This window comes from Conger conger, chromosome 1, assembly GCF_963514075.1.
Source record: "Conger conger chromosome 1, fConCon1.1, whole genome shotgun sequence".
Lineage (NCBI taxonomy): Eukaryota > Metazoa > Chordata > Actinopteri > Anguilliformes > Congridae > Conger > Conger conger.
The window spans coordinates 26,092,418-26,164,506 of NC_083760.1; the positions used below are offsets into that span (position 1 = coordinate 26,092,418).

Below are 72,089 nucleotides of genomic sequence, written 5' to 3' on the forward strand. Positions count from 1 at the left end.
AAAAAGAAAAAAAAAGAAGTATATGGCTATTAGTATCATTCATATTATTGAAATATTTGTGCTATTCCAATGTGTAAATTATTATGTTAATCCCCTGCCCCCATTATTTGTAAGAAATTGTGGAAGGTGCAAGCAAGTGAAGGTGCTAGTGCACACTTGGGCAGACTGGATTTCAGGGTATGAAAGCCAGGAGGATTGTACATCGATTTCAACTCTCCAGATAAAAATGAAAACAGACGCAAGTTCATCCATCATGCATCCAGGTTCTCCCAAGGGAGGAAAAAAGGGACAAAAGTGAAAATTGCCCCAAAAAATGTTTATGGCATAAAAATCACTGTACACACAAGCTGTAATCAGGGCTATGATGGGTGTGTGGAAAGCTTTGGTACATTGAAGCATTTCATTTAAATAGCAAGCACACATTAAAGCTTTAAAAAGGCGTTGCATGTTGTGTGCTGCAGATGTCGGGCAGGGCCCCCCCCCTTGGCATTCCTGTGAGATAGTCGCTGTTTCCCAGGCTCTTTGATGTGTCGCGCTCTCCTCTCCCAAAGGTGCGTCTGCAGCATTTCTGCATGGCAGGGACTCGACAGAGCGGGGCATTGTGGGATTGAGCTGAAGCGGCAGCAGAGCAGGCTGCTGTTGCTGCACAAAGGTGAGGAATCCAGCCCCACCCTAACCACCGGAATGTTCTGCAGCCCCGGGGGGAGGAGGGAGCGTGCGAAAGAAAGAGAGAATGTGATAGAGAGAGAGAGTGCAAGAGAGAGAGCAAGCAGGAGAGAGTGAGAGAATCTGAAAGCGTGAGCGAGAGGGAAAAAAGGAGAGAGAGTGAGTAAGTCTGAAAGCGTGAGCAGGAGAGAAAAGAGAGTGAGAGAATCTGAAAGTGTGTACGAGAGAGGAAAAAAGGATGGAGAGAGTGGGAAAGTCTGAAAGCATGAGAGAGAGAGAGCAAAGAGAGAGAGCTCTGTAGATATGTAGACTTCTAACACATGCACAACATACAGTTAACATCAGGACACACTGCACTTTATTTCAGAAACCAAAGATTTACAGCTAGTGTACTGACAGCAATCAAGGCAGTTTATCACCAGGGATGAACGTCTAATAGACACTGTAAGGCATGATCGTTGGCTAGACTGGAGTTTGTGACACCCAGAGGCCTGCTTGTGTAACGGCCAGCTACACACCTATTGCCTCAGTGCCTCAGGGGTTTTTCAGTCAAATATAACATATTCACCGGGAACGGAACACTTCTCCTGGAGAAATGCCGGCGTATTTGTATTTTTACCTCAAGGCAAACGGTTTGTGGTCCGCATGGGAACCGCCGGTTCTTTTCCCACTGGAGTCCACTAGCTGAGCTGTGCAGGCATTGCTCTGGAGAAACGGACCGCTGATCAAACAAAGGAGTCAGTACTGGATGAGGAAGTCGGGGAAATTTGATGACTCACTGGGTGATGCCGCGCTCCATTATGTGCCACTCATTATGTGACATTTATTTGGCAGACGTTTTTATTAAGATTATTTTATTCATCTTTTATTTTACCAGAGAAGTCACACTGAGATTTCTTTTACAAGTGAGCTCTGGCCAAGACAGCTGCATACATAAAGTTACCAGACTACATTAACATAAAATACAGACAAGCACGATTTCTGGATAAAACATAATTAAAAGTACTTTATCCAAAGTGGCGCACGATAAGTGCATACTGAAGGTTGTTGAAGCAGCTATAGAACACAGGTCAGTTAAACTCTCATAGATTCCTGCAGGCTCCAGCACATACTGAAAGAGTCAGGTATCAGAATGTATGATGCATTGCTGCGTTGATCACCTATGCAGCTTGCTAACATGTACCAGGCTAAGTGAATCATCTGGGCAGTGTATTAGATTAAGCAAGCAGGGGACAATCCTCCCTTGCCCAAGGGCCCAACAGCTGAGCGGATCTTAACGTGGCTACACCAAGGCTTGAACCACCAATGTTTCCAGTCATGCACCTTAGCCACTAGGCTACATGCTGCCCCTACTTATTATTACTTAACTAACAGAATACCTTGGAGTGAATATCTTGGGTATACTTGATACAGATTACTGGGTGAGCAGGTTGATTGGATTCTGGTCAGGCCTTGTTGAGTTTTAGTTTGGGTCTGTTTGGATTCTGATCGGGATATGGCTGCAAGGCCTTTTGCTCAGAACACGGCTAGCACCGGGACCTAGTCGACAAGGGATGGCAGGAGCCGAGATCAAAGAGGAACTCCGCTTCTCTCCTAAGCTCTTAACCGCTGGGCAGGGAGATGCAGTGCAGAGGAGGAGGTTAAATATTCATGAGGGTGCAGTAGAAAGCGTAGATGCTCTCTCCCTTGGAAATGTGAAGAGAACATGACCTCGTTACTCCACTACTTTTTATGGAAGGACCCTGAGGTCCATTGACCTCACAGGAACACACAAATCAGAGAGGACTTCTTTGAGCCACAGAGCAGCACCTCATTTCCATATTCATATTCAGGGATCATTTGCATAGACAATCAAGCCTGAAGGAGGAGCATCTCCTCCTTCTCTCTCTCCCAGCATTCACTGGGCTAGGTTCAATATGGCACATGAAATGTGGAGTCCAGAGGCAATGAACTCTAGGGCCAAACAAGAGAACGTACACATACGGTATGTCCAATTTTGGCCTGGACCACAAGGAGTGTTCATAATTCACCCTCAGTGCTGCCCTAAGCATTTTCTGGAATGCGCTAAAAAGAATAAAACGGAGAGAAAAACAGCAATAGAAAAAAAAAACTCCTCCCCACCTTCTGTCTCCATCAAGGCATTCAATGTTTTCATTGCCAGCGTTTCTGTTCATCTGCCAGTAACTTATTCTGGCAGGGGCCTGTAACGTCTGTCCTGGGAGCCATTAAAGCTTTTCCTGAATACCCAGCAGGTCTGACCCTGACCCAAAATCCTGCCATTTTAGTGAAAGTTAGATGCTGGTCCACGTTCAGTGCTTTGGTGCACATTCGATGACCAAAATATGCCTTCGCAAGACTTTGTTTAGAGCACCACCCAGTGGGGCGCATACTGGATTACCACTGTCAAATGATGCTGCCTCTGACTTTTTTCCTGGGGCAGTATATAAGTTGTTCCTGCCTACCTCAGACTTAGGACCACAATGGGAATAATTGTGCTAGTTTATTGTGTTATTATGTTATCCTGATGGACAATATGCTGTATATACTGTACCTTGTATTGCGTTTTAATGTACAGTATGATATGAATCTTAAATAATTTGAACACCAATTATCCTATACAAAAGATTATAGATCATATCCAGAATGTGTACTGTATACGCACTATTTCTACACTGTTGTACTTGCAAAGGTAACTACACTAAATTTACCCTAAGTGGAATATAGCAGCCTCCTATAGCTTCCTACATCATCAAATGGTTGGATGGTTTGGACTGAATTGAATGAGAAACACAATGCCCTAAAAATAGTGTATTTTCAGTCATACATATCAGGAAATATTTGTTCACTTTACATAAAATGACTACAGGGAGTACATGATTCTAATACAACATGATCATACATGGTTTAATGTAGGTTTATACCACCATCCTGTGGTAGATAATGTGTACTGACAAGGCAGAAACATGCCTGAATCATGAATGTATGACCGATGAACACATGGTACTTTTTGTTTTCAATGTGGAATAGTGTTTATTTTACAATATAATAAAATAATATGATACAACTATGTGTATTTGGACAGTATTCTAAATTTTGTGCAGTTGACCTAATGGAAATGAGCATTGTGCAGAAAGAAATTTAATGAATTGACTCAAAAATGTTATATTTAAATGTGAATGTTTCCTACATCAATAGTTCAGGAAATGTGAAAGGTTGTCTTAATGCAAGAGTTGTAATAGACGTAAAAAGATGTACCTTGGCTGCATTAAAACATTGCCCATTCTGGTAGGCCCTTCTGCATTCGCACTGAAATATGTGCGATACAACCAATTGTGTTGTTGCGTAGATCCTTCACTATTCATGTTGCTATGGAGGTGCCATGTCACATGTGTTGCAATATGCAATTATACCATTTGTCATTGAGCTGACGCCTTAAGCTAGAGCTACTTACACAAGTGCCCTAAATATGATCTTGTCATGGTCCTGTACCATTGTGCCCCTGAGTGCACACATGCACTCACATACACACGTAAACACACACACACACACACACACAGAGAGAGAGAATCCACAACCATGTTCTTGTTTTTACTGTCCTGGTCTCTTTCATTCTAACCTAGGGTTTATCAGATTAATATGAGCCTCTGGCTAGACTAGGGGTTTGAATCACCACAAGAGTAGTCTTCTGACTGGACTGGGATTTGGTTCAGCAGGAGAGCAGTCTTCTGGCTGGACTGGGATCTGATTCAGCACGAGAGCAGTCTTCTGGCTGGACTGGGGATTTGATTCAGCAGGAGTGCAGTCTTCTGGCTGGACTGGGATCTGATTCAGCATGAGAGCAGTCTTCTGACAGGTCAAACCTGTGTCACCCGCAGGGCCAGGGCAGGGCTGCAGGGCTCCAAGGGCGGGCCCACAGGTTTTACAGGTATGCCTTCAACAAAAGGACTGAGCTCCGAGGAAGGAGGGATGCCAGTAAAAGGCAGTTGGGAGGTAAGATTTGTGACCCAACCCTGCTTCACCCCAAAACAAGTGAGGACTGAGTGTAATTGAGTTAGTGGAGTGAATGTCCAACTGTGAATATATGATGTGTGTAAGCATCTTGTTCTTCTATTTGCTTGTTCTATTCTAGCAGTACATCTGTTATTTCGGTCCAGTGGTAGAAACACACTGTGGTTTGGGGTTGTTCATCAGGAGCACAGATGTGTGTGCACCCTCAGAAATAAAGTTACAGTGGTGGTATATTTTTGTTCTTCAAGGATCAAATTTCCCAACTGTACCCTGAAAGTACAGTTATGTTCTCTTTGGGTACAGACGAGTACATTTACCAAGAAAAAGAGGTACAAATGAATTATACACAGATGAGCCAAAGACCACTCAGAGATGAATGAATAACATTGATTATCTCAAAGCACTGGCACATGTCAAGGTCTGGGATATATTAGACGGTAAGCGAGCAGTTGGTTCTTGTAGTCAACATGTTGGATGTGCTAGAAATGGGCAGGCCAAAAGACATTACATTACATTAGCGGTGTTTGGCAGATGCACTCATCCTTGATTAGACTAAGCAGGAGACAATCCTCCCCTGGACCAAGGCAGGGCTAAGGGCCTTGCTCAAGAGGATCGTATTGTGGCTACACCAGGGATCGAACCACCGTCACTTGCAGGTTCCAGTCAGTACCTTAACCACCACGCTACAGGCCGCCCACTGAGCGACCTGAGCTACTTTGACAAGGGCCAAATCGTTATGGCCAGATGACTGGGTTGGAGCATCTCCGAAACAGCAAGGCTTTTGGGGTGCTCCCAGTCAGCAGTGGTGGTGTGTACCTACCGGTGGTCTCAGGAGGGACAAACCACGAATCGGCAACAGGGTGTTGGGCACCCAAGGCTTATTGATGCACGAAGGCAACAAAAAGCTATTCCATCTGGTCCAAAGGGCTACTGTAGCACATGTCGCAGATAATTTTAATGATGGTTACAGAAGGAGTGTGTCACAACACACAGTGCATCACACTCTGCTGCGTATGGGGCTGCACCGTCAAAAGTGCCTACAATGGGCATGTGAGCATCAGAACTGGACCTTGGAGCAATGGAAGAAGGATGAGTCCTGTTTTCTTTTACAGCATGTACCTTTTGTACCTTTATTTCTGAGAGTGTGCGTGAGAGAGAGAGAGAGAGAGAGAGAGAGAGGGAGAGAGAGGGAGAGAGAGCTACAGAAAGAAAGGCAGAGAGGAGGGAGAGAGAAACAGATAGATAGAGAGAGAGGTGAGGATCTCAAGGCTAACTGGAAGATTAGCAGAGGAAAGCTACTGCATTGGGCTGTCTAAAGAAATTATGTCAGTCCCCACTTGATGATATTGTGTTTTACCGGTAGCTCTGCCTACAAAAGTTAAGAGGATGGTTCATTTTCTGGATTGTTTTAAAATATAATTTCAGTTTTAATGCATGTTTTATTGAATTCACGGACATGTTTCTAGAGGCTTTGCATGCAAGCAGATTGATATTGTAGCATTTATTTACAATTATAAACAAAAATATGAGTTTTTACATCATGTCAGCACTTCCTTCCTTATCAGTTCAGAAGTGGCACAAGCTATATATACTCCCAAGGGCAAGAAAGGTGCGGTTTCGTTGCACTGCCTGGCCAAGGGATACCTACCAATCTGACTGTGCAAGTCATTGCATGCTTTAACATTAGCCAAGCTGTTTACAAATTTAAATTGACTGTGAGACAATAAAAAGTTTCAGCTAAGTTTCCCAACCATATTTATTTATGCAAATGTATGGGTTAGTGGTAGCACACCATAGAGGCTGAAATGCCAACTGACATCCTGTTTGCGGACAACTAGCCACATGCTCAATATGTGGGTTGCCTCAAGGTAGTTGGTTGGAAGTGATGTGAAGACATTTTGGTTATTCTGCACTGGGGAATTGGAATTGCGAAAGCACAAGCCGTTTTTAGTTTCTCAGTTCATATTGACATCATGAAATAAAATTAAAAAGAAATGAAACAGAAAATGCATCGACTTTGAGTTGAGATACAGTATGTCTGTATTGATTTGGAAAATGTGCATAGATTTGCAATCTTATTGCTGCATAATCAGGTAAGAAACAACTTAAGAAATCCTATTTTTTAATCCTAAAAATAGTTCAAACTGAATCCAAATTATTAAAAAAGATCAACACACGTTTTCATGCCTTTTTTTCAGTTGAAGTGCATTTTTCATGCCTCATGACAATACACTGCTAAACACATTAAAACTGAAACAATATTATAAAAACTTCAGCAAGTTGTACTCTGTTTTGAATGTGAATCAATGGGATTTTAAACCTTTTTAGACTGAACTAGTCATTATATATAATGTAATAATAATACATATGTACATTGTCAACAAAAATATTCAAATGAAAATTCATATGGGACATTAGTACATGAAAAACAATTCTTATGACTCTAGTGCCATTATGCACAGTGCTTCCTCAGGCATATTTATGAAGTTGGTTTAACGTTTTTTTGTTAATCTTGCTGGATTGAATAACTTGTTCATATGTCAAACGTTATTGCATTACTAACAAACAGATTTGCTTCTTAGTCAGCTAGTTAATATATTAAGAAAGTTGAGACTCAAATCTCACTACAGCTTGTGAACATCCATCTCCTTTGACTGCAAGCTGATGTTTATGATTTTTGGGGTTACTTTTAGTGAAGGCAGAATGAATGTTGTAATTAGACTGTTATTTGCCCATTTTGGATTTGAATTACCAGTGGACTTTATTGAAGCTTTGCAGGCCTTTGAATGTATGCAAAGCTCATTTAAACTGTCTGATGGATTCCAATAACCATTTGCATGCCCCCTGTTTTGGTAAATTGAAAAAGAAAAGCTTAGAGGCATTAGTTTATTCCTGTCATAATTCAATGCAATGATGAAGATGCAGCAATCTTGGGGCTCAACTGAACTGACATGTTTACGTGTCATACATAGCCTTAAGGGCAGCTTGATTGGTTCACTGAGAAAAAAAGAAAAAGGAAAAGTCCACTTGACCATAAACCAGCTTTGCAGGGCTTCCTGAATAATCATTTCTGTATCTGCATACCGCTGGGTACACTCTCTCACTAGGTGCCCCCTATATCATGAAGTATCCCCTTTCACTCTGAATCTGTACAACAGTGAATACACCCATCCCTCTGAACCTCTGAATCTCTATACCAGTGAATACACCCATCCCTCTGAATCTCTGAATCTCTATACCAGTGAATATACCCATTCATCTGAATCTCTGAATCTCTATATCAGTGAATATACCCATTCCTCTGAATCTCTGAATGTCTATACCAGTGAATAAACCCATTCATCTGAATCTCTGAATCTCTACATCAGTGAATATACCCATTCCTCTGAATCTCTGAATGTCTACACCAGTGAAAACACGCATCCCTCTGAATCCTTGAATCTCTATACCAGTGAATATATCCATTCCTCTGAATCTCTGAATCTCTATACCAGTGAATACACCCATGCCTCTGAATCTCTACACCCATAATCACAACATTTTTGAACATGACAAATGGCTTCATATATTGCCGTTCCCTGAAGGGATGGGATTGGCTCCAGATCAAGTGAAACTCCCAAAGTTCTTCGCAATCTCTTGCAGTAACTGAATCTGCCCTGACATTTGCCATTTAAGTGTTTTTATTCCATTTCTGACAATTGTTCATTTCTGATAGATTATTGGATATAGCTATAAGGTAAGGAGGAGAAATGAAGGATCATGTTTGGATGTTTAATGCTCGCTACCTCTATGAAAGTCAAAAAGATTAGAAAATTAGACATTGTTTGTTCAAGGTATGCTTTGATGCGGAATATTTAGCTAGTAAAAGTACTGCTCTTGCACCCCAGAATGTTTTAAACTCACACAATGTCAAATTCATGCCTGGAGAGCCACAGTGTCTGCAGGTTTTTGTTGTTTCCTTGAGTCACCAATTAAGGCCTTGAGAACAAAGTGTGTGGATGCTTTAACCAATCAATGAATTTAATTATTTACTGGTGCTAAAATGCACCAAAAGCCGACAGATGCTGCCACCCTCCAGGACTGAATTTTAAACAGTTGGAACTGACACATGGTTAAACCACCTTGTGAAAAAGGGAAAAGCAAAGACGTTCTGGAGATCTGGGGCTGGCCTTCCTGGGATTTCTTTCTCGGGAATCATGGGAAAAATTCCCAGCCATCGAAACCTGAACAGCGGGCCTGAACGGAATCCGTTTGACCTCCCTGGATTTGCCATGGCAGAGCCACGTGGGTCACGCCTGGAGAGTTCTCTTGCTTTCATAATAACCCTGTTATTCCCTCTTCCTGTGTGACAGTTTCAGTTTTACGCCCACATGTGGGGCAAGAGAAGGGGAAGAAAGGGACAGATTTGAGCAGCTCTGTGGTAAAGCAGGGCTGGCTGCAGCCCAACTGAAACTGGGGCTTGTCCCTGCATGTCTTGGAACATGCTATCGCTACACTCCTCTCTCTCTCAGAACCTGGCTCGATCAGGAATCAAGGTTTGTGTGGAATTGGGTGGATGTGTGTGGATTAGGAATACGATCAAAATGTGTGATTGAGGGTGAATACGTGTGTGTGTGTGTGTGTGTGTGAGCATATTTATAGTCAGCTCCAGAATTATTGGCACCCTAAAAATAAAAATGCATATGATGAACACAGATAATAATCTATGTTATGTTCAGACATATGGTAAAACTATATACATTCACACTCATTTTTCAATGTTTTTATTATGTAATCTATTTTTTAATTAAAGCCATAGGTGTCAAAATGATTGGCACCTCTAACCATTACTGTGAATAAACTCAAGCAAGGTTAAATTGGCAATAACATTTTACTTAATTTAGTTAATGTCAGTCTAATGGAACTATAATGTGTCAGAAATGTAAAATGAAGTAACAAGCTCACAAAATTGCACACATTGTCCCCATGGGTTCTGTGGAAGATGGTGAGGGAGGCAATAAAGAACCCAATAATAGCATCTTTGGGCCAATTGAACAATGGAAAAAATTTAACTTTTTGCCCATACACACCATCAACATATTTGGCGGCAAAAGAGGAATGCACCTCATATCTACAGTAAGATATGGAGGTGGGTCATTGATATTTTGGGAATGTTTTGCTGCCATTGGTTCTGGGACACTATTAAAGATCAATGGCATAATAAATTCAAGAAAGTACCTGGAAATTTTGGCAGTCTAGTTCTCTCTGCTAGGAAGCTAAGACTTGGTCGTAGGTGGAATTTCAAACATACATCAAAATCCACACAGAAATGGTTAAGTGACAACACCAGCCATATCCTGCAGTGCAACTTCTCCAGAGTTAAATCCCAACTGCAGAGGGCAGTCCATAAACACAAACCTATTGATCTCTAAAAGTTCTGCATGGAGGAATGGCCAAAAATCCCTCCAAATTACACCCCTTTACAAATTACAGGAAAAGACTCATGGCTCGTTGTATTAAACCAGGGGTGCCAATAATTGCGACAACTTTGGTTGATTCCATTGAATCATTAATAAAGCACTTTACATTACACATGTTGGAAAATAATGTTTATGCCAATAACTGTATTCTTCATGCCAATAACTGTATTTTTTGTTTACTGTATTTGTTGTGCATATTCATCAAAGGTGCCAATTCTGGAACGTATATGAGTGTTTACTTGAGTGTTAAAACTGTTGTTCAGGAAAGCCTCATCACACTTCTCACTCACCTCCTTCTTATATCTCATCTGCACCTCCTCACTTATACCTCAACTGAACCTTCTACTGCACCACCTCCTCCTCACACCACACCCCTTGCTCCTCACACCTCCCCATCATGGAGCACCCTCCTTGGGTGGTCATCTTTCCATGTTTGTGTAATATACTGCATGGGACAGGTTTCTTCTGTGCACTACTGTACGTCCATGTCCATTCACAAAATGACTGTAGCTGTAAAACCGCGATATCGGTGAAAAAGTGGACAACTGTAGCTGTGACAGTGTCATTGCATGTGTGCAGTGGATATATTACTAATTTTATTTCTATATTTTAATGAACCTGTTGATCCGGTTCTGAGAAACATCCATTTGAATTAATTCTGAATTAAGCCTACAGCAAGGCAAAGACTAGGGAAAGCAGGATGAATTTTACAAGCACCCAGAATGAGTGTGACTGGTGGAAATGTGAACACATGGTATCTCTGAGGTCTCCATAGATGCATGAATACAGGAATTAATTTCTCAACGCAACTCAAACTTTTGCCTGGATGCAAAAACTACAGCGCCTGACAAAAACTCTAGACACCTTTTTACGTCTCACTTGCATGCAGGTTTGCAGTTCTACTGAATCCGAAATTATCTTTAGGTGTGCATCCCAGGTGAGGTGAAGTTATGAGCATGCATCACTGTGACGGGATTTATTCACAGATCTAGAACGTATGTCGCTCACACAAAGACCTGGTACATGCTGGGTGGCACCTATTTCTCTCCCCAGTGGATGCAAACATATGAGCCACGCTACCAGTACAGATGTTGCTACATTTGAATTTCACCAGAAATCACATGTGAATATGAGGCTGTTCAGCTACAGTCAAAGTGGAAGGTCGTTTCTGTTGAAAAAGCCATTTTCTCCCAGAAGAAGTTATTTGTCATAATGGCAGCGATTATGTTTCATGTATTCCCTGTAACCCCTGTTGCAGGTATTCCTTAAGACTGAATACTGATCCTAGCTGTGGAGACTGGTCTATTTCTGGAGGCTGATCAATATTTTGGTGGCTGATCCTTTCTGTGGAGACTGATCCAGCTCTGGAGGCTGATTCATGTTCTGGTGGCTTATCCTTGCAGTAGAGACTGATCAATGTTCTGTCTTAACAAGTGTTTTAGCCTTGCAATGGACTTAAGATCTAATTTTTTGCTTGACAAGTGAAATTTTTGCACTGTAAACACTTTTCCAGTGACACACCTAATAATCATGAAACAGTCTGAATATGCAAGTCAGGACGTTTTGGGTCATAGTTCCAGATGAGGTGTGTGATGTGGGACAGGCTGTCAGGGATTTCTTTTGATTTATCAGTCAGAAGGTGCATTTTGCAGTCAGGGCAGCATTAGAAGGAGATTTACAGGCCAAGTCGGTTCTTTGGGGTGGGGTTATGTAATATGGGTATGGTTGCGGTTCAGGTTTTCATCAGTGGAAGTGACTGTGCAGAGGGTTGGTGAAGTGGGGTTTGTTGTCTGGGCGCAGTTAGGGGAGATATGAGTTACAGTAAGGATATACATGATGATATATGATAGGATTATGATGACTAAAGATGGTTAGGTGAGGTTAAGGTTAGCTTGTAAGATTTGCAAATTCATACAATGATTAGAAACCATTTACACAGTTAGTAATCCTTTATGGGGAATTAAAAATCATACAGTACATGTTGTTCTATTAAAAAACTAGTCATTATTTATTGCAAGATAAGAAATGTCACTTCAGAGCTGTGGTAGAACTATATTATGGTGAAAAGTAGATTTTTCTTTGGTTGTTAAAAAGTTTGGTTGAGTTTTGTGTTGTCCCTTCTGATTCCCCTCAGGATCTGTATAACACTGTAAGAGAGGAATGTCATCTTCATGCAAATAGTCAAACACTGTAATTGAGCAGGTCAGGTATTTTTGCATGCGTGAAAGAATCTGTTTACCTGCAATGTCGAATCTACTCTGGTTGGAAGCCCGTAGGATTGTGAATCCTTACCTGAACTAGGTAGAAGGTCATTGGCATAGCATTATCTTTTTTTAGCTTGAATGTTGCTTCTTGAAGCAACTCTCATCCAAAGATCCATCTAAACATTTGTACTTTTCACTAGCTACATTAGAAAGGCTTCTTTTCTAGTGTGTTTCTGGAATGTGAGCATATACTGTATGCGTGTCTGCTATGTGTGAGTACATATATGTGTGTATTTGTAGATGTGTTTGTGTGTGCTCTTGTGTAAGTGTGTGCTAAAAGGTCCCCATCACTGTCATCTGACTGGAATGTGGTTCGTTCTGCTCACCAGCATTCCGGAACATACCGTAGGAGGAACTGAACATTGATCAGGAAATATGGAAACAGCTCACAGTTTCTTGCATTGAGTGAGCTTTAAAAACCATTCTGTAATAATGTACTGCCAGTGCGTTATGGTGAGAAAATGAGGTGGTATCAGGATGAGAACCCCCTATATACTGTATGACTACATGCCCGATCCAAACAGGTGCAATCACAATCCAGATACTTCTCCTAGATGCGTAGAGCCAGGGCTTCCCCTCGCAGTGCTGTATCTGTTTAGCCAAAAAAAAAAACACATGTCGCAGGTCTTATCTTTTGGGGATTGAAGATTAGTTCAGTTTAAAAATAGATAAATCTTCATGCCGCCCATGTTTGTCTTTTCCAAGGCTGCCAGTTAGAGGTTTTCAGGTTGTTGCTGGAAAGGGCCAACCGATTGAATTTCAAACCACCCAAATAGTGTAGCTAGGAAAGGTATCAATGTAGGGTATGATGTGATGTGTGAAGATGATAGCCTTTGGGTTCTAGCATATGTTGGTATGTTGTGGTGATGTCCACAGCTTGGGGTTGTAGGTATTGGGACAGTACAGTACCACCCATGATCCTCTGTGCAAACAATTTTGTTACTCAGTTTTATCAGAGGTTATTGCTGTCAACTGGACTGACCACAGCACTGTCTGTCTGCACTTCCTGCCTTATTTACAGTGTAAGCTTGGCTGTTGTGTAGTGAGGGACATCTTTGCATGAGCCCACGGCAAACTGTTCCGGAAAAATCTTTGTTTTTTAATGAGGGCGAGGCAGAGGGCATGCTGAAACAGATCACCTGTGCCAACACAAACACGCAAAGCTTTTTGTTTAGCAACATTTATTTGGAGTTTTCTTAGGAAGACACCCTAATCCAGTTAGGGGTGGGGAACCTCATCTGGATAAATAAACAAAGGTAAATGTCAAAACACCTTTCTGCTATAAATACTCAATTTTCCAGAGCCAGAGAAATGAGAGGGATGAGTGGTTTTGCTATTGGCCATCATGGTCTTGTAGGATAATCCTAAAGCAGCCAATGGGAACAAAGCAAAACCACAGTGCTCGGGTAGGCTCCATGTTCCAGATATGGGACAAAACCTACAGTTTAGCGATCCTTATTTTGATTACACAACACCTTCCATTTTAAAGAACAAATTTACACATTTAAGAAGGTTTCATGAATATGAGTTCAGGAAAGACAAAATGAAGCTGTATTTTTTGTACTAATATTGTAACATGAATGAAAATGGCCTGAAAGTGGGGTTTTTTTTGTCTGTATCGGAAGCAGTGCCAGTCAGGCAACGGGCACAGTTTATCCTGTGCCAAAATTTCAGGTAATGGTGACTCAACCGAAAAAAGAAAGAAAAAACTGTTCTACCTGCAGTCCTTCTCAAAACAGACACATGTACAGACAAGAACAGGAAAAAAATTAAGTAAGAGCGGGAGAATGTGTGTGTGTGCGTGTGTGTGAGCAACTGGGGAGTATTTACTGTATGTAGTGACAGCAGAAGCCAACATAAACTCACCCCTCCCTTGTGTCCCAGCATGGCAGACCACAGTCATATTCTTCTAATGACAAAGCCCAGAATGGGACCAGCACTATGTGGGCTGCAGGTAACAGACAAACTTTCCTTCAGGTTCCTGAAAGGGTTCAGTTTAAGAGGCCAATGTGTGTCCCTGAGTCCCTCCCCCCTGTCAGTCTGAGCTCTATTGTTCCACAGAGTTAGTCTCTCTCGTTTCCTTTCTCACAGGTAAACACACACACACACAAACACACACACTCGAATACACACAGAGACACACACTGTCTCACAGACACACAAGTGTGCACACATAATGTACATACATACATCCACAGACACACACACACATGGAGGAGTGAAGGATGGTATATTCAGTCATCCATAACAGTCATACAGGCTCCTGTTTAAAGTTCCTGAATCCCATGGAAACTGTGCTGATGTCATAGGGCTTTGACAGGGATTCATGCGGGCAGCCCTGCTGCATCCCACTGGGAGAGTTTGCACTGTAAGCAGAAGGAGCCAGATAACATCTCCTCACACAGCTTCAAAACACCCCTGTTACCCTCTCACTGCCTCAACACCGCGACAGCACACCTCAATGCCCCCCTCTGTGGTTGTGAGTTCTGTGCCCCTTAGTATGGTAGTCAAAAGGATACTAGATTTTGGTTCTTTTCACTCCAGTCTTTCAATTTCTTTAATTTGGGAGGTCTTAATTTTGAGACCCTTTCATACATATACCATATCAAATAAAGGCAAGTAGAATATGTAGGAGTATAACAGAAAAGGAGTTTAATAATGTTGCAGTACTTTAGGAGAACTTGAAGTACTGTTGGAAAGTGCAGCAGTAGGAAAAGATTAAAGTGATGGAATGACATGTAGATATTCACAGGTGGGTTTTCTTTTTCTTTTTTTCCAAATAGGACACAGAGGGAACGACACGGATGCTGTCAGGTGTTTATTTACCAATGTGTTCAACCACAGGGGCTTGGTGATGGAAAACGGCTCACAAAGAAAACTACCCCCTCTCACTTAATTTGTCTTCTGCCTTCAACCCCCCCTCTCTCTCTTTCTCTTACTCTCTCCCATTCTTTTGCTCTCTCTCCCTTTCTCTCTCTCTGTCTCTCTCTCACTCTCTCCCTCTCTCTGATGCTTGACCCTCTCAGTAGACCCCCTCCTTGCCAGCTCTGTACATGTCTCAGCCGGTCTTGTGGGGGTCTATATTTGCATCTAATTTCCATGGTGGGCTGCATGCGAGCTGTAGTGAAGGGATACTAACTGCCAGGTATTCCTGGAGGAGAGAAAGGTAGGCACTATGGGGGGAGGGGGCGCAGAGAGAGCAGGAGATAACGTTTTCCCACACCAAACAGATGTATCCCATAAAACAAACAGACAGTCCAAACAGATAGTGATCACGCAGTTAACTGTTTAGTGGGAGAGGGCAGATGCAGTGGCAGTTACCTGCAGGAGGTGGATGTGTGCTGTCCTGTGGACTCACTGCACAATGACATGGCTGTTAGTGTGTACCTGTCAGTGTTCGTTATTCTAGGAGAGGAATAAGTTCTGGCAAAGCAAAAATGTCTTTAATGACAGATCCAGGGGAAAAACTGCCAATATTTAGTCAACAAAAATGTAATGATCCAGACTACGACTGCCATTGCCAGTGATTTTAATAGTGAAGAATTATTTAGGACATTGTAGAAATGGATTGTCTGTGACAGTTTTCCATTGCGCTCCCATACCATACCATGCCATGAAACTGTGCTCATGGGTTCTAGATACATTGCCATCATCTGCAAAAGCTTTCCATGTCGGGACTAAGTTTGCCTACTCCTCCAGAGAGGTAACAAGAGATGGTACCAGGAACTATGTGGTGGAGCTAGCAGTACATTGCTAATTGGTCTAATGCAAACTTCCTTATTGGTCACCATTAAGGAAACATTTACTTGCATCAACATATAGATGCAGTTTGTATAGCAGAGTTGTATAGGGCAGAACCATATTATTCTTGGACTTACATTCCGTTACCAGTACTTTAATCTTGAACATTTTGACTTTAAGAGTTTCAAAAGTTTCAAGTTTTAAAGTCAAAAGTTTTGAAAGATTTTATCTAGATAAACTTTCCTTTAGACATCCAATCAAATACACTCCAGAATTATTGGCACCCTTGATAAATATGCAGAAAAAATATTGTAAACTAAATGTAATACTGTTATTGACATACGCTTTATTTTTCAATATGTTTAAAGTAGTGTGCCTTATTCAATGTAATCAACCAATCAAAGTGATACATTTTTTTTCAGGCTGCATATACAGTACCATTCAAAGGTTTGGTGTCACCTTGTCTTTTTCTGCTTTTTCTGATTTAATATTTTATTTTCTCTTTGTAATCAAATAATTAATATGTGGTCAAAGCGCAGACTCTATCAAACTTTATCAAATGAGCTTCAAACCATCATGCTGCAGCCAGATATGCAGTAAATACCACAATAATTGTTTCTCTTGACAGATTTTCCTGTTAAACTAATTGGAAAATATATTCAGGAGAAACAATCCTTGTAGTATCTACTGCATATCTGACACACTGGTTTGAGGCTCATTTGATACCTTGGAGCCTTGATGACTGAAACCATTTAGCCAACAAATGTGTACAGCATAATTTACAGCTAAATCTAGTCCCACCTCCAAATTCCCATACGAATCCATTCAAATGCAAAAGGTTTTAGTATTGCTTGTTGAAAATCTGAAAATACGATATGATGATGTTGATGGGTCACAGACAGTCATGGCATGCAAAGGATCAACAAAATATGCTTTATTTGACATTATGTTTACTTGTCTCAAACATTGAATTGGGGGACTTCATTTTGGTTTTACATAAATATTACATCAGAAAAAGACAAGGTGACCCCAAACTTTTGAATGGTAGTGAACATAATATCAGCACAGATAGTAATCTTTATGTTAAATTCACATATTTACTCTCGTGATTCAATGTAAGTAATCAGGTTTTTTTTTGAAGACCATAGGTGTCAAAACTATTGGCACCCTTCACAATTCTTGTAACTAAAATAAAACAAAGTGAAATTATACTGAATACAATTTTACTTAATTTAGTTAATCTCAGTCTAATGGAACTATATTGTGTAATTCCATCACTTCCTGTTTCACTATCAAAATGAGGTAACAAGCATGCAAAATCTCAGATAGTAATTGATCATCACTTGTCTGATAATGGGTACAAAAAAATACATAAAAGGTTAAACATACCACTTACCACTGAAACTACAATGTTATGTTAGGTGGAAGAAAGAGATTGAGGTTATAGTGCCGAAAAGATTTTGGGGTATATTGTTCAATAGAGTAGGGGTATTCAAATCAAAATACATGCTCTGAGCTCTAGGGCTGCATTTACAATATGGTCTTAATAAAATTGTATCTTATAAATGACTGACGCAGAAACCCATGACTAAGTAGTTATTTATAAAATCCCACTTTGGCACGGATATGATCATATCTCTGTGTAAGGTTTCTACTAGACATACGCGCTGGTTATGTGTACAGTATGTAGGGAAGACCGTGGAACTACACTAAATGCTAATTAAAAATATATATACACATATTTGAGAAAATATTTTCCATACAGAAAGAAGATAAATGTCTTTGCTATGACTATAGACATTCCGTACAGTTCTAGGACATTCAGCGTCCGAAATTTCGGACAACGGACTAGACTGCTTTGTTTTATCACAAGATAAAGGTTGGTGATTCCAACATTTCTTACCGTATACATTTTTAATCTCATAATTGTGCTGCATTGTCTATATCTTGTCTATACTAACCGCATATGACAACATTAATATGTAATGAAGGTCTCGGAAGAAAGGGATAAGAGTGAGTGCTAAATAGGACTGAATAAGTGCATGGTATACAGTGCCCTCCATAATGTTTGGGACAAAGACCCATTATGTTTTGAGTTGTCTCTGATTTGTCACAATTGTAGATTTGGAATCACACAAACTGCACATTCTCAGATTTTATTAAAGGGTATTTTTATACACTTTGGTTTCACCATGTAGAAATTACATAGTCCCACCATTTCAGGGCACCATACAGTTTGGGAGACATGGTTCACAGGTGTTTGTAATTGCTCAGGTGTGTTTAATTGCCTACTTAATGCAGTCATAAGAGAGCTCTCAGTGCCTAGCCTTTCCTCTAGTCTTTCAATCACCTTTGAAAACTATTATCGCTGTTTATCAAACAAAGTTGTGTTCAGACACTTATCTGCTCAATTTCAACGAATGCCTCAAAACTCATTGGCCAGTGGTTCATTCTACAGCAAGACAATGATCCCAAACTGCTAAAGCAACAGGATGTTAAAAAATTATCAATTCTTGAGTGGCCAAGTCAATCACCCGATATGAAGTCAATTGAGCATGCCTTTCATATGCTGAAGAAAAAACTTAAAGGGACTATCCCCCAAAAGAACCATGAGCTAAAGATGGCTGCAATATAGGCCTAGCAGAGCATCACCAGAGAAGACACACTGGTGATGTCCATGAATTACAGACTTCAAGCAATTATTGCATTCAAAGGATATGCAACAAAATACTAAACATGACTACTTTCATTGACATAACATTGCTGTGTCCCAAACATTATGGTGCCCTGAAATGGGGGGACTATGTATAAACACTGCTGAAATTTCTAGAGGTTAAACCAAAATGTATGAAAATACCCTTTTATTAAAATCTGACAGTTTTTTTAATTAGAAATCTCAAATTGTGGAGTACAGAGGCAAAATGCAGTGTACATGGATTATACAACATTACATTAAAAGTTATTGTGGCTGATGCTTTTTTAATAGGCCGGGCATGTTGAAACATAGCATTCCAACGTGCCCCGGCTGTGCTAGTTGGACTCCTGCATGGCTCACAGTTTGCTAGTAACATATAACAAAACTATACTGCCTTATAACCCACAGGACAGTGATTTAAATGACGTATACTTAGAGTTTGTGGTGTTCACTCATCATCAATAACTTGATAAAGTTTTCAAATCATCCTGCCACTCACACAATCTTGTTCAAATGCAAACATGCCCCCTGTTAGTTTGTGCCCCGGTCTCCCCTACTGCATGTCGGAGCGCTGCGTACAAATCCCCAAAATGCCCTGTGTTTGTGCTTTAAGAATAACATTTAGCCTTACTGATCATATATTTTACAATGAAGAGTGCCAGAAATATTGAAATACAACTTTATTTAAAAGAAAATGGTTGTTTTTAGCCGCATCTGCTAGACTGGGTAATTGTAAAGCTTGTTTATGCTTAAACAGAAGTTTATATAATAGGTAAAACGCAGATATGACACTTTAAACCAAGTTTGTTTTTTTCGATCTCAGTCATTTTCCAGTAAGTTGTCAAGTATAAGGAAGTGGGAAGTGATCTTGCATGAGATTGCATTTGTTTAAAACCAAGAACATTTTTTTAAATAAATCAGGCCTTGGGTCTTGGTGAGCTAAGATGGTTTAAAAAGCTGAGTTTTCAATCTGTACGGATGGTGCAGTGGGTAGCACTTGCTTCACAGCAAGGAGGTCCTAGGTTTGAATCCCGGTTGGCCGGGGCCTCTCTGTGTGGAGTTTGCATGGTCTCCGCGTGTTCATGTGGGTTTCCTCGCACAGTCCAAAGACATGCAGGTTAGACTGATTGGTGAGTCTAAATTGCCTGTGGGTATGAGTGTGTGACTGAATGGTGTGTAACAGTAACATTAACCATAACGCATTTACAATTAACAACAGGTTTTATCCTGTTCCTTTTCCGGTTGTTTTTATACCTCCAGTTCATGAGAGTTTTGCGCTAGACATCCTTTGAATACAGATTCAGACTTATCAGGTGACCTGTGTGTAAAAGACCCTTGTAGATGAAGATGAAGATGATTAACACCTTACTGTTAATTCATGCTAATTCCTTTAGACAATTAATTCAATAATACCAAACAGATTATGTTACATTCAATACAAAGACTGGTATAATTTCATATGATTATTATTATTATTATTATTTTAATAATACTTACTGTTGTTATTATTATGTATAACCATTATTATAGTATCATTATTTATCATCATGTTATATCCGTAAATTGTCAAAATCTATTTACAAACAATTACACAACCATATTGAGAGATAAACTCTGTCAGTGTATGAAGCCAAAGTACGATTACCATAAGTAAAGTTTGTAAGCTTTTGTCCAAATATTTAATCACATCCCCCTCCCCACGCCCAATGGCTCTGTTGGACTCCCTCAGGACTGACAGAAAACTATACCCCAGACTCAGCTATCCATAGCCCCGCCTTTAGAGATGACAAGCCCTATTGGGCTTTGTTTTACTTGTGGGTGGGGATCCTTCTGAGGGCAAGGTGAAACCCTACACAAAACAACCAATCATCTTTCCCTCTTTTTTTGCATAGATCTCCTGGTTCAGATTCAGTTGATGCATGTAATGATTTCATTGTGAGGATGCAGTTTCAGCCTCACTCCACCCTGAAGTTTCTCTCTGCAGTAATGGGCTCCAGGGTAATGGGAATTCATTGGGCCCTGGTTAGCAGGCATTCCGATGGGTTTCATCACCAGGCATTGCTCACTGAACCCCCCCTTTGTGTCTTGGTTCTGGTTAATCGTCAGTAGTTTAACATCTTTCGTGGAAATCTTCCAGAAACCTTCCGCTGCTCTCGGCTCTTCCCAAGTCAAACACAAAGTTTGCTTACCTGTCAGTTCCTTTAAGTGGATCTTGTTTTACCCATACAGTTGTCCCATGGCTGCATATTCTCTCAAATCAAGCCAAAACAGCAACAGCATCTACAGTGGAAAAGGGGCATAATGAACCAGCCTGGCTCCAGCTCTGTATAAAGGGGCATAATGAACCAGATGGGAGAATATATACAAATATATACAATATATACAACATACATTTTGCTTCTCACTCTCAGAAGACATGGTTCCAAAATGCTTATTTTATAGAAGAACCCTATCTAGCTCAATGGTTAATTTGGGTTCAATCTGGGAGCTTTCATCTTTGATGCATCTAAGGGTCCACAGGAGTTGGCAATTTATACGCCATGCCTTTGCAATGATAAAAATAACATCTTAATCCTTACAGGCTGTTGAATAATGCAAGATTCATCAGCACTTAACGCAGTCAATCTGTGATTTCCTCCGCGTGGCCCGTCCAGCGGGAATGGGTTTTAACTGTGTTGCTCTACTGTCCGAAGCTCAGGGAAAATCCGCTCTTTTGCTCTAAAAACAGAGGTGCGCACAGTCACACCCAAGTAAAAATGAAGACAGTAACGTAGGCATACACGAATGAACAAGATCACTATCACAGTGCTTGTTTTTCATATTGTAAACCGTGTGTGTGTACATTCGTATTGTAAACAGTGTGTGTGTGTGTGTGTGTGTGTGTGTGTGTGTTGGGGGTTGCGTTTTGAAATCGTTTAAACACCCCTTAATCCCGGTACATTAGAGGTCTTTTGTGGATTGTGGTTTCGATAGACTGGGGTTTCGTCTCATCCAGCTACCACTACGTGGATGCAAACATCGTTGACCAGCACACATGATGATATTTTACTGCCCTAATAGCTAATCAGACGAATAGTCAGTGCTAAAATTGTATGTATTATATAGTTGATCATACTGTGCAGGCGTTTTTTCTATCCTTCATATTATCTCGAATGAGATCTCAATGTCGTATGTGTATCTTTTTATTTATACTTGACCATTGTGTCTACCTTCACAAACTTGCACGTGAATCTATATTCCGATACCTTAATTAGCCTAATCATTTTCTGATATTCAATATTTTTGTAAGTTGTAAATTACCTCACGGAGAACACATAATGAATTTAAGTAATTTAATCAACTACTTTGACAGTAGGCCTATGCACTATTTTAAGTTTTAAAATGAGCAACGGCGTTCTTTATGGTATAGGCCATGGATGAGTTAAATTGACTCGATCCACAATAGGTAGGCTAATGTATTCATATGTTAAGATCTAAGCATCCGTGTTCAAAAACGTCAAAACCTTAAGATGATAAAAAGGCTGTTTTACACCTTTGACAAAACATTGTTTTTAGTTGAAGCCTAGTAGTCTATGCCTACAGCATTCAAATGAAGGAACACTAAAACCAGACGTGGCTATCCTACTAATTAATTAACTAATTAACTAGTTTTTTATATATTTTTGCCTGGACGCCAGATAGCCTAATAGCATCCTCTTGCCTGAAATCTGTCCCTATATGGGCGCTGTTCAAATGAGCAGGTTCTGAACGTAAGATCCGGTCTACTATGACCGGTTCAGCGATGTCCAATGCAAAATTGTATTAAGGTTTGGACTAAAATTTCTCCGGCATTAAAAAAAATAATAAAAAAAATAAAATCATTTATTTTGTTTATTAAACCTATTTATTTCTTTAGGCTATTTGTGTATTTATTTATTCATACTTAGGCTACTTACTTCCTTTAACCTACTTTATTTATACTTAGGACTACGTACTTAGCCCACTTATTAACGTACTTACTTACTTACTTACTTACTTACTTACTTACTTACTTACTTAATAAATAGGCCGAGCTACAATATTGTCCCCATGTGTGTATTAAAAATGTTCAAAAACTGGCTAAATGGAGAATAAATGCGCTTGGAATACCCCGCTAATTGTGGTGTTATTTCTGTGCCCCTCTTTCAGGATACAATAAAGTGCCTAGGGTCATGGACCCAGCCTACGCATGGACCAATCATAAGTGTGCAGCCACTGCTATTGGAATATTTATCTCCGCCCCACAAGTCAATGTAATCCAATCCCCTGCCCCGTCACAGGTAAAACCGGCCTCTAATTCTACGTATACCTCAAAAAGCGAGAAAAGCCACTAAAACCCGTTCTATTAGGGACACGTTTAACGTCGCCCTCATCCCGCTTCTTGGGTAAGTTTTTCCAGTAAAGAGGCCGGATCGGATTTACCGTACCAACGAGAAAGTCCAGTTCGACCGACCGAGATGACACAGGAACATGACAAGTAGGTGATCACCTTCACTAGTGGTAGTCCAGTAGAACCGGTGTGTGTGTGCTTATCTATGAATTAGTGCTGAACTTTACTTACTGACAATTTATCCCGTTCGGGGGGCTGGAGGGGAGGGGGAGAAAAATATGTAAACCATAGAGCTAATTTTACTGTGCCTTATTTTACATTCAGAGTCTATGGGGGAAAATGTAGGCAAGGTGTTTTATTATTCTTTTTAGCCGGTCAGCCAAATGGTTCCAAATGGGACCTGTCTCTTTTCCGAGTTTCGAATAAGCAGAGTACAGCATTCAGGGCTGACTGAACGCTCTCACACACCTGTCATGTTTCAGCGTGTATTTCTGCAGGTGTATTGCACCTGTCGTGCGAGTTGGAGCACATCGCAGCTCATCGTGTACTTAAGTCGTTCGGTCGTTTTTGCCTCTTAACATCCGTCATCTGAATTTTATTGGGTTTCCAGCAACTTCATTTAGCTGTTTTTCAATTGTTATGCGTATCAATTGGCTATAAATAAATAAATAAATAAAAATAATAATAATTTAAATTTGGGCTATAACTACTGTGAGTTTTATTGTAACTCTCATCTTTGCTTTTTGAATCGACTAGCCTACTCACTGGGGCAATATTTTATTGGAAGGGCCGTCTTATCGGACTATTTTGATCGTCCTTTGATGTTTGTTTTCAGATGCATTTAATATATTTGGGGTCTAAACATTTGTCATTTGTTTCGTTTACAAAGTTGAGGACAACGGCAAGGAGTCTGTTGACTGCAGTGAAATCGTACACCCGCAAGGCGTTGGCTGTCTCTGGAAGATCTCGTAGTCAGAGGAATAATGTCAGCCAACTTTCAGTGGGCCTACAATAGTTTTTAAATACATGTAGGCCAAATGCGAAATAGTCGAGAAAATAGGCTATGGGTAGCTATTATCTCAGTTTTTAAAATAGGCTACCAACTTTAATCATGTAGCCTAAATAGGCTAGGCTAATTATTAATGCGAGCCAGGACAAAGTTAATTAATTAATTTGTAATATTTCATATTTCTTGACATTGAACATTCAAAATATCGAAATTATGTGAAATAAATAGCAGGGTATTGTTTTGTTTTTTTGTTTTTGTTTTTTTGTTATGTCAGTGAGGGGGCGCCTTACTGTTATTTCCCATCACAGAAAAATTGGTTTGTTGCTACGGGATTTGTTTTAATTAACGTAGTTATTTCGTTTCGTTCTTTCTTTTGAATAGGACTAAAGTCGCTTAATGTTGGCACCATCTATTTTTAGTTTGGGGACGTGCCCCTTCTATTAAAGACTAGCCTATAGGTCCATGCCTCGTCGACCTCTTTGTTTTAAGATTCTCTGTTGAACATCTCTGAATAACGGATCTATCAGGTTCCAAATCCGAAATGTCTTAAAATCGACCTGGGGGATTTTTTCTGAATGGTACAATTAGATATTGAATTACTAATAGTGTGCTTACATTGACCACTAACTAGGCAACGGCATTGTCGCCACTTGTATTAGCATCCCAGCGTCTAAACAAAACTAAACCGCACACTTAAACAATTTAGCTAAACGGAACTTTTGTGTGCTATGAGGACGTCATTATATAAGGCGCTACACTACCAAATATAAACAAGCATTCATATTAATCAGTGGCAATGTGCATTAAAACATTTTAGATGAAAAAAAAACCCCATAATATTGTATTAAAACACAATATACCTATGCTGCATTGACTCATAGACATCCTAGATTACTTCATTAACATCGTTTAACTCACTTTACTGAATTAAACATTTTTCTTTGTAAGGTTTGGGTCACTAATTATGTTTGATGTTGACCAGACGTACCGTCGGTGTTTACACTTTAAACAGACCATTTCCCTCCATAGACAAGTGGCCCAAGTGAATAGCCACCGTTTTGTGGAATTTATAGCTTCATTTTGGAACTACGTTCTTGAAAACGTAGCACAATCAATGCGCAAATGTTAAACTCTCTACTAAATCTCTACTTCCATTGAAAAATGAAGATGACGATTTCAAATTGTAACGGCTGCATTCAAACTGTGCCACCCGCAGTGTATATAATAACCTGCTGATATTTTACATTCAAATTAAATTTAGGGAGGATTCTACTTCTCTTTCTCTGTTTTTCAATCAAACAAATCAGCCACTAGACTATAAAAAAAAGTAGCATTTTAAAAGGTACAGCCAACCTCATGAGCCATTGACATTGTCTCCCAAAGGAATTCCAACCCCACCCCCAAATCTCATGTACACAGAAGGTATATGGAGCCCCCTTTTTCACTTATCACACTTTCCGGGACCAGGACATAGTAAGCATATTGGTCGTTGTGGATTTGTTTAGCGAAAAGACAGCACCACTGTGGTGGAATGACAGTAAACCATTGCTTTTAACCTGGGCTTTAGGTAATTAGGTTAATAGATTCATAAACATGCACACACACAGGCATGCACGCATGTGCACGCACATACACACACACACACACACACACACACACACACACACATGCACGCATGTATGTGTGTGTGCGCTATTGATAATGAGGATGATTAAGGAATGGAAACTCAGGGCATATAGAACTGGTTTCTTGAGGCAAAACAGCTGTGGAATGTCCCTAAAGCTGGGCTGATTCCTGTTCTGCAGACAGACACCCAACAGGAACCATCCTTCACTACCAATCTTACCGGACCATCCAGTATTGCACCTCCACAAATGGAAAAAAAAAAACCGTCACTGCAGAGATTTCTTACACAATCTGGCCTTTGTACAATAGATTCTATAGATTAAATAGGGCTGACACACTCTGCCTGTCTGAACAATTGTCATTTGGGAGGTCTTTTGTGAATTAATTTCTGTACATGTGACAATTCAAGCAGAAATACAGGTCCTTTGAAGAAACTTCATACAAAATATTATTATTTTTCTTTTCTTGCATCATAATAACACAACACTTCATGTTTTACCTCAGACTGTGATATTGTAGCTGTTTGTGTCTTCACATATGCTTGAGTGTGTGTCTCTGGTTGTAAGCAGTATGTAGGTATGTGTGTATAAGATAAGCGTCTGACTATGAGTATGTGTCTTGTATTAGTTTAAGCGTGTGTCTCCGGCAGTAAGCAAGCAGTGTGTAGGCATGTGTTTCTAAAATAACTGTGTGTGTCTCTCTCTCTCTTCCTCTTTCTCTCTGTCTTTCTCTCCCTTTCTCACTCTCTGTCTCTCTCTCCCTCTCTCTATGTATCTGTCTCTGTCTCTCTCTCTCCCCCTCTCTCTCACCCTCTCCCTCTCTCTCCCCCTCTGTCTCTCTCCCTATCTCCCTCTCTCTCCCCCCTCTGTCTCTCTCCCTCTCCCTCTCTCTCTTTCTCCCCCTCTCTCCCTCTCTCTCCCCCTCTCTCCTTCTCTCTCTCTCTCTCTCTCATTCTCTCCCTCTCTCTCCCTATCTCCCTCTCTCCCTCTCTCTCCCTCTCTCTCCCCCTCTCCCTCCCTCTCTCTCTCTCTCTCTCTCTCTCTCTCTCTCTCTCTCTCTCTCTCTCAGTAAGCGGGCAGTGTTGGTGCTACAGAATGAGCCGCCCTATGGGCAGAGGCGGCCATTCACCAATGAGGACGAGGCCTGGAAGTCTTTCCTGGAGAACCCACTGACAGCCGCCACCAAGGCCATGATGAGTATCAATGGTGACGAAGACAGTGCTGCAGCTCTGGGACTGCTGTATGACTACTACAAGGTACCACCAGATACGGCACGTAAGACTGAGCCTTGAAGTTAAACATAACATGACATCACAACACGATGATGAGAACAGGCCATTCAGCCTCGCCCTGCGTGTGTCTTTTCCAACCACTAAAGTTGTCTGTGGGTGGAACCATTGGTATGGAATCTGGGAGGGCCTCAGCTTCAGTTCTATAGTGTTCCCTCCTCTCTCAGTATAACATCAGGGTGTATCCTAACAGAGTCAGAGAAATAAACCGTGATTGGGTGGTTCAATAAGCCTGCACTGGGAGCAGCTACCACATAGAGCATAGCCAATCACAATGCAGAGCTCCAGCACAAAACCGTGAGCTTAAATACAGAATTTGTACATTTATCACACATAAACCAGTCATGCTGGTTTAGCTCAAGGTATTTATTTCTTGGGGTTGAAGTGTTAGTCTGAGGTCACAGCCACCAGCTTTGACAGTGCAGGCTGTTTGGGTGACCATGGAGTCATGTGCACCAATCAGACAGTAGGATGTGCTTTGACTGATGGGCATTGTATTGCTTCTACAGGTGCCAAGGGAGAAAAGGTCAATGTCCCAGGCAAAAACCGATGTGCTGAGTACTGATGTAGATCCCAACAAAAGGTAAGCCCTACGAGGAGATGGAAATCAGCATTGTGTGTGTCTATGTGTGAGAGAAGCAGATATCCCATGACAATAGGGTTTCGGTGTTTGAAATCGTCCCTCTCAAAGATGGCCCTGCACGTCCACCTTCCTTTCGATGTCATGTTTGACTTCTTCCCTGGCTTGCAGGAACCTGATGACTCCCTTGCAGGATGCTTCCTTGGCAGCTCCAGAGAGCCGGATCCAGGTGCTGAAGAACGTCCCGTTTAACATCGTGCAGCTGGGACCGGACAAGCGAGCGCCGTTCCCCTCGCCTGACACCACCGTCACCGTATCCATCGCCACCGTGCCCAACTACGCCATGAAGGCCGAGGGGTCGTCGCACGGGTTCACCGTGACCGCGCCCGGCGGATCTCACTGCCCCGAGACTGACGGCCACGCCGGCGTGTTCAACCACAGCCAGTTCAGCCCCAACCCGCAGCCGCGCACACCCGACTCCACCTTCACCGAGTCCTTCAAGGACGCGCCTCATGAGGTGCGTTCCATCATCGGCCCACGAGGGGCGGTCTCATCTCCAAACCGTCCTGTGTCCTTGCTGGTCTCTATGTATCCAGGAATCCTTTAGGGATGTCAAACACAGGGGTGTCCTGCTGGTTAACAGTGTCTGCCGATTTTAGTGGTTTCCTTTCAATTCACAGTCAATTTAGGCCTTAGGAACCTGTAGTAGTTGTCAATAACTTAAACTTAAAGTCCTGAAACACACCGGAAACAAGCACATTATGTGTAACTTGGGGTTTGACTGCCCTGCTCTTAAGACTTTATTGTCTTTCTAGAGTTCCTAACCATATTTGTTTCTGTGAAAACCAGTCAGGAAACCAGTCTTGGGTCCAGAATGATCCTTGTTTACCAAGAGGTTAAGGAAGGGATTAGATGCAAAACGAATCCAGTTCTGGGTCACAGTGGGAGTTGTAGTTAAAGTAATTTGTCAGTTTGGGCTTGGGGTTGAACCATAATCTGGCCACCAGATTTATGGGTAGGAGTGTGAGGATTGTGGTTGTGGTGAGGTAATAATAAAGTTGAGTTTGTGGTCCCGGAATTAAGGATTTGGGCGTGTGGGGATTAAGTTTGTGGTCAAAGCGTGGTCAAGGATTAGTTATACAAGGTAGAGGTAGGGGTAGGGTTGGGGGAAATGGCAGACATTATTGGTACCTTTCTTAGGCCAGATCCCTCTGAACCCCCTCCCCCTGGATCTCATTCCCCCGCGCTCTATGGCTGGACCGCGCGTAATCCTCCACTTTGAGCCCAGCAGCCAGCCTGTTATTATCCTATTGTCTGGCCAATACAATGAGTTGCTGTACTTCTCCCTTACAAAAGCAAAGCTTGTTCTCTCCTCTGTCTCTATTTATCCTGGAGTGGGTTTTTTTGGGAGGGAGGTGTGGGCATCAAACCCTATACAGGAGTTGTGGGGGTTGAGGGGGGGGTGATTTGCTCTGTGAACGGCTGGGTGGAAGTTGAGTAGCTCCGGCCTGTAAATATCCCTCTCTCTCCTCCTCCTGCTCCAGGTGTTCTCCTTCCCTGGAGACCTCCAGCTGCGCATGGCCTCCATCACACCTGATGATTACTCCGCCTTCGACACAGAGTCGGGGTAAGACTGGCTGCCAGCACACACTGCCAACCATCTGAAAACCGTTAACCGTCTAAAAGGGCAGGGAGATAGTGACTGAAGCCAATATCGCCCTGAGGTTTCTGTCAGCACAGACCAGGTCCAACCACAGGCATGCTCAGCAGCAACTGAATGCTGGGATAGATACTCAGCCACAGAGGAGGCTGTCATTCTGATCCTACAGCCAGCAGGTCTGAGGGTCGGTCCACAGATAGAGCTCTACTCGAGTAGGGCATAAATAATCACACGTGAAATCAAACCAGGTCGTGCGACCGGAGGGTGTGAGACTCCATTGACTGCAACAGAATATAACGATCATTTTCCCCCCATTATAACCCTGGGGAAAGTCCATAAGTTACATTGCTTGCTTTAATGTGTGGCCCCGGTTTCGATTTCTAGACGTTGCAATAACATCGGAGACACACTGATACAAAAAGGGAAATCACATTACCATTGGGTTGTTGTTCTCTCAGTATTCTTCTGGTTGGTGACTATTTTACAGCTGTGCACAATATGATTGCTTGAGAGTTCTCTTCTCCTTTCTCAGAAATAACTTTGAATACACACTGGAGGCATCAAAGTCGCTGCGTCAGAAGTCTGGCGATGGGACAATGACCTACTTGAACAAAGGCCAATTCTATCCCATCAGCCTCAGGGAAATTGACAACGGCAAGGTCCTTCACCACCCAATCAGCAAAGTGCGGGTAAGAGTTACAGTCACACCAGGGTCACACTTTACTCTAACAACCTGTTTGCATTCTTAGCAAACATCTGAGGTGAATGAGCATTGTTCATTATGTTGTATTTCAGAGCGTGGTGATGGTGGTGTTTGGAGAAGAGAAGTGTAGGGACGACCAACTCAAACACTGGAAGTACTGGCACTCTAGACAACACACTGCTAAGCAGCGCTGCATTGACATTGGTGAGGAGCTCTGCCCAGCCACCACTCACTCACTGACACGCTCACTCATATGCTCACTAATGCACTTACTCATTCACTCATCCACTCTCACTCATATGCTCAGTCACTCATTCACTCGCTGACACACTCACTCATTGACACGCTCACTCATACGCTCACTAATGCACTTATTCATTCAGTCATCCACTCTCATTCACACACTCACTCACTCACTCACTGACACGCTCACTCATATGCTCACTAATGCACTTATTCATTCAGTCATCCACTCTCATTCACACGCTCACTCACTCACTCACTGACACGCTCACTCATATGCTCACTAATGCACTTACTCATTCAGTCATCCACTCTCATTCACACACTCACTCACACACTCACTCGTTCACACACTCACAAACAGACTTATTCACTCACTCGCTAGCACACATACTCACTGAGGCACTCACTCATTCCCTCACGCTCACACATTCAGGCTGTCTCCCAGTGCTCTCCCTACCCTTGTCCACCAGCTCCACTTTCCACCGGGAGAGCTGACCGCAGAACAGCGTTGTTGACGTGACAGAGTGCCGCATGGTTTTAAAAGGCCGCGATGAATCACGGCGGACAATGGGCCACGCCCGGTGCTGACGAAGAGAAGGTGGCAGTGCAGAGTTTATTTATCCACAGTAAACGTCTCTCTACAGAGGCTCCCGCACACAATACAGGGGCTTAATACTGGAAGGAACAGTGACAGGGAGAGAGAGAGCCATCAATCTCTCTCTGCCAGCCTTCCCCAGGGAGGAGGGTTTGGTTCTGCCTGGCTGAGAATTCTCACTCTGCCGTCACACAGACTGCGATGGTTCCAGAGCGAGGGATTGAGGGAAGTATGAGCTAGAGAAAATGGCCTTGCTGTCTCTGAAAGGAACAGGCAGAGTTTGGGATGTGAAACCAGAGGTTTGGTGCTCACTGACCTGCGGCGGGTGGAGCCGCTCCATGGGCTGTACACAGAGTCCAGGTGCTGTTTCAGTTGGAGCTCCAGGACCCACATCCTCATCCCTGGAGGTCATCTCTCACACCCCTCCTCCTATCTCTAGAATGACTGGAAAGGGAAGTTACAGAGAGAGAGATGTGACCAACACTATGCTAATGCTAATTCAGTGCTAATGCTTTGCTTTTAACTCGTTTTTTTGCAGCTGACTACAAGGAAAGTTTCAACACCATCAGCAATATTGAAGAGATTGCCTACAATGCCATCTCTTTCACATGGGACATCAATGATGAGGCTAAGGTGAGAATGATATCCGCAACGCACCATGTTCCTCTTACGGCAAGAGAAGAACGTGGAATATTTCACCGTGAAAGCCTCTTTCTTTCAGACTTGCACGCCACTGTACAATGCCGTGTACTCTGGGTGGTTTTTGTCCTTTTTTTGTTAGGTGAAATTTGTTTTTGGATTAGTACAGCTGTGTGGGGCTTAAAGACCTGTTTGATGTGGTCATGTAACTGGCTGGTAACAGTCACAGTCTATGCAGAAAGTAACTTGGTTGAGATATGTTCCAATAGTGTTGCATTGTGGTGTATTGCGGGCAACTGGTGGCTGAGTGGGCGGAGCCCCTCAACCGATTTCCTCAAACAAAGACACTCTTTTTCCTCAGGTGTGAAAAGGTGTAATTAGGAGGCAGGATATGAGGAAGTTCAGTTGAAGTTGGGGGGAGGCGGTGGGAGTAGTCATGCTTGCATGTTGTATAATTTCTTTGTAAATGGCCATTGTTTAAGTTGGCTCCCAGTTCTGCTCACGGAAATAAGCCCTGTCAGATGATGATGGATCTCCACCATTGCGTGAGGAGTAGAGACTGTGTGTGTCAGTGTCCATATGAGAGTGTTTGTGTGTGTCTGCGTGCTTGTGTATATAAGTTTATGTGCATGTTAATGTGTGAATGTTTGTGTATGCGTGTGTGTGTATGTTTGTGTATGAGAGTGTGTGTGTGTGCGTCTGAGCATAGTATATGTTGGTGTGCATGTTAGTGTGTGTGTGCAGGTTTGTTTGTGTGCTATCCAGGTGACATTCTTTGATTGTTAACACCTATCATCGCATAACTGGCGTGAAACACAAAGAAAGATTTTGGGTGAGACCCATCCTGACACCAATGGGGGGTGGGGGGGGGAAACGAGGAATGAGGAAACAGGACAAGGGGGCGGGGAAGAGGCAGCATTTGACAGCGGCGCAATGGAATCCTGTCTGACAGGTGTGAGAAATGCCATTTTGATGCCGCATGTCACCGGGTGCACAGTCACAGGAGAGGATTATGCAGCATTCCCTTTAGGTCACTGGAGACACACGCTCTTAGTATTAGCTCATTTTCCTTCCTGGAGACACGCAGTCGCCTTTGTGTTCAGAGAGACTCGCACACACACACACACACACAGGCGCTCAGTGAGACGCAGACGGCGTTCAGCGAGCCTTGTCTTCACCCCCTCGTTTTTTGTTTTCCTTTCTCCCGGATGTTGGTCGCCACTAGGTCACATGACCCAACGGCCGTGGTCATGAGACGCGCATCCTTGTGTACGCTCCTCTCTGTCTGTTTGTTCGAGACTGAGACAGATCTGCCCAGTGTAAGGGGATACAGGTAGAGGGGGTGGGGAGGGGGGGGGGGGTTGGTAGAGACGGAGAGGAGGGAGAGGGGCGGGGGAGCAGGGAACTTTTGGCAGGCCCTGAATTAAACTGGAAGAGTGTAAAACGTGCTGTTTACTGGTGCAAAAAAAAGAGATTTAATGACTGTGATACATTCCTGAGTTTGTGAAGGAAGCAGAGTTTCTTTGTTATAATTTTACAATTGTGCCCCCTAGTGGACAGGGAACACTTCGCTGTTATTGACATGTCTTACTTTCCCAGGATCAAGGCTAATGGCAGATGTAGAACCCACGTAGGAAATAAATTATTTATATTTTTGACTGATCCCGATGTGCAAAAATGTTTTCAAGCGATTTGATAAGTAAAGTCTGAGGAAATTTTATTTTCTAAAAAACTTAAATAGTTGTGATTAATGTGAATAAGTTCATAAAAAGCCTAAATGGTCATTTAGAAAGACGCATTTACATAAAAAGGGTTATGATGAAGTTTGGGCTATTTTTTATCATTTCTGTGACACTTTACAGTGCCTGTATTTACATAGTCCTGCCAAAAGAGGGTGTGTGAGCTCATGCAGTAAAATAAGTACAAAACATAGTACTTAGTGCCATATAGATAGTTCTTTAGCCCTAATTAGGAGGGGCTGCTGTCCACTGGTATACTACCCTCTTGACATTTGAGTCTTTATCTAAACCAGAGGTGGCCAGCCCACGTCATGGAGAACCTTGGAATTTGCTGGGGTTTTTTTGTTCCTCTGCACTTAGTTTATCAACGAAAGCAGCTAATTAGACAGGTAACTCACCTCTCCTGGTTACTTGTGTCTAAAATGGTTGTTGTATATGAGGTGAAAACAAAAACCAACCAATCCTGTGGCTCTGAAAGACCAGGGTTGGTCATTCCTGAAAGTATTTGTTACCGTATTGGACCATAAACTCTTGACCACGTAACAAGGTGCACGCAACAAGGCTTCCCACCAGGAAAGCCACTTTTCCTTTGGTGGTTCACAACCACCGGAACATTCATTCAACGTCTCTGTTTGCTTCCTCTTCCTCAGATCTTCATCTCGGTGAACTGCCTGAGCACGGACTTCTCGTCCCAGAAGGGGGTGAAGGGCCTCCCTCTGAACCTGCAGATCGACACCTACAGCTACAACAACCGCAGCAACAAGCCCATCCACCGCGCCTACTGCCAGATCAAGGTGTTCTGCGACAAGGGCGCGGAGCGCAAGATTCGCGACGAGGAGAGGAAGCAGTCTCGCAGGAAGGGGAAGTGCGAGACCACCCTGGGACCCTGTGAGTCAAGCGCCCTGACAACCACACACCCCAAAAACTCACACCCCTCAAACACCCACATGTCCTCTTACTGTCTATGTCTACCCAAAACTCCCACACTCCTAGCCTGCTGTGTAACCTAACACTCACCCCCCTCAAACACCCATACACTTAGCCTGCGTGCACCCCAAAAACTCACACCCCTCAAACACCCATACACTTAGCATGTGTGTGGAACAGGGTTAGCTTGGCTAGTGTGTGTGTGTGGGGCGCAGGCCCAGAGCTGGTTACCACAACAACGCTCCATGATGACATAACTCTTAAATTCAAAAGAACATCGTTGCCCTTAACTATGGGCGAGTCAGCCTTTAGCTGACTGGTAATGCATTCATCTGGCAATCACAAATCTCTTACTGCCTATGTCTACCCCAAACTCCCACACTCATAGCCTGCTGTGTACCCTAACACTCACCCTGCTAGCACCCAAACAGCTCACACACTTCCCTCCTAGCCCAACTAATAATACTTAGTTATTTAGCTGATGCTTTTATCCATAGTGACTTACATTCGATTAGACGAAGCAGGGGACAATCCCCTTTAGAGCAAGGTGGAGTTAAGGGCCTTGCTCAAAGGCCCAACAGCTGTGGATCTCATTGTGGCCACTGAGTCTTGAACAGGACTTGAACCACCAACCTTCCACGTCCCAGTCATTCAACCACACAGGTTCCGCCGAGAGTTTTAACATCGGCCCGTCCATCTTTTTCTCCCCAGTTGCGGACGTGAAGGTCCCTCTTCTACACAAGCGCAGCGACATCACCACTTTCAAGATGATGAGCGACCTGGAAACACAGCCCATCCTCTTCATCCCAGACATCCACTTCTCCAGCTTCCAGAGACATGTAAGTAACTCTGCCCCTCGCTTTGCCTCATCCTGGCCTTCCCACGGAAAAACAGCGCCCTCCAGTGGCTGACCTGCAGTGGAGCCATTTGTGTGCGAGGCTGCTGTGTTTGATGGTTGCAGGCTTCCTGGGGCTATCCTGTAGCTCATCTCAAACAGGCCATGTTTGCTGTTTACCTTCTTATTATTAATAATATGACATCACTTTATTTACCCAGTCACACATAAGAAATTTATACTGTGGTATTGCTCCTTGCCAAGAGGTGGGGCTGCTGATCTTTTCAATGGCCAGACCTACTCCCCCACCCCCTTCCACACAGCACACACACACTATCTGTTTTCATAAGACGTGGAGGATACATAGTCCTTTCCCGGTAAGCAGGCTCCCTCAACCCACTCCTTTACTGGCAAACCACTCAGTTGTGTCACAGTGACCCAAAAACAGAAGAACAAAGTCTTCTGGAAATGTGCCCTTGCGGTTTGTTATTGCTGGATAAGCAGCTGATACCGCTGTTAAGCCTGGAGTTAGTAACGTTAAGTGCCACACGTGGAGGTCAAATTTATTACTTAACGTCACAGTTATTGCTCACTTCTCTTTAACGGCAGATATGTTTGTGCTTCACAAACTAGAAACTAGAAACAAGTATTTACTGTTATGATATTAATGAGAATCTCTCTCTCTCTCTCTCTCTCTCTCTGTCTAGCCATTTTCCTCAGAAGATGGAGAGGAAGGGTAAGTTATATATCCAGAGTAGAGTGCATCCATCTTCCATTCAGAGTGATGTTGGGGTATCAAGTGGAAGTTGGGCAGGGCTGCAGTAGCTGAGAATGTAATTTTTGGCATCCTGTGTTGCAGTTCGGCCATGAAGAGATTCTCAAACGACGATGAGTTTGGCTCCCCTCCTAACAAAATGGCCAGGGCGGATGAACCCAAAAAAGGTGTGTATGTGTGTGTTTGTGATTGTGACTGTGGAAGTATTTGTATGTGTGTGTGTGTGTGTGTGTGTGTGTGTGTGTGAGCACCAGTGCGTGTGAGTGTGTGTGTATAACAGTCTTATCTCTCTGCCTTGCAGTGCTGTTATATGTGCGAAAGGAGACAGAGGAGGTTTTTGATGCCCTCATGCTGAAAACACCCACAATGAAAGGACTGGTCGAAGCGGTGAGTCTTGCATGCACTCTGCTCATGCAAACTGCACACACATACTGCTAAACACAATAACCCTGAACACACACACACACAAGCATACTGTATGCTTGTATGTGTGAATACAAGCATACTGTATTCACACATACTCCACCTAGACACACACATACACACTCTACCCACACAAATCACACACATACTCCATTTAAAACACATGCGCACATACGTACACACCCTACACACAAACTACAAACACACATACTCCATCTAAACACATGCCCACACACAAACGCTATACACACAACCTATACACACATTCTCTGCTCACACAATCATGCACTGCACCGAAACTTGGACTACACACACATACACACAACCCCCATAGACTGTCCTAGCACAATGATAAGTAGAATCTGGTGTCTTAGCACTGGATTAAAACAAAAACCTGCACATACATTGCCCCTTTTTGGACAAATTGGATACCCCAGCTCTACACACACGCATGCATGCACTCACACACACACAAAAACACATACACTCCTGTAATTAATCACTCATTATATCTTTAGACTTGTTGTCATGTGACATTAGTACCCCATGCCCACAAGCAGTGTGTCTGGTGTTCAGGCGTTTAAGATATCACAATAATCTCATTGTGAAGTTAAAGTTAAAATGACTATATATCGGTTCTTTTCTTTGCGCAGATTTCAGAGAAGTACGAGGTGCCTCTGGAGAAAATGGGGAAAGTGTACAAAAAGTGCAAGAAGGGGTAAGTGGAGCCCAGTACCATCATACTTGTGTAACGCCTTCCCAAAATGCATATGCATACACACATTTACCATGTTGTTCATGGTAAATTAACCATGTGTTCCCGGTGTGTTCATGGCACTGGAATATAACTGAACTGGGGCAGCCTGTAACCTAGTGGCTAAGGTACATGACTTTGACCTGAAAGGTCGGTGGTTCAAGCCCCAGTGTAGCCACGATAAGATCCATGTAGCCGTTAGGCCCTCAAGCAAGGCCATTAACCCCAAGTTGCACAAAGGGGATTGTCCCCTGCTTGGTCTAATCAACTGTTAGTCACTTTGGATAAAAGTTGCAATGTAATGAACTCTTCTGCCTCCCCCTTCCAGAATCCTGGTCAACATGGATGACAACATTATCAAGCACTACTCCAATGAGGACACTTTCCAGATCCACATCGAGGAGTTGGGGGGCATGTACAAACTGACCCTGACCGAGATCTGAGCTGCCTGGGTCCCCAGTGGGCAGAATAGGTGCACTGGGGTGGCTGGAGACAGGGGCCGGGGGTGTTGGAGGGGGAGAGTGATGACAGTATGCACGCTGAGAAGCAGTAATTTCGCGGCACAGCTGAGTGACTCTGGGGCTGTGTCCGAAACGGCTTACTTACTCAAAACTGCTTGAGTATGTAGCTTGTATGCAACTTGTATACACAACTGCAGGCAAGTAAGCTGTTTCAGACACGGTCTGGGTGTACACAGCAATTCTGTACTGTGCTTCCTACTTCTTGTCACCTTACTTATAGTGTACTAAAACTACATGTGGATGTGACACCATACTTTGAACTCTCTGCATTATACCCGAGAGTCCCTTTGAAACTATCTTTGATTGTTTTTTTGTACAATGAAGAAGTGATTATTGGCTCTCTGGCAACCGCCGGTACATATATACACTCACCTTTAAACTCTTCACAGCTCATGTATGTAAACTTGCTGTAAATACACAAAGTATCAGTTTTCTAGTGGTTTCTAAAGTTATCTGATGAGAAAAGCCTTGTAAAGCATTTAAGCCACTCCACCATGCGCTGCCGTGATGTTGGAGCAATTGGATTGGCTAGAGTCTCTCTGCTCTGTTTTGTGTTCTTCGATTGGTTGCAGTGAGTGAGCTGACACCATGGGCTCACACCATCCTCAGCATTATTAATCTGCCTCGAATCCCCATTACTGTTGATAAATACAGTCTAGTGTGGGTATCTGGGCAAATGTCTCTCTTCCTAATGTGACCAATCGTTACCCTGGGGGAGCTGGGACGCTGTGCTGTGATTGGCTACAGGCATGGTAAATAATAGTCAGCTGCTCTGTTTTCAAACATAACACACCACAGTATTTAACTTATAAACTGCATCTGAACATTTGACATTTGCTGACCCGTCAGCTCTTCTGCTCTTTGCATGAGTGTGTGTGGGTGGTTGTACGTTCATGCGTGTGTGTATGTGCGTGTGCGTGTGTTAATAGGCAGTGAGCTGGTACAAATCACCGCAGCCCATCTGTGAGAAATCGTTTAATTGTACAGTAAATCTAGCCTCAGAAAAAGGAATTTGTCCATATTTTTTTGGTTGGGCTATAACTATATCCAACCCCTTCACACAGACATTTGGATAAAACAAGAAAAATACAAACTGTATATTTTTTAGTTCATTGCCAAAGGTATTTTTTGCAGTCAAATAACAATATTTGCATTGAATAGCAGGTCATTTATCAAAGTTTTTTTTTATTATAATTTTTTTTTTGTAAAACCAAGAAAGTCAAAGTACTTATGCCTTAATGTGTATATATTTATTTTACACTTCATGAACAGGGAAGGGCTATTTTTAATATGATCTTCATAATAATACATGTTTATTAATAATAATTATTTAGTATTATCAGTTTGACTGTTTTTATATAAAATTATTATGTATTTGTATGCCATGGGAATATATTTTTTTTGTTAAGTTTTTCTCTTTTTTAAGAGGGTGTTCATGTATTGCATTGTCATTTTTACATGTAGAATATTTTCAGATATAATGTATACTGTGTCAAATAAAATAAAAGCCATCTTCTTGAAAGAAATGGAGTCTCGTGATTGCAATATGACACTAATGAGAAATGAGTCATACAGGAAGTGGATGCCAAGCATCCGGACTGCATTTCCCAAACCCCCTAAGTGTGTGCTCGAGCCCCATGAAGTCCCTGCTGTCAGGAAACAGGCTCTTAGACCGAAGCTGACTGAGGCTGGTTTTAAACCAGAGTTTTAGTGTCCTTAAATGCCCTCATCACACGCAGCCTTCTTTGTGAAGTCCTGCTGCTGTAATTCTTCCTGCGTGAGCTGAATGCTACGCTGCGCGAGCGCTACGTGACTGGCCATGTGTCTAGAGCATGGTTTCCGCAGAGATGGAGCAGGGCCAATCAGGGACTAGGATTCTGCTGCTGTCCTTAGAGATGGGTTCACAAGTCCTGGCTCCACACCTGTGTAATCATTCCCCTTCGATGACCTCACCTGAGTGGGTGTGTTTATGGATTCAGCTCTAAAAAGCACTGTACAGTAAAATCATGTTAAATGTTTGCAAGGATGTACAAGCATATAGCTGTACACTTAGCATATCATAATTTTGTTTAGTCTGAACAGGTGTGTGTCATAAATGGGTGAGTGCCATTGGCAAACTGAAAAATAAACATCCATCCATCTATTATCTAATATTACATTCCATGGTATTTGGCTGGTACTTTTATCCAAAACGACTTATAGTCAATTAGACTAAGCAGGGGATAATCCCCCCTGGAACAAGGTGGGGTTAAGGGCCTTGTTCAAGGGCCCAAGAGCTGTGTGGATCTTATCATGGCTACACTGGGGATTGAACCACCAACCTTATAGGCCCCAGTCATGCACCTTAACCAGTATCCTACAGGTAGCCCCATCTAACCTGTGTATTCCTGATTAGGACCATGGGGTGCTGGAGCACCATGGACACGTCACCAATGTATCACAGGGCACAAACCCCATTCACTCACATTCTCAAACTTATGGGTAATTTAGACTTTCCAATTAACCTATACAGATGCTTTGATTTCAGTCAGGAGTTTGTCAAAATTGTCTAAGTTCTTTATTAACAATCTCACAATACAGCAATACAGTTATGTTTGGCAGTATGGCTCAGTTCCATTTCAGTTCAAATTCAACACAGAAAGGCTCTGGTTGGATTCAAGACTAGCAGTCTTCAGTGAGCAGAAATGCAGAAGGATGGTCTTGGCTGGCAAAGTACAGCAGCTTGCATGCATGAGGAATCACCAATGAGTAAGGGGGCCCATTTAAATAGACCACCCGGATATGTGAATGGACTGTGATAGCCAACATTACTAATCAGCTGAGCCATCAATTGATTCAGCCAGAGCAGTTTGACTCTCATTGGCGGAACTTTGCTACACTCTATATAATATGCTCTCATATGTTGTATATAGAAGGACATACCGTATCTTGCTTAAGACAAAACAGCTTAAAACAGCATTCTCCCTCTGAATTTAATTTAAGCCTCAGATTGTACAGCTACAGTGAGCACCATAATTAATTGGACAGTGACATTTTTTGTTATTTTGGTTCTGTACTCTAGCACTATGAAAGGATACAATGACATGAGGTTGAAGTTCAGACTGTCTGCTTTAATTTGTGGGTATTTTGATCAATGTTGCATGAACCATGTAGAAATTATGGAAACTTTTATACACAGCCCCCTCCCCCCATTTTCAGACATCCAAAAATATTGGACAGTTTAACATAATGTACAATAATGTTTTTCATATTTGGTCGCATATCCTTTGCATGCAATGACTGCTTGAAGTGTGCAATACATAGACATCACCATTGTCTTGTTAAGTTTGGAGGCATTTGGTTGTATCTGAGCACATTAATTATTTCTGTAAACTTCAGAACACATCGTTCTACTTCTTCTGCAGTCACGTCATCGATGAAGACACATGAGCCCCTTCCACTGGCAAGCATATAGGCCCAAGCCATAACACGGAGGAGGTATGCTTTGGATCATGGGCATTTCCTTTTTTCGCCACACTTTCCTCTTTCCATCACTCTGGTACATGTCAATCTGTCTCATCTGTCCGCAATACTTTGTTCCAGAACTCTTTTAGGTGCTTTTTAGCAAACTGTAATCACACTTTTTTGTTTTCTAGGGCTTATCAGTGGTTTGTTCCTTGTAGTGTACCCTCTGTAGCCCTGCAGGTGTAGTCTTCTATGTATGGTAGACTGTGACACATCTACAGCTGCTTCCAGGAGAGTGTTTTGATCTTTGTTCACCATAGAGAGAATTCTGTGGTCATCCACTACAGTGGTCTTCATCGGTCTACTTGGTTTTTTGACATCATTAAGTTCACCAGTTGTTTTCTTCTTGTTAACAATGAACCAAACTGTTGACTTGGGCATGCCCGGGGTTTTTGCAATGTTCCCGATTGATTGATTTTCATTTCTGAGCTTAATTTGCATTGGCACAGCTGTCTTCCTCATGTTGTCACACCCCAACAACCATCTCCAAAGGCAATTGCAAAGTCTAGAATCAAGACTAGACATCAACAGCTCTCTTCTGCATTCACACAATTGAATAGAATACACCTGCCTAACGAAAGCAAATTGAACTTATATACTTATATAAATATATATATAAATCTTATATACCTTCAAATGGGGGGACCATGTACAAAAGGTGTTGTCATTTCAAACAATGTGGATGAACATACCCTCCAATTACTGTCAAATGAATTAAGGTGCTCAGTTACTGATCACATTACATTACATTACATTACATTAATGGCATTTGGCAGACGCTCTTATCCAGAGCGACGTACAACAAAGTGCATACCCATAACCAGCGATAAGTGCGCTGAAAGACCCTAGAGGGAAGTACAATTTCAACTGCTACCTGTACAACAAAGATAAGGACCAGGGCCTATTTGAATTATTATTTTTTTTGGCATGGCATGGCATGGCATGGCAGTGTGAATTATGGTTTCTCATTGCCTGCATTTGCTAGTTCCACCAGAGGGAGCTGGCTGGCTGTCTTCAAGGAGATGTTGCAAGGTGCAGGAAATTCCTCCAAGGTAAGTCTAATCTTTCAGGCGAGTGAAGCATTCCTTTGTGTTCACACTGATAATGGTTTCACCTACTTTGGATGATGATGAAGTACAAGGTGTTGTTGATTTCAAGGGCAAAACTCTTGTCATGTCATAATATTTTGACAGATAGGGATAACAGCCCACGTGTCATTTTATTAGGAGGTCTAGAGCATTCTGTACACTACAGGAGGCAGCCCAGATAAACTGAATCCAGTAACAGGTGATACAAGCCCAGCCAGGGGTTGAGCTGGAACCAAAAACCAGGACAGTAATCATACAAACATTGGTGTTTGTGTGTGTGAATGCACCAAAAACTGGGGGGAAACAAATTCAAGTAATTTTGGGAATAGTATTCAAAACTGAGACGGCATTGTTTTACTATTACTTTGTTCCCCCCAGTTCCAAAAGAAGACCCAAAAAGAGCACCCAGTTTTCATCCATTTTCCATAATTCTGGGAGTAGGCAGGCTACAGTTTGCTGTGTGTCAGTATAATATATTCTCTTGATTGCCACACCCAGCAGATCCTGATTGGTTGGTGTGGATTGTCAGTCAGGAATATTGCCTTATTGGCAGGCCCAACAGGGTAACCTGTCCATACTCCTGCTTATTGCCATGGTAACCACCTCTAAGGGATGGCGCGCCCTCAGTTTATCCCTGCGGAATAGCCCCTGGCGTGCTGCTCCTCTGTCTGTGTTTCCAAGACAACAACCGGCGAATAAGCTGCTAATGTAGCCTTGTGTCAAGGAAAATGGATTGGTTGTTGATACGCTCAGAGCTTTGGCTCTTACCAATGGCTTGAGTGTCTTTGTGTGAGCATGTGTGTATGTGTGCTAGTGTGTGTATATGTAGTATGTTTTTGGCAGTGTTGAACTTGATGTTCTTATATAGGGTAAGCCTGGCTGATAAGGTAAGATGTGGGGTCTAATGCTGTCAGCCGCATTCATCTAGGAGCACACTCACATACATTACACCTCCTGTGGTATTTTCATCCACTCTCATATCTAACTGAAAAACTTGATCGAGGCTGTCTGGAATCACCTGGAGAGACAGCCAATTCTGCAGAAGCAAGGTCTCCAACATGTTTGGAAGAACCTAAAGTAAAATTGCACTACAGTGTACCTTAAAGAGGTTTTGTTGATGCAATTTTAAAGGCAAAGGGTGGTCACAACAAAAACTGATTTGATTTAGTTAACTGTTTAATGTTCTTTTTAGGAAATGTTCTGATATTTAGAAACCTTTCATTTCATTATTTTGAAAGCAACTTTGCTTTACAGATTTTTTCTTTTTTACATGTGCCTAATAATTTTCCACAGTACTGTACACTATTTACACAGAGATGATGTGAGCGAGGTTAGTTACTGTTTCTCTCTCTCTCTCTCACACACACACACACACACACACACACACACACACATATGCACACACTGCAGTCTGTAAAAGCAGCATACAACCTGGGCACTCGACTAAGCCTGTCCTTGAAGGGTGGTGAAAGTACTTGACATACAGTAAAATTGGATTTAAGAGACTGATATTTCATTATGTGGTTGTTCCTAAAGGAGTAATACGAGACTACCCCTCCTTCGAGAATTATCCCTGAAAGAGTCAAACATAAAACAGCTTATTATGTTTCCAAATCAATTTCCACCTCTGGGAGGAGACGTGCAGTCATATCTGTCAATCAAAATCAGCTGACCTACCCTACTGTGATACAAGAATAAAAAGTGTTTGTGCTGCATGCAAAATACTGTTAAATTGTCATGTCATAAACACAATTTAAGGTCAGATAAACATGTTGAAATGAATCAGCCCTGTTCCTGGAGCGATCCCAGGACATTACACTGAAAAATGGACTTGTAAGCATGCGGTGACAGACCAGGGGAGGGGTCAGCTGGGATCACGTCCAACGCGCTCCGCTTATGTCTGGTCGCCGGTGACAGAAGGCCGCAGGACAAAACAGGAAGCTGCAGTGAAACGGCCAATCATCCACGAGGAGCACTCAGGCCCAAATACCTGAGAAGTACTCTGAGTACTTTCCATCTATTTGCACAGAATGAAGCCGTGGACTGTTATCTCAAGGATCTGTGCAGGCTGTTCTGCCAAAGACCACATGGATACATTCACAACCAAATATCCAGGTCACGATAACAAGCGGATTACTTAGCTTTGTTTTTGAGTTATGGCAAGAAATGTTTTACTCATATGATAGATGGCTCTGTGCTGGGGTACTTGATGGCTGTGTATTAACAGTGGCTCAGCAGAACAGTGGTCATAATCTAGTGCTCATCATAAGTGAGTCTGGTCTGATGACATGTCTGTTTGTTCTGCTCACAGTATTGGAATAGAGCTTCACCTCTGCATTTTTCTGTTTCTTCTATTTGGCTGCTGAGTCAGTCTGTGTTTATTCTCTCTGATACTAGCAGGCCTCTTACACAATGCATGAGCTCCAGGTTCTATTTTTATTTCCGCAAGTCAGAGCACGGCAGTCTCGCTCACATGATGCCAGCAAACGAAAGATTACCGCACATGACCTGAGACAAAACACGCTAATGTTCAGACACACACACTCTCCCCCTCCTTCTCATTTTATCCTCCTGCAGTCCTGCAGATATAATTGTTTGTTTGGAACCAGAATCTTTTAATCGGTTTTACTCTTTGTTTTGCCTTTTAGTTTATAAACGGCCTTTGCACCAGCCAGTTGGCTACTGCAAATTGTTTAGTGCTCACCCGTTAAATATGTTACTCAGGAGCTTTAGGAGATGAAAAACTTAACTTTAAGCTTTTTAATCCCCACCTGAGCTACAGTCATTAGGTTTTAAAGTCAGTAGTTTAGAATTGTTTAAAGTTCTGAATTGACTCAAACAGTACAAAATGCTGAAAGGCTTGGCAGTCTTCCCGTTGTCAGTTACATTGTGTCTTTTAGTGTGTTTTCTCATGATAGTTGGTAAATACTGTACAGTATGTTATAATCAAAATCTGGGACTACATAAACAAGAATGAATTGTTCTCTACTTTCACAGGCACACGTAATTGCTATGATCAAACTCCTGACTAAACCCGGGCCAACCCCAGGCAAACACAGCCAGGGGAGGTCTGCTGCTGAAACATGAGTCAGGATACTGACTGTCCTGTCTTGGGTGAGCTGCCCCTAACCCCCGGCGGCCCTGTGCTCTCATCCAAACTGCTCCCTGTACTGGCTGCCTTGGGCAATTCCAGGTTGTGTGATTCACTGAAAACCAGGCCTTTCTGGCTTTCCTTCAGGAGTATATTCAGATGTGTGTGTGTGTGTGTGTGTGTATTTCTTGTATTAGTCCGTTTGTGAGAGTGTATGTGCCTGTGCGTGTGTGTGTATTCTACATTTTTACCTTAGCCGTATTATCTCCCAATTCCAAATGTGTGTTTGTGTTCAGTGCAGCATTTGTGAGTGCAAAGACAAACAAGTAACCTCCTCCAGTAACCAGTAAAGCCAGCACTGATCTTACTGCAAATATTACTGTAGATCTTACTGAAAGACCCACCTTACCAGAGAGCAGCACGTAATGTAGCAGCAATTGGCATTCCAGGGGTTTTCCATCTTACAATATGGGTCAGATTCTCAAAGGGAAGTATGACATGTTTCATACAAATCTCCCCTTGCTATTCACTTTCAACCTTTGGAAGTTCCGTCCGGTGAAATTCCTTCCTACCTAGGTCACACTATGGCCATTTGCTGTGTCTGTGTAGACTGTGTGTCTGTGGGTGTATGTGTTTAAGATGTTTAAGCTGTGTGTGTGTGTGTGTGTGTGTGTGTGTGTGTGCATGTTAACATGAGCGTGCTTGGTAATATGGGATATTTTAACCAGTTTTTAATAGAACAGCTATATGGACAGTCTCCCTTGTACCCTCTTGAGACAAATGGCTTTGTTATGCCAAATAAAACCTTACGCAACAAAACTTGGCCCATAAATGAAAAAAAAAAAATTACACTTCGGCACAGCCCAGGCGGGGGATCGAACCGGCAACCCTCCGACGAGCAGTAAGAGCAGTCGTCTGGCAGTTGTACGGTTACCGGTTCTATTCCCGCCCTGGGTGTGTCGAAGTGTCCCTGAGCAAGACAACTTACCCCCAAATGCTCCTGACGAGCTGGTTGGTGCCTTGCATGGCAGCCAATCACCATTGGTGTGCGAGGGTGTGTATGGACAGGTGAATAAGAAGCATCAATTGTACAGCCCTTTGGACAAAGGCGCTATACAAATGCCAACCATTTACCATTTACACCCGGAGTCATGCTGTGATCTCCGCTGTTGATGATGGAAAGTAGAAAAACACGCACTCTCCTGAAAAACCCATGATGTTGCCTGCTGCATAATTTCACACAGCAACTCACAAGCAAAGCCTGCACAGTATGGGTTCATTCTAATCTCTTAGTTTATGAGTCCTTGTGTGACACAGAAAAGAATCGAGGTCTGCCCGTCCAGTACATTCCAATCCATAAAATGCTCCTTGGAAGAAAGAGGAGACTCCAGGAGAAGGCTTTAGTGAGGACAAGAATAATAATGTGTTATTTAGCTGAGGCTTTCATCTGAAATGACTTGCAGTTGATTTGACTAAGCAGGGGACCATCCCCCCTGGGGCGATGCAGGATTATTTGCAATTTTTGCCAACCCCTGTTCATGGCATTGTTGGTGGAATCGGTGTTATTTTTTGCTATTCACCTATGGGTGTTTCATGTTCTGACTCCGTATCCGTCCATTATATTTGTTCATATCAGTGTTTTCCTCAGGTGAGAAATATGCCGCTCAAGTAGCCTACGGCCCAAGATGCACTGCTATAGGCTCATATATACACAGCTCTCGTTTAACAAAGCCCATCTTCACTTAGCAAGTTAGTAACCACCTCCATAGTACCGGTTAAGCCCGATAACGATGGGTTGGTTTTGTAAAGCCAGGTTACGCAGAGAAACCCTGAGTATGTTAAACTCTCTTTGTAGAATTCCCCCTGAGCTTGCATCAACTGATAACACAAATGAACATACAACAGGCACAACATGAACAGATGCAACAACTGACAAACTAGATAAAATTCCAAAAACTTGCTCAATCATTCTTACATGAATGTTCTGTTTATCATGTATAGTCATTTCAAGGTGGTGTCCTGTTTCTACAAAACAAAGGCTGTGGAAGGAGTGTGTTGCCGCCTGCCTGTTCCAAGAAATTATAAACAGGCGATATCAAGTGTATGGCTGGCCATCTACAAAGATCTAGATATCAGTGCTGTGCAATATAAACAAAAGATATCAATGCTGTGGCCACTGATGAGGAGATATCAGTATTCCAGGTGGTCATTTATAAACAGGGGATACAAGCACTGTGGCCATTTAACAGAAAATATTAGTGCGGTAATGGTTCATAAACAGGAGATATCAGCACTATGGCTGGAACCCCTCCCCCTTACGCTGAACAGAGTAAGCATTTGTCTCTAAGTCAGACATATTCCCCCTCACTCCCTGCTGTTGCTCAGAGGTAGAAAAACAGCCTTGGTCGATATATATACTCCCACCAGGGCCGCTCCCACTCCCCACCTCCCATGACCTCTTCTGGAGAGACTCCCAGTCAGTGCTGGCAGCGAGGGGTGTATGTAGTAACCTCTCCTCCAGTTTCCCTGCCAGGGTTCATTCAGTTTGTTCCACTAACACACTCTCCCCTCCCTCCCGCAGCCCGAGCTGAACTCTACAGCCAACTCTCACTCCCAGTCATGGCCACCTGCACCAACAGTTCCTCCAAACTCCTGCACATACATTGGTGCTTTCCATGTAGTCTTATTCTTTCAAATAGAAAATAGAATTGCGTCTACAGTTTATGTCACTTAACAAAAATACATACATGACATTACAGGAAATTTAAAAAGTTTAAAAGGTAGCAAAATAACACAACACACAATTCTCTACGAGTTAATGTTTACAAAAGTAACTGTAAGTCAGGTCATATTTGTTTTTCGATGTTAAGTTCAACGCATCTTAGCAAGCTTTGGAGCTCAAAAGGGTTTTTTACATCCAGCGCTCCCAAAACAGACAGTATGACAGTGGCCAAAGCCACTGTGTCCGTAGAGTGACAGTTTCTCCCATCAGATCTCATGGCATTACACATTGTATTGTGGTGCTTGTCATCCGTAAGGGCTATCTGGATGTGTGATACAAAAAAAAAACATGCTTTGTGGAATTTTGTTTTTGTCTGGTGAAAACACGGGCATCCTTTTTTAAAGTTTGTGCGCAACAAAGAGATGAAACTGCTATCCCTGTTTTTCTCAGGCTCACCTCAAAGTTCCTTGAAGGATGGCTGTTTACAACTCTGTGGAAGGGAGTCATTGGGTTCAAAGCCAAATGGGGGGAGGGGATGCGAGGCAGTCGACAAGTGGCTGCTCCCTGTCTCCCAACACTTGATTTACATGTAATGGGAGAACAAGCCCTTTGTATCATGTTAGGCTTTCCCAGTGTTGCTGCTGCCATAATCACATTTAGTGTGTTTACATTTCCACCAGCTGGTCAAAAGAATAAATATAGATATTTTTCTGAGCACAAACATGGTTCATTCCTCTTCCTCTATCTGCTTGATAGAGGTGTGTAATATTTTAATGCTGAGATGTAATGAGCCTGTGTATGGGGGAGGGGTATCTACTTCAAGCATATAGCCAGAGAAGGAGAATCAAGTGTTGGGATTGTTTTTCATTGCGACATAGGGCTATAGTGGATAATATATTCAATCTATAAGCATTTCATATAGGATTTTCTAAAATAATATGATGGAGCTGATGAAACAACCTAGTGTGGTGCTTCTGGACATTCGGTTTAATTAACTGTTATTTAATTGTATTTATACTGTTGATTAACAAAAGCATGTTGACTATTTAATGCAGCGCTACTCAACTACTCGTCCTGCAGGCCGCAGCGTCTGCAGGTATTCGCTGCACCACCTCATTTCACTCATTATTGTACCTGCTTGGTTCAGATAATAAGCTAATTAGTGAAATCACGTGCTGTAGTGCACGGTTGAAGCAAATACCTGCAGATGCTGCGGCCCACAGGACGTGGAGTTGGGTGGCGCTGATTTAAAGCGTACTGAGCTGGGGGGAAAAAAGCTTTCTATAACGCTTTTGTATATTTCTGCATGTGTTGCAAACTCGTTACAAGCTGTATTATTCTGTTGCATATCATTATTCATAGGTGCGCTTTACCCGTAATCAGACGTAGGCTCACTATTTCGCCAGTTCACTGCCGCGACCTTTCCCCCAGTTTTCATGCCAGCAGTTCAACGGGTTTATTCCAACACCGCTGACTCCCCCGATACGCCCTCCAACAGCCACGCACCCTGTTTCCTCCAATAGCTCTGCGATCACGCACTGATCACGCGGTTTCTTCCATGTCATTGGGCGACGTTCCATCCACGGTCGTTTTTCATTGGTAGCATGTTGCCACCCGCCAGTCTACTCCGAATTTTGTTTTCCTTTTTTTTTCTTTGCACAGCTGAGGTTTGACTCTGTTGGCAAGAGCGAATTTAAATCCATGCTCAGTGTGTACAGAGTGGCTGCGTTGTTGCCGTCTTTGTTCCATTGTTTCCAGATAGATTGAGAGACTGTTTTTCCAAATGCAGACTGTTGCAACGCTTCAGAATTCACAGATCGGAGCTTTACCTTGGGTAAGAACATTTTGAAACATTGTAATTATGTGTATTGTGTACGTCGTTATCGAGGTAACGTTTCAATTGTATGGATATGTATACATGTTATGGTCAATAAGCCATGTAGCAAGCTGCCTAGCTATCGTTTTGCATAACGCATTGTAGTTTTTGGGTGATCAGAAATTGTCTTTCCAGCTGAGTTTTCAGCTAATAATATTTTCACTGGCCAGCAGAATTAGAATGGCTAATGGCAGAACGCTGGATGGCTGTGTTTAGCTCGCTAACCTAAGCTAGCTATTATATTGACTGCTTGACAACATCAGTCTTTAATGATTATGTTAGACAGCGTGCCAGTGTTTAGTATAGCCCCCTAGCAAATTAAGCAAGTTGGCACACACAGTAATGGTTGGAATCGGTCGTTTAGTCTAGCTGGCTAGGCAGCTAGATTTGGGGTTATGTTAGGATAACGGTATTGTCTGTGCCAATTCGTGTATAGCGCAGGATGCATGTAGCACGCTTACTAGCTGAGCTGCTAAGTTAGATAATGTTATTTGATTGCTAGCCTGCTAATTAACCACGACTGTTACCACATGCTGCCCAGCTAACTAGCAACTCTGCTCTTAAAGCGGTTGTTTTAGATTAAATAAAACAATTACCAATTGTGAATGTATTAAAATGAGTATGTTAGAAACAAATTCTCTACCCAGTAAGTTCGTGTTCGCTAACAAATAGGGTTTGTAATAAATCATTATATTACGTTAGACCTGTTGGCTGAGAACCACGAATGTTTGCGCGGTAGTAGTTATCAATAAGATGCTGTCTCACTGTTGACGTCTGAACAAAGACAGACGGATATGCGTAACCGTGTGCTGTTAGTAACATCGGACTTCACCGTACTTTTGGAGAACAGCTAAAAGCATATCATTAATTTTACCTGCAGAGATGTGGCGAACGTTAGTTCTTAAACTTCCTGGTGCATTTTGGTCTGAGTATGGATGTCCCACTGGGCTGTTTGTGAGGGACGTCACTGTTTGTTCTATATTTGGCCGTGGGTGGTTCCCTTGTTCGCAGTTGACAGCTATGCGAGACATGGGTGTAACCGCATAGCGGCTGTTCCGTGGCCGCATTTACCCAGTGTAGTGCCAGGAAAGCTTGAGCACATTTCGCTGTTTGGTAACCGAATTAGCAATACACCACGAGCTACCTAGCATCTCCACTTTATATTTTGTTTATATTGATTTCATTTTGATTTAATTGATTGAATTGTTTAGAAAATGTCCTCGTTTTGATTTGAATAGCGCTCCTGGGCAAAAATGACTATGAAACGCGTAAACACAAATTAACCCTTAACACTACCATTCCGACAATTAGCTAATTATCAGAGATACTATTTAGTTTTTCAGTTCATCAGTTGTGTGAAGTTGGCGCCATAATGTGGTGTTTCCCTCTCTCCCAGTCAGAGCTGACGGACTCCTGCGGGTTGATCATGCACAGGAAGAGGCGGGGCAGTGCGCAATCTTGCCGAAGCCTTCAGGAGCACAATGACCTGGAGGCGGCAGAGGCCCTGGTGTGCATGAGTGCCTGGGGTCATAGGTCGCAGCGGCCCCTCACCCCCACCTCCGACTCCTGCGACTCCCTCCCTCAGCCTGACCCTGCTGAACCCCTCAAGGACTTTGTCTCCTTCTCCTCCTTGGTAAGAACCCCCCACCCAACACCACCAGCTCAGTGGATAGAGCTGATGTTTGATCTGTAAACAGTGTTGGTCTGAGCTGAACAGGTAAAGCCACTGGCAAGGCCCCACAGTGCTTTATCAAGCGTTCATCTGTTTGCAGTAAAAACGCTCAGGGTTTATGGCGGACAGGGTTAGATAACAGAAAGTTCCCGGCACTCGCCACTTTGCCTCCAGCAGTACACTATCTGCTCTGGAACAGCCTTCTGGCTCTGTGAACCGAGTAGCCCCCAGTCAGCTGCCCTTGCTGCCACTTGCAGGTGTGTTATCTGCTGTAAATGTTAGAAAAAAAAAACAAAGGAACTTGAGATAGGGTTGAAGGAACATGACATTAAGGCTGATGTAGGTTTTATCTTGAGTTGCCCTAGTCGGCATGGTGACTGACCATATGTGCTTGTTTTCACTAAGCCTGGTTGGCATGGTGACTGACATTGTGCACTCCCCATATTAATCTCATATGTCAGGCTCATGACCTCATGAGAGTACTGTGAGCCTGACCAGGTTCACACTCTGATGTGAGAGGTCTACCCCATTTCCAGGGATGTTCCAACATCCCCTTTCAGATACTATAGACATGGCTTCTATTTCCATACTGCCCTGGTTGTTATGACAACTGAGGCATGAGTGCTTTTGTAGTCCTAGTTGGTGTGGGGATTGTCAGTGTGGTCTTTGTTGTAGTCCAGACTGGCTTGGAGATTGACCAATGTGTTCTCTCACTCTTCCAGTGTATGACACCGCCTCACAGCCCCAGCTCAGCAGAGACCTCCCCCCTCGCCACCTCCGGCCCCCAGAGCAAGGCACCGCCTCACAGCTGCAAGGGACTCCAGCCCACCCCCTCCCCCCCGCTCGCCGTCCACAGACCGCCCGACGCCCCGCCCTGCCGCGCCATGGCGACCAGCGTCATCCGCCACACGGCCGACAGCTCCCCCTGCCACCACATTCCAACCGTCGCCCGGCCCTGCAACAGCCTCGCGGCCCCTCCCCCGAAAGCACAGGACAACGTCCCGCCCACCCCCCTGTCCCCGCCCCCACCCCCCATAGCCAGCCATCCAATCTTCTGCCAGGTCGTCCCCATGGCAGGCCAACCGGGCGTCATCTCGGCGTTCGTACAAACGCCACTCCAGACTCCGGCGCACAGCATGAAGCCCCTCCTGCCGCAGCCCTTCCTGATGGGCTCCCCGGTGATGCTGGTGGTGCCCCCCTCGTCCGTGTCCCCGGCCCCTCAGTGCACACAGACTGTCGTGACCCTGGGCAGCTCGAAGCTGCTGCCCCTGGCCCCCGCCCCCGTCTACCTGCCCTCGGGACAGAGCAGCGGCGTGCACCTGGACTTCTCCCGCCGGCGCAACTACGTCTGCAACTTCCCCGCCTGCAGGAAGACCTACTTCAAGAGCTCGCATCTCAAAGCACACCTCAGGACACACACGGGTAGGTCTCATTATGAAAAAACTTACTGCAAGCCTTTTTCTGGAGGATGTGTAACGCTTGAACTGAAACTTTTGTTTTCTTGTGTTGAATGCTTTGAAAAGAACAGTCTTAAGCCCCTTTCACACATGGAACCGACAACACTGCCAGGTTCAGTTATTTGGGTTAGGTAGTGGTTTTCCCTTTTCACGCATACACAGCTCCTATGTGGAAAAACACACAACATGACTGTTCCAGATTGACTGCCCTTTGAACCAGTGTAGGACAAACATTAATGTTATGGTTAGTTCCACGGAGATAGATGCCAGGGGGGGGCATGACCTCCCCCCCCATCTTTATGAAACCATTCAATGGTAATGTTAGTGTCCCCTTCAAAAAATCCTAATAAAATCCAGAGCCAATTTTCCATGTAAGACTTTCTGCGAATTTGTCTTTAAAACAGCCAGATATTTGTTTGAATAATAGTTTTTGATGCAAATCCCGCCAACACAACACATTTCACAAATTACAGTTTTATGGGAATTTTCACTGCTTTTGTTCACGCTAGAGCCATTGCGGAAGATTTCACTATATCTTCTGTCCTGCAAATTGGAAGAAAGACTCTGGTTCCTGTTCTCACAAGACAGACACAGAAAATGTGTGGACCCAAGTATGGGTTAAGAGGCATGTGTAAAAGGGGCTGCAGTAGGTATAGTTTGAGAAAGAAATTGGCAATATGAGAAAGTCGCGCAGCTAAATGAGCGCGGCATGATTTTCTTGAGGTGAATGAAGTGAGGGCTGAGCAGGGATTGAACAGCTACTGTTTACACCTGCTGTGGCTAAGTGGTGCCCGTGTAGGAACGGTATGTGACTGGAGCTGTCTCTGTCCCTCAGGTGAGAAGCCCTTCAGCTGCAGCTGGGACGGGTGCGATAAGAAGTTTGCGCGTTCGGACGAGCTGTCCCGCCACCGCCGCACGCACACGGGCGAGAAGAAGTTTGTGTGCCCGGTGTGCGACAGACGCTTCATGCGCAGCGACCACCTGACCAAGCACGCCCGCCGTCACATGTCCACCAAGAAGATCCCCACCTGGCAGACCGAGGTTCGCAACCTCAACAAGATGGCCGCCGTCAAAACGCCAGCACCCGTCAGCATTCTTTTACCTGCCTCAAACTAGTCCCACTACCTTCAACGGGACTCCTCTCACTCAAAAACAAACCTCGGACAAAGGCTATAACACATTTGGGGGGGGGGGAACCACACATGCACTGGACTTGAATATTTCTTTTATGCTCATTTGTACTTTTTGAAAAGGACTTTTTTTGTTTACTATCATGTTTTACAAAATTGTAATGTATGCACTCTTTGCCAAAGCTTTTGAAGTTTGTCAGTTAAGGTCTGTTTTTTCTGTATGTTTATATATTTGTACATATCAATATCTGTTTGAATGTATTGTGTATCCTAAATGGCATTTATTGACAGAATGAAAATGTTATTGATATATGGGAAATACTTAAGTGAACAGTAATCTATACACTGTGATGATAATGTACCATTTCACTGAGTATTATTTAATAAATATTTGTAATAAAAATAGCATGGCATTTTTCATCACTCTCCTAGCCCAAGTTATTTGAATCAACTTTCACAACAGAACCCCACTCACATGGGTCTGCTTTCAAACTCATTTGGGGGAGGGCAGGTTCCCAGCTCCTGGTTTCCCAGACTACCAGTGTCCTCAAATGTAGGGTTAAGTGAAAAATGAATGTGAAAGTTTGCGATTAAAAGAGGCAAAAATAATAATCAAGGAGGGAATATTTAAATGTACATGAATTATTGCAGAATTGGGGAAATAAAAACGAGCCTATGACAAAACTGTTTCGCTGGTCTGGTCTTTGCGCGTCATTTAAGATAAAGGTCTTCCTTCTAAATTTGCAGAATCGCTGCTGGTCACACCAAACGTGCTGTGCTCAGGAGTTTTACTTCCTCTCAGTAGCTTTTGGTAAACAAAAAAGAAAAGAAACTGCACGCTTGGAGGGCCATAAGAAACCATAAGAGAGTGGGCGGAGGTAGAGCAGCGCAATTACAGACATCCGACCCTTGCGAAAACTATGGTGCTGTGCAATATGACTTTGCGGTTTTCGCTTCCTTAATTCGCGTTTCTCCGTAAATTCGCGTCTGGATAATGCCCATTTCTACACTGCTACCCTTTGGTGCTGATTTCCGGGAGAATTATGCCCGCACGCGGGTATCAGGGAACAGATGCTGCATTCTGGGAGACTCCAGGACAAGTCTCCCCACAAGAGTGTTATAGGACAGGTGGGATGTATTTTGGAGCATTTCCAGAATTTGAGCGTTTGGGAGACTTAAAAACACCAGGGAATGTTTTTAAGGAGGTTTTTAAAAGTAAAAAAACCACGTTACCCGCTGAAATGATCGGCGGTAGCCAATTTACAAAATCACATCAGACCACAACACATCTTACGATTTAGATCCGGTCCCTTCGTGTCAAGCCAATGGATACATAATCACAATACGTTTCATAAATGATGTAACGATTTCACACTGTCCCAGTTTACGGCGATTGTTTTACATTTCTCCACAGTACTGTTTTTTTCGATAAAGTCTCAGGTGTTTACAGTCTCGCGGCACTTATTTCCCATATCCCTCTGACACCCAGTAACAACGCTTTCCCAATCATATTGTAGAAAGGCGGAGCCATAAAGGGGTGTGACCAATCAGGTCTCTTGTTGGATACCCGCCCATTGCCTTACTGACCGACATACAGAGGACGAAAAAAATGCCTGGTGATTACACAGATTGCGCTCTTGTACGCAGCGCGACAGCACCACGGAGTGGTATATGGATGGAAGCGCCACCACAAAATTATACTTCACAGAAGAATGTTTAAACGTGTTTATTTTTGTGCCATACGCATAACACACATAATCAATAATATATTGTTTCCTGCTATTATGATTCAAATACAGTAAATATAATAACTTTTATCTTCAACGGACAAAGGTACAAAACAATAGTAGGCTACAGAAAATTATAACAGATACATTCAGTATACCTACATACTCTTGCAGAAATGTAGGCCTTACATATTAATTGCTTTGTAGCCGCAGGTTATGGGGTGAAGTAATTAGCTACGTCAATTACGTAGTTTGCATATAAGGCAGCCAGAAACCGGCAATGTTTGGGTCCTTGCAACACATCTGGTGAATGTGTTGTGCGTGGAGAGTTGGTTTGTTTTATTTTAAATGTCAATTATTTGCACTGATCCCGTACTGTTACCTGTTGGATGTATGTAGAATTAATTCAGGTAATTTGGGACATCGGGTAATTTGGGACACCTTAAGTATTTTCAGTTTTTCTCCTAATTGTCAGTCAGCATTTTGGAATGGCAGGAGACAGGGTACAATATGTACAGGGACATAGCATTTGGACCTGTTAGTAGTTAAGATGATAAAAATATCATGCATGATACAGCATGTCTTATTATGATGTATATCAAAGTATGGCGTACTAATGCAAAGTTCACATGTAAGGTAATTTGGGACACATGGTTTCAGGTAATTTGGGGCATTAAAAAAGTACTTTGCACAAAGAAAAATAACATAATATGACTGAAATTTGAGTGCTTGTAAATAAATGTCACTCTAATTTTGTGTGTAACATGCTTTTTACCAGAGCCAGAGCAATGGCAGTGGTAGAAGGAGTTTTGGTTTTGAAATGTGATGCTCTACACATTAATTTTTCGGAAATTATTTTTGATGTTGTGTGTGCATATGTGTGAGTGTGTGAGAGAGTTTTCTTAATAAAATGAGCCCATTGCAAGGTATGGGGCAATTTAAGAATGATTTGCATGTTTTTAAGGATTTCCTGAGTATGGGAATTTGGAAATGTCTGATGCTTGAAGAATGCTCTATAAGTTAAGTGAAGTATATTGTGTGATATATATGACATGATATGATGATATGAGCTCATGCTTTTTTCTTCTTGAACTCAATACTGGCTTCTCATTGTGTACAGGTTACAGATTATTGATCTCAAACTAGCATACATTTAGTAAAAGTTGGGCCACACAAGCTTCCACAACGTATTAGACTATTGTTGCTGTTGTTGTTAACAATTAAAATGATTATACATTTAATTGGAAAGCATGTTACATGGAAATAGAAAAATGCAAATAGCAGCAAAAACAATAGAGCAACAAATGGAAAGACACAAAAATGATTTAATAGATTAACTATGAATAAAGAAAATAATTGCTTAGATAAAAATTTGACAGTAACAAACCACTAGTTTGTCCTAGTTAATTTACCAAAATGAACTTAAAACTTAAATATTCCTACAAGCTATTTGATTCTAAATAGATTTTTGTCGGGAACAGTGGTACAACATGATCTGAGCACCCATTTGTTCAAATATGTAAGCCACTACCTCATTTTTTTAATAGTACCCTTAGGATGGAAATAGCACAATTTAAAATTGTTCAGTTTGCAGGAACCATGTCTCAATATTATTTTTACATATATATTTTAGGTTTATAACATCTGGAGAGATGTTAAGGAAGATTTACCCAGACCCAGTATCAGCCCTTAATCTCCCAGAATTACATGCACCAAACTTTAACATGGGTTAATATGCCAAGGTCTTAACTTTTCGTTAAAAATTTTCATCACATTAAACATTAAACTTAGTGTTACTGGGAACTCTGTGCCCAAGTTATTGCTGTTGTTGCTTCTGTTATCGCATATCTTGTATTTAATACAGTGCAGTCTGTAAGTATTTAGATATTGTCACATTTTTTGTTGTTTTCGCTCTGTACCCCAGCAAACAAACAATAGTTATTCCTTATTAGAAATGAGACCTGGCAATTATGGGACTGTAATGTAATGCATTAACACCTTTTTACAGAATAATATAGGATTTAATGGTAGCGAGTGTACAGTGCAGTTTGTATGTATTTGGACTGTGACCCCTCAATTTTAGGGGATCAAAAGTAATTGGACAAACAAACACAAACTGAAATAAGTCATCATATTTAATAATCCTTTGCAATCAATCACTGCCTGAAGTCTATGACCCATAGACATCACCAGATGCTGTGTATCTTCCCTGGTGATGCTCTGCCAGGCCTGTACTGCAGCCCTCTTCAGCTCCTGCTTGTTCTGGTGGCGATTTGGCTTCAGTCTGGTCTTCAACAAGCAAAATGCATGCTCAGAACATTTCACTTTGGCTGTATGTTTTGGATCAGTCTTACACTGCATGATGAAGGATCGTCCAATCAGTTTTGATGCATGGATTGCTTTGTTTGGATCTGAGCAGACAAGATGTTTCTGGAAACTTCAGCATTCATCCTGCTGCTGTCATCAGCAGTGACATAATCAACGAACACAAGAGAGCCAGTTCCAGTGGCAGCCATACATGCCAAAGCCATAACACTACCTCCATCATGTTTGACAGATGAGGCGGTACGCTTTGGATCATGAGCTGTTCCTTTTTTTGCACACACTTTCCCATTTCCATCACTCTCGTGCTGATTCATCTTTGTCTCATCTATCCAGAACTCTAAAGGTTTTTAAATGTAGGTTTTTCCAAACTGTAATCTGGCCATTCTATACTTGAGGCTTGCCACGGGTTTGTATCTTGTGGTGAACTCTTTGAGGTTATGCTAGTGTAGTCTTCTCCTGATGGTCATCTTTGACACATCTACACCTACATCCTGGAGTTCTTGATCAATTGAACAGTTACAAAGGGATTTTTCTTCAGCATTCAAATGATTCTTCTGTCATCCACTATACTGGTCTTCTGTGGTCTACCAGGTTGTGTGTAACTGTTGAGCTCACCAGTGTGTTCTTGCTTCTTAACAATGTACCAAACTGTTTCTTTTGACACACATATTTTTTTGGCTATGTCTCGGAATTATTTATTTTGATCTTTCAGCCTAATGATGGCCTGCTTTACTAGCATTGACACCTCTTTGGTCCTCATGTCGAGAGACAACAACAACAGACTCCAAATGGCACTCCGAGAATCAACTCTAGACCTTGTACTATCTCTTTAATGCATGAACTAACAATTAAAATAGACAACACACCTGTCCAAGAAACATTTGATCAGCCAATTGACTAATACTTTTAGACTGCACTGTACACTTGCTACAATAAAATCCAATATTATTCTGTAAAAAGCTGGTAAAGCTTCACATTACAGTCCCATAATTACCAGACAACAACCAGGTTTCAGTTCCCATAAGGAATAAATACAAAAATGTAGATGATGAGTAAAGTTATGATAATACATCATAATGATAATCCTGGTAATGAAAGTACAATGAGTACTATATAAAGTACTATATAAAGTATGATATAGTTTCTGGAAAATACAAAACAAGAATGGTAAATGAATAGTGATAAGGAACAACCACAACTGTCCACGTGGTGGCAGTGTGGAGTGGGGATGGAATTGGTCTGCACGAGCTGTAAGCAAACTGGCAGCAATGGGAGTACTGAGCCATTCTGCTGCTGCAAATTCCTCTAACAGGAAGGGGGCGCAGAGTGGAGCAATTGTGGGCAGGAAACAGACCTCAAATATACATTCCAACATACCTTCCCCAACCAGGCAAGAAAAACATTCCATCTGTACCCTTAAATGTACCCAACATTTGTCTGTAACAAATAAGGAAAATCTCCTCTGAATTCAGCATATGGAATATATTTCTCCTGAAGCCTTGTACACATTTCCAGCTTCGTAAGAGCAGGCAGAAGTAGTGTCTTATACAGATGTATTATTTATACGTAACCCAACAAAAATATTTTATTTATTTACATTTTCTGAGGTAACATTTGTGGTTCTATTTTACAAAATATATTTGGTTCAAAAAGAAGAACTGAAACTGTCATAAAAATAAAAAAATAATGGCAAGGCTGTTGTTTGCCCCCCAGCAAACAGAAATAACTATTAACATCAACTCTATATGAAAATAAGTAAACATTTACCAGATTAACTTGCGGAAGGGTGACTAGCTCTTGTTAAATATTCCCCCAAGAGTAGCCTAGTCACATTACCATAGCAACGCAGATAGAAAACAGCTTTGTGCCTGTGTTGGTACTTACAGGTGAGTCACAGTAACCAGTGGCAACTGGAACTTTCAGAGTTGCCAGACCTCCACTGACCTGTGACAACGTAGTGCCCTGCACACAAAGCCAACAGCCCAGCTGTGCTCCAGAACTGAAAACTATTTTCATCTGAATATTTCATAATGTGTTTACAGAGGCATAATTAGCTACTTACACAACATTGCCATTTTAATTTACCTGGTAACTTATGTAACTAGGCTATATAATATATTCGTATGTGTGCTTGTTGTGTGCATGCAATCATGAGCACACAAATCTTTAAGCTTTGCAGTTGATCATGATACTCACATATTTCGTTCATTCAAAATGAATAATAAAACGTGTTCACATAAGCTATTGGACAATGCTCGTTTTAGGCACGTGCGCAATGCAGTTTTAAATAATTATATAGTTTAGCCAATAATTATTTCTTCCACAGTACCACTACTCTCCACACGTAGTAATTTCAGCCAGTCCTTAGAAAGTAAAATACAACTGGAGATTGTGAGAGATTTCTCAACTGAATTCCCTTTCGATTGTTTCCATCAAATCCTCTTCGGATCCGTTATACAGGATGACGGGCAGGGTAAGTCCATCAGGCGCGTCACAACAACCGGGGACACTGCGAGCAGAATGAGACAGAGAAACATATTCAAAATCAGTTTATTTGTTGTAATTCTTCCACTGAGGTTTCCTCTTTCTCTCTCCATTGTAATGTATTGTAACATTTGGTGGAACTTTTCAAACAAGTATCTTCCATGAACTGAATGTTCTGTTGAATAAACTTATGTTAATATACAAACCTCATTCAATATAAACACATTAGATATTAGAAAATAACAATGAATTTCGAGGCTATTACGTAAAACTCGTTTTTTGTTTTATTTTAGTCTTTTTTAGAGTTATATTGCCTAAGGTAATATTCTAATGTATTTTAAAATTACTTCTCAGTTCATTGTCTGGCATGTTTGGCTCCGTGTTTAAATATAGATAAGGGTAATTCGATATTATCCAAACAGCAGTCTTGTCACTGAGCCGTAGACAAAGTATGAATAATTAAATGACCAATACTCACAGGGCTGTCTCCTCAGCAAGATCCTGGTCCTCAGATTTGCGAAGTGCCGGTGGGTCCTGGAAACCAGTTGTAGCCTAATTATTCCACATAGCATATCCTTATTGAAATAATTACGTGCAGAAGCAGGCTATCCGATGTTAGCCGGGAGCCTAATCAGGCTACTTAACTTTATCTTGCGAAGAATGTAGTTAGGGTGAATGGGTCCAAAATAGCATTATAGGCTTTAATCTATTGTTGAATAGCAGAGTACTTTAGGGTTTTGTGTTGGGACAGTTAAGTCAAATCGTAGCCTCTTGAACACATAGCCTACATATTAGGCTCCTGCTACAGGGGCACTTCAACAGTCAACCAAAAAATGCCTCTCAAGTTTCCACGGATGAAAGGATGGAAAACACTTTTTTATGTTACATAACTGTATGCCGATCACTCGCGTTGTAGCAGTAACTATGCATCCTATATAGCCATCATTGCGCACTCTGCGACTTAGATTGCATAGCCTACTGAAAATGCCATTTGCCAGGAGCATACCTTACCTGAAACGTTCTGCTGTGGCTTTTGGGGTCATACTGTGTATTTTTCCACGGCTGGGTGATGGTAGTTAGTTCCTTGTCGCTGGCTCTTACAGAACCAGTGTTACTAGAGTGGTGAGTCCTTCCAGGCGGTTCCGAGCTGTGAAACCGATGAGTAGATGTGAGATCGCCACCACACGCTCTGCTGGTGTTACAAAATCCATACGTTTCACTCCTCTCAAAAGACTTCTTCAGTGAGCCCTTTTTGGAATTAAACCGCCTGGTTTCATACTCAGCCATCACTCGATCCAGTTCTACCTCAATATCGTCGTCATCCGCTGAAAATTCGGAGTCGTTTCCTTCACTGTGGCAGTCAGGTCGCGCTCCGCTCCAGGACCGATTGAAGTCGGCCAGTTTCTGAATTTTGAAAGGCTTGAATAAGCCACCGTCTTTCTGATCGCCGTCCTTCTCTGTTTCATACACGTTTACTTCTGTTACAGACGCAGGTGCAACCTTCTTTCCCCTACTACCACCGCTGCCCATGCTGTCTGCGGTAGTACTCTATTCAGGGCACACTAAAATATAAGTAAATGTCACATTTCTGAAAAAAGAAAGGTCTGAAATACTGTCAAATTCCCAAGTTGCCCATACTGACTGCCAGACATCCGGTTGGAGAAGTTAAAATGTAACTTATTTCCAATCACACTGACGTTAGAGCGACTGTCCAGGCACAAGACGGGATAAAGACTCTGTAAAAAGTCTGTAAAAGTTTAACGCATAGTAGACAACAATAGCCCTTCACCGCTGCACGATTTAAAAACTCGAAAATCCCCACGGTCTTTCAGAAAGCCGTGAGAAGTAGAGAGAGAAAGAAACAACTTCTTACTAATTCTTATTATAGCGTTCTTATAAACACATTTCCTCCCCCATAATCAGTGATGGTTCTGAAACTATTTAAATAATAGGTAGGCTACTGGTATAAAATGTCAATGTAACCTAGCTGAAGATGTTCCAGGACGGTCGGACGGACGGTAGAGTGCATCTGCTGCGAGCCGCGACAGGGAAACAGCTGGAAGAGAAGAGCGCGCAGTTACATAATAAATTTACGGCGTCCTGCTGCGAAGACTCCTCCCTCTGTGTTACAAATCTGAAAGGCAGACAACAGAAACTTCCATTCATGTCCCAAAATAACACCTCAGACGGTTTTTGTTTTGTTTTTATTATTGAATGATGTTTGCATTCAGCTGCTTAAACATTTTCCTTATCTGTCAATGCTCAGAGAAGTAGCCAATATTGGACACATCTGGGTAGTCATTCACTCACAGTTGAACATATTCTTGAATTTGAATGTAATTTTCGAATAATAAGTTATTGAATTTGTTACAAATGCGTTATTTTGAGGGAGTAGTAATGGTTATTGAATGAGCGCTGTAACCAAGCGTTGCGGCTATGGGTGACAGCTGTTGTGCAACCTGAATAGAGTAAATAAGGAAAAATATTACAATCCTTTACAGACGAGACGTTTCAGACGAAATCCCAAGAGAGGTAGCTAAGTAGCTATCATATATTTACATTTATTTTTAAGTGATATAGGCCAGTACCGTTACTGCTATACCAAATTAATGGATAGCTACTGTATTTTACTTGCACTATACTGTGATTGTTGCAATCGCCTATTACTGTATCGAACTATACATTACTATAACTATTTTGATACATTTTATATCAGCCAAAATGAGAAGGACATTTGCCCGTCTGTGGCCAGCTAATAGGCTTTATTGGATTTGGTGAGAATAGGAGGGGTGTGTAGTGGCTGTCACGGGCTGCGATGTGTGACTGATCCGGTGGTGAGTGATTAGAGCGCACCGCCGAGTTTCACCAAAGTAGTGCATTCCAGTGCGGGAGCACGGGCATCCTGGAGATGGCCCACAATGCCTTTGTTTAGTCCGCCTGCGCACACAAAGGCCAGCGGGCGCGTTTCTCCGCAGCACCATTCTAACGGAGCGGCCCGAGCATCGAGCTCACTCGCATGGGCTGTTTGCTTACCCTCTGGCGGCCTGCGCAGCGGAATGTGAACAGGGACATCTGGAGTGCGACCCTGCGCGATGACGTCACGCACAACACGTCCTCAAAATCTCTTGCTAACATCCCTCGCGGACAAAGTCCATTGACTCAAAGTGTCAATGCGTCTTTGCAGGGAGCACAAACTGCTGGAGCTGTTATTGTGCTGAATAGTTTACGCACGGCCATTCCTTGGCTATGAGCTCTTTCTTAGTTTCTGCTCTGTTCTCTGTTCTATTTTATTGTTTTTGAATCCTTTTAATAAAATGACAACTGGGAAAGAACAATCCCTTCATTAGTGACCGTCCAAATTCTGTCACACAAATCTTTCCTGCACCACTGCCAATTTTGATGTCAACATTCAATTACCAGTCAGTTAAGAAAGTAAGGACACGAAGTCAGAGGTATACAGTATATAACAAGTGATAATTTTGCTTTGTGATTCTGGCTTGGATTTAAAATGTCCAGCACAAACACTTCTGTAGTATGGGAGTTGCTTTCACTTCAGAAGAGCAGGTTGTGTGTGCGGCTTCCCTGCCCTGAACACTAGCCTAAATTATGCATAGTTTACAACTCATTTTTATTATTCAAATGATTTAAAGTGAATTTACTATAACAGGGAACAGTTATGTTCTCAGCTTACAATAGGCTTTATATCTGCTGTTGCTATGGAACGTTCTCTCCTTTGTAGTCATTACCGCTGTACTCCATAGAGGAGCTCTGAACATCTGGATTTTTTATTCACTGCTCGGGAGGGGCGAGGAGACAAGTTGATGGGGGGAACGGTGGAAGGGGTTGACTTCCTGCCGTTGAAGCTCCAGAGCCTGACAAAACAGCAGCAGCCTTAATGGACTTTAGGCACTAAAAATAACCCTCTCCCCCAGCCTTTTATCAACAGTGGGGAGAACATACTGTTCAAACACTCACTGAAGTATCTTCAACTTAACTTACTCAATAGCTACTTACTCTGCAAATCCAGTACTGCTGAAACAAACATTTAGTCTGCCCCTTGTGTCACACTAAAATAACTGTTGTGTAGTGCAGTGAAAGTAAACATTTAGTTTAGTTTTGGTTCCCTAGCGCACCAGGAAATGTACATGATACATTCCAAAGAAGTTGAACCCTGCTTAAAGATGTCTAGATTTATAAGGGGCCAAAACAGGCAGATCAGCCAAATTCTTGCAAAAAGGTTAGACGAATGCAACTGAGATTTGCTGAATATCATTTGCTCACTAGGAACTTGTTTAATGAAAGGGAACAACCTCTCCCAAGGTCATGTTTTACAAGCCAGCTGCCTGAAAGGGCTGGTAGTTACAGGGGAGCGAGCTGCTTGACATGGATGGCAGTAACTGCAGGAGGATCCCAAATGCTAAAATCCTAGCCGGATCACGAGGAACACAGAGCACCCCTTCCCAAGCCCCCACTCCCAGCACAAGGAAATGAGCTACAGTTATGTTCCACAGAGGCTCACGCACAGGCTCGGAAAGTTGAGTTGTTTGTATAGCTGGAAATTATAGGCCGTTTTAACCAGGAGGAGTGCATGTTCAGATTTCTCACAAAGCCACTGGTCTTATTCCAGTGTTCTGCGGCATCATCTCTGTTCTTACGGCACAGCCAGGAAGCGGGCTAACTCCCTCCTCTCTCCCACCACAGAAAGGGTGAGCCAAGCAAACAGACCTATTCATCAGCTGTGTTTAGACACCAGACAAGGGAGAATCCTGGTCCTCGCATTTAATTTGTAAACAATGGGAGCAAACCCTAGCTCAGCCCCCTGAGGTCTGTTGCAAGTATTGTTCCTGAATAAGATATGAAACGGCATGGAAAATCCCCAAGCTTCACACGGTATTTGCAAAAAAGCTCTCACAGTACCGCAGTTTTAGGAAAAGTTTTGGAACTCAACCCCCCCCCCCCCCCCCCCCCTCCTTCAGTCACTGGAATGCTGTTTTTGTTGAAAGTGCACATTAGTGTTCGTGTGTGCGCACGTGCATGTGAGCATCTGGGGGCGGATTCTGATTGCATTTCCAAGACTGCCTCTTTCCGCTTTTGCAGCTGGACCATAAACACTCCCCTTTGCTTTGTCCACACCGCTGTGATGTTGAAAAACAAAAAGGTCATGTCCACCAGAGCCAATGTTTATAGCGGCAAGTTTACGGTCAGTCTAGAGGACACTGTCTGGTTCTTGAACCCCTGTTTCTGGGTGGGAGTGTGAAGTCCGATAAATACGGAGGAGCCTTATGCCCAGAGTTAACAATGAACAAGCCGACTGCTGAGCTCGAAATAAATTACATGAAAATACACTGAAAATTATCGGAGGAATTCGGCACATAAGCCTTAATCGTTGCGTGATATCCAAATGGTTGCTTGGATCGGAAACAGATTCAGGAAAGATTCTTAATTTCTTTGGCTTGATTCTATTCACCAGTTGAGACTACAGTCTGTGTTCCAGGTTCAATCATGTCCAAGAATCTTGACATCCTCTTCCAGATCTCCAACGTTTGAATACAGACTGCTGGTGATTCAACCTCACAATGGAGTCTCTGTAACTACATTGTGAAGCGTGGTCACATACTATAATGTTGTTATACAAGCTCCTTTGAGGTTATTTTAAGTGCATTTTCTTGCTTTGGACCACAGCCTTGAAGAAAGTACACCAAGTAACTCCAAAGTAGCGTGTACAACAATGCTACACGACTACTTTCATTTACTGGCATAGACTCACAATTAAAAACATATATCTGTTTTTATATCTGGCGGCACGGATGGTGCAGTGGGTAGCACTGCCGCCTCACAGCAAGGAGGTCCTGGGCTCGAATCCCCGTCGGCCGGGGCCTCTCTGTGCGGAGTTTGCATGTTCTCCCCGTGTCTGCGTGGGTTTCCTCCGGGTACTCCGGTTTCCTCCCACAGTCCAAAGACATGCAGGTTAGGCTGATTGGAGAGTCTAAATTGCCCATAGGTATGAGTGTATGAGTGTGTGAGTGAATGGTGTGTGTGCCCTGTGATGGACTGGCGACCTGTCCAGGGTGTATTCCTGCCTTTCGCCCAATGTATGCTGGGATAGGCTCCAGCCCCCCTGCGACCCTGATCAGGATAAGCGGGTTCAGATAATGGATGGATGGATGGATGTTTTTATATCTTATACTTATTGTACTGCTGTATACTCCTTTCCTTGACAGCAGATTTGTTAGAAAGCTTTAGTTGGGTAATCCCTTTTGGAGAGCTTATTGAAAACTTTCGAGAGCTTTATAAAACATTCTCTCATATATGTGAATAAAATAATTAATTTTGTTTTGAAAAAATCTGCTTTGATAGAAAAATAAGCTTTTCTGATCATTCGTGTGTCTGGACTAAAAGATAAGCAGATGTTTTGTATTTGGAGAGATTTGGAGATACTTGAGGACATCTGGGTGCAGTTTTGGAAAATCTTTGCCAAATTGCATACACAAGTTTGTGCACAAATATAAAGGTTTGGGTTGGCCCTTGACTTAGAAATTTAGATATTCAGGGCTAAACTATAAAAAACATTTTTTGGTATTTTAATGTAACTTTTGTGTACACTGTATTTACATGCTCTGACATAAATTTCTTCTTTTCCAATGTATGAATGCCTCTTCTTTAATTTAAATCTTCAACCATGTGTGTGCAGTAAAACACTTTTGAATCAATTTCAACAGTACACATTTGACCATTACAGTGTGCTGGCTTCACAGTGGCTGGTGTGGGGGAATCACTGGGTTTGCATTGGAGGTGCTTGAAAATGCACTTCAAGTAACTCACAGACTACACATGCACATGCATTCATTTTAGTGTATATTCACAATTATATACATAAAAATCCATTTTAATTTAATTTGGGTACATTGCTGCACAAGTTCACATCCAAGAGAGGTGTGGTTTTGACACAGCTATTCTGGTCAAGGGCAAGCAACCACACTACCTGTTAAGGCATGCCTAACATTACCCAAGCTACTTTCAAATGGAAACTGATGCTGCATCTATCCTGACTTTGAAAAAAATGATCCATTATCTAACAAAGAAACAGAGTCACTAAAACTGAAATAATATATCAAAACTCTGGGAAGTGAACTATCCCTTTTTTTTTTAGAATCTACACCTTTAATTAATACCAAATTTGCATAGCATTGAATGTAAATACACTCTTAAAATGGGTGTGATAATATCCAACACACTTTTTGTGTTACTACTTTTGTGTTGCTTTCACAACTTTTCTGTTACAAATATACAATTTATGCGTTACAGAATCTGACACATACTGTGTTGAAAGTAACAAAAAATGTGCAAATGAGCCAGACTGAATCATGCTTTTTAGATCTCGCATCCTGATGTGTTTGTGATGGAAGCGACCAATGACGCGCTGGGAAAACGGCAACCCCGAATGACACTCATTCACCACTCCTGACAAGGTTGCCATGGTTACCTTCCCGTTACCCTTGCGGAGTGCAGCCGGGGTGAGAAGAGACGCTGGGGTCCTGTTCCTCTTTCAGCAGCAGCTTGACTACTGCAGGAAAGGTCAGAGGTTAAATGTAATCTAAATGTACAATCTATTCAGTACTGTAATGCCTGTCACCGATGCTGGACGAAATTCAGGACTTGTTTTCTGCGGTCTCCAAGAAGGAAAAGCCCACAGTTCTGATGCCTGAGAGAGCCTGTGTATCCAGTCCAGGAAGCCAATGACATAAGCTGAACGGTTACAGATTTTGCAGACTTTGCAAACAAACAGCTGGGATGTACTTTTTTAAAGGGACATTTCCCCCCACCAAATAGTAGATTAATTTAATAAAAGAAATTAAGCAAGACTGCAGGGATATCGATAAATATGCTTGTTTGCTGTAAACATGCCCATTTGTAGTCTTTTTGTTGTTATTGCACGAAGCATGCTATTACTGTGGCATTTATTAGCTATGGAACAGGGGGTGGATTTGAAATCACCATGGCAAGACTGACAGGGCCAACTGTTGGTGACTCTGGGATACTGCCATCAGCCACCTCAACACATGCTTCAAATTCAAAGCTTTATTCAGCTTCATAATTGTTTGCTGGGTTCCCCTCTGTTCCATGTTGACTTTATTGAGCCTGTATGGTTTATTGGAACCCATTAAATCCTTTCACAAAAAGTATAAACCCCACCTTGTGGTCCTCTTGGTTGACTCAATTGCACCAGGAAAGAATCGGAATCCAAAACAATTACGTATTTGACCCCGTCTGGTCTGGTCAGGGGGCGGCACGGATGGTGCAGTGGGTAGCACTGCCGCCTCACAGCAAGGAGGTCCTGGGTTCGAATCCCCGTCGGCCGGGGCCTCTCTGTGCAGAGTTTTCATATTCTCCCTGTGTCTGCGTGGGTTTCCTCTGGGTACTCCGGTTTCCTCCCACAGTCCAAAGACATGCATGTTAGGCTGATTGGAGAGTCTAAATTGCCCATAGGTATGAGTGTGTGAGTGAATGGTGTGTGTGCCCTACGATGGACTGGCGACCTGTCCAGGGTGTATTCTTGCCTTTCGCCCAATGTATGCTGGGATAGGCTCCAGCCCCCTGTGACCCTGTTCAGGATAAGCGGGTTCAGATAATGGATGGATGGATGGATGGTCTGGTCAGTCTAACAGTAGAGAACTGGGTGCTCAATTTACATCATAGATGTATTTAATTCTGTCCCTTAGCATATACAGTGCACCCTGCTCTGATCTGGCAGTGAATACTGACCAAAAAAAAGCATTATGGAGCCATTATTGAAAACAACAAACTTCAAACATGATTGAGTAGGTAATATGCCCGCTTGTTTAGATTGCTTGATACATTAACTCACTGTAGAGAATGGTTGTCCGCAGACCTGAACATTATTGGTAGAGCAGAAGCCCCAACATATGTGCGACAGGTACATAACACAGGTGAACATCCTTTCCTGAAAGCATTGGGCTTCTGGACAAATTTAGGATTGGATCCAACTGGCACTTGTATTAGAAAGTGCATTAGTATTCATACTAAAAACCTCCATCACAAAACAAAAGGTGACAAGCACTCTCCATGCAGACCCCTCAACCATGGAACGCACTGTCAGAGAACGGCATCATTTGTTTTTCTTAACGCTATTAACTTGGTATTCTCCTGTGTTTGCATCAAAACTTTCTAACAAACTGTTTTATTCCAAGGATGAAATGACTTTTTTCACATTATTATATTTGGTCAACATTTAAATGAAATGTAGACCGTAAAAGTGGTAAAAAGATGTGCCTGGAGGATCTTCAGTGCAGATGGCAGGTATCCCAGAAAGGTTCAGAATTCCTCCCTTTCCTCAAATAAAACTAAGAGGAAAGTCAGCAGAGGATCCAGCTCTGACACCACAGGTCATTTGGCACAAGGACTGGGGCAGGAATCCACAAAAGCTTCAGTTAAACCGTCACAAACACAAGGGAAAAACAATGTACAACCCAGAAAGCACACGACAGTACTATAGCGACACAGTGCGCCATTTATGTTATGCATACGTCAGGGTTAAATTACCATTTTATGCGAATGGAACTGTGAAAAGATTCGAAGATGACCGCAAGTTACCATTGGCAGTGGGTAAGTAATTATTTTTTAAGACGACCTAAAAACCTGGCGACAAGCGACGCAACCCAATTAAAAGCCATACACATTCGGAGGATTAATAAGTTAATAAAAGTTAATAAAAAAGATTATTGTCATCAGGCACGTGCGTAAGAAACGTGGTGAAAACCTGAGGTCTCACAACGAAAAACTTGACATTGCACTTGTCAACTGCGCTCGCTAAATAATAATAAATAATAAATTGGGCGTAGTCGATCGATTCTTTGATTTGTATCAACACTGATTTGGCACAGACAAGGTCCGCAGCTGATGGTACTTAGCAGAATTAATTGCACTCGTTTCTTAGTGGATCCACCCCTCAGCGTTTGGGTCACCCGTGGAGCAGGTGCAGCATTTCTGGTGACCTTGGTGTCCAAGCCTGCAGTGCGTCACGCCTTCTGCTGAGGCAGGAACGCGCATCATGCGTTGCATAACACGCCTAAGGAAGAAAAGTTATGCAGTAACACAATTTACTAACCATATACGGTTACTGAATTCCTCAGTTTTTTTTTTTTTTAATCCAACAGTTTTAAGAGCTCAATCCATTTCAGTCAAGAAAGGGAAAACGAACACATGGCCTCGTTATTCACGATCTTCAAAACTACATTGACCCCCAACAGTCTACAGATGGCTCCTTAATCATGAAATATGACAGTACATTCTGAGGGCTCCAGTCCAAAAGCTGTTAATCAAACGCTTACGTAATGAACATAAGGCGACGTAAAATGGATGAAAATGCACCCCTTGCTTTCCTACTGTTAAAGTGAAGTCACATAATATGCCTTGCTGAATTGCAAGTACGAGCATAATAGGCAGTATATTTGGTTAAATATGCATAGCTATGCACATACTTAGTTGCGACTATGTACAATTTTGGTAATGAAAAGACATTCTAAGTGCAGGATAGCAGTGCCACCTAGCGCCAGAATTAGACATTGCACATTTTTAGTCGCGGACTAACATAGGGCATGTTGAATTTTGCACAGCTGCATTTGAACAATTATTTGTTTTTATTATGTATTATATCAAAGTGCGTCTGATGTGTGAGCGGCTCTAGCACCATGCCAGTAACTTATTTCACCAGTGTTTTTCCACTAAATGTGTGAACACAAGACTGCAAATATACATACTTTAAATCACTGTCTTGTGGGTTATAAGATGCACGACATGCAGGAGCACAACACGCACAACACGGAGCGGTGTTACAACATGCCCCCACGCATTATATATGACCTATTGTGCTTCTCACCGTCAAACACCTCCACGTATTTCCTCCTCTGCTAGTCCACTGCGCTGAACTGTAACACCGATACTCAAATGTTTTGGCATTCACAATACATTACCTATGAACGTATACGCACTGACTGGTCCAGGCAGTTGTTTGTTTCAAGTAAGGCCGGGGTGTGACTGACAGTTAAGATGGTTGTTGATTTTATAGGCGAGCGTGTATCACACTACACCAAATACATTTCCCAGGTTGACGCACCCACAAAATGGGTATAAGATGCTAGTTACACAAAGCTAAAACATTTAAACTCAACAGCCAATTCAAGCTATTGACTGAAATTGGCTACTGAAACTGTCACATGTCCAAGGAAGATGGATAATATTAAAATTATAGCAAAGCAAAATTATAATCAACAAAATGACAAAAAAAACAAAACATGGAGATGTTCCAATGGGTCCACAAAAAGCAGGCATGATTGAATTGATTGTGATAGGATCTAAAGCACAACATGTTCTCAGGACTGAGAATAAGCAGGGTTACAGTAGCAACCTGCTACAGATCCAGCACCACTGCAAGTAATCACAGATTACCCTCAATCCACCAGGGGGAGCCAGAGCTCTTACAGAAGTCTATAAA

The 72,089-nt window shown here is 42.5% G+C and overlaps 4 protein-coding genes across 12 annotated transcripts in view; 2 read left to right on the plus strand and 2 right to left on the minus strand.

Annotated features, from left to right (window-relative positions):
• The first annotated feature begins 23,181 nt into the window (after positions 1-23,181).
• grhl1 (grainyhead-like transcription factor 1) lies at positions 23,182-39,004 on the plus strand. Of its 2 annotated transcripts, none has more exons than XM_061216787.1 (15): positions 23,182-23,328; positions 26,885-27,086; positions 27,614-27,687; positions 27,856-28,201; positions 29,229-29,311; positions 29,877-30,033; positions 30,140-30,251; positions 31,427-31,521; positions 33,917-34,154; positions 34,905-35,032; positions 35,736-35,764; positions 35,888-35,970; positions 36,105-36,190; positions 36,880-36,944; positions 37,309-39,004. In XM_061216787.1, the coding sequence occupies exons 1-15, from the start codon at positions 23,309-23,311 to the stop codon at positions 37,421-37,423; spliced, it is 1,833 nt and encodes a 610-aa protein (XP_061072771.1). In that variant the 5' UTR covers positions 23,182-23,308; the 3' UTR covers positions 37,424-39,004. The 2 variants fall into 2 exon arrangements, with proteins under 2 accessions (XP_061072771.1, XP_061072779.1); XM_061216795.1 differs by having other exon boundaries at positions 26,885-27,071.
• A 10,115-nt stretch (positions 39,005-49,119) lies between these two features.
• On the plus strand, positions 49,120-54,459 carry LOC133109713 (Krueppel-like factor 11). Its single transcript, XM_061219225.1, has 4 exons — positions 49,120-49,740; positions 51,179-51,415; positions 52,177-52,876; positions 53,747-54,459. The coding sequence occupies exons 1-4, from the start codon at positions 49,690-49,692 to the stop codon at positions 54,025-54,027; spliced, it is 1,269 nt and encodes a 422-aa protein (XP_061075209.1). The 5' UTR covers positions 49,120-49,689; the 3' UTR covers positions 54,028-54,459.
• A 2,674-nt stretch (positions 54,460-57,133) lies between these two features.
• On the minus strand, positions 57,134-62,617 carry LOC133140182 (uncharacterized). Its single transcript, XM_061259822.1, has 3 exons — positions 61,589-62,617; positions 61,056-61,111; positions 57,134-60,602 (listed from the first exon to the last, which is right to left on the minus strand). The coding sequence occupies exons 1-3, from the start codon at positions 62,105-62,107 to the stop codon at positions 60,497-60,499; spliced, it is 681 nt and encodes a 226-aa protein (XP_061115806.1). The 5' UTR covers positions 62,108-62,617; the 3' UTR covers positions 57,134-60,496.
• Positions 62,618-71,822: 9,205 nt separating this feature from the next.
• The window catches only part of LOC133105689 (palmitoyltransferase ZDHHC14-like), a 40,351-nt gene continuing 40,084 nt past the window's right edge, over positions 71,823-72,089 (minus strand). For all 8 annotated transcript variants that reach the window (XM_061215979.1, XM_061215977.1, XM_061215978.1 and 5 more), the window contains one exon: positions 71,823-72,089. This exon is cut by the window's right edge. The gene's annotated coding sequence lies outside the window, so the exon portion shown is untranslated.

Excerpts from the sequence above, each read along its gene's own strand:
- grhl1 (XM_061216787.1), top strand. The coding sequence starts at position 23,309 with ATGACACAGGAACATGACAA. Across the intron at positions 30,252-31,426 it reads GCAGCGCTGCATTGACATTG|CTGACTACAAGGAAAGTTTC; the intron begins GTGAGGAGCTCT and ends GTTTTTTTGCAG. Across the intron at positions 31,522-33,916 it reads ACATCAATGATGAGGCTAAG|ATCTTCATCTCGGTGAACTG; the intron begins GTGAGAATGATA and ends CCTCTTCCTCAG.
- LOC133109713 (XM_061219225.1), top strand. The coding sequence starts at position 49,690 with ATGCAGACTGTTGCAACGCTTCAGAATTCACAGATCGGAGCTTTACCT. Across the intron at positions 51,416-52,176 it reads TTGTCTCCTTCTCCTCCTTG|TGTATGACACCGCCTCACAG; the intron begins GTAAGAACCCCC and ends TCACTCTTCCAG. Across the intron at positions 52,877-53,746 it reads ACACCTCAGGACACACACGG|GTGAGAAGCCCTTCAGCTGC; the intron begins GTAGGTCTCATT and ends TCTGTCCCTCAG.
- LOC133140182 (XM_061259822.1), bottom strand. The coding sequence starts at position 62,107 with ATGGGCAGCGGTGGTAGTAGGGGAAAGAAGGTTGCACCTGCGTCTGTA. Across the intron at positions 61,112-61,588 it reads GCCACAGCAGAACGTTTCAG|GACCCACCGGCACTTCGCAA; the intron begins GTAAGGTATGCT and ends ACTGGTTTCCAG. Across the intron at positions 60,603-61,055 it reads CTTGCTGAGGAGACAGCCCT|TGTCCCCGGTTGTTGTGACG; the intron begins GTGAGTATTGGT and ends TTCTGCTCGCAG.